The 72,089-nt window shown below is 39.8% G+C and overlaps 1 non-coding gene and 1 pseudogene across 1 annotated transcript; both read left to right on the top strand.

Annotated features, from left to right (window-relative positions):
* The first annotated feature begins 10,101 nt into the window (after positions 1-10,101).
* On the top strand, positions 10,102-18,217 carry LOC110868052 (annotated as a pseudogene).
* A 32,427-nt stretch (positions 18,218-50,644) lies between these two features.
* LOC118489659 lies at positions 50,645-50,750 on the top strand. The gene has a single exon (XR_004887676.1). It is a non-coding gene; the product is annotated as a small nucleolar RNA R71 (small nucleolar RNA).
* Positions 50,751-72,089: the final 21,339 nt, after the last annotated feature.

Below are 72,089 nucleotides of genomic sequence, written 5' to 3' on the forward strand. Positions count from 1 at the left end.
GCAAGATACGCACAATATGCGATTGCGATTTCGAGCCACATAATAAGCGATTGAGCGAACACACAATAAGCGATTGAGATTGCGAAATACCCATAATGAGCGATAGCGATTGCGAGGTAGATTTTAGCGATAATGCGATTGCGAGCGTGTTGACTTACGAAAAGTCTTGTGATCACACGCTCTTGTTGCGAATGAGATTGTTACGCCTTGCGATGTAGTATAGTGTGTCGAAAATAACCACAATAGTACAATAGGTCTACGTTCCAACTCCACATGGCACTTTCTTCACAAAACTTCGGTTAGCATGCCGAAACACCATCATGTTTCAACCATACGCCTCTGTTCCATGACTAGGTGTCACACTTTGTCAGACATGGTCAAGACGCTTATATATAGGAAGTACCAGCGGCGTATCCACCACGCTTAACCATGCCCTGAACGTAAAGGCATCATTGAAACTCACTATGATCTCCATGCACTAACCAAAGTAATCCCGTGTGCACCCGTGATTAATTTGGTTCTTGCACGTTTATCGTACCTTATCTCAAGAACGCATAGCGGGGGTAAAATACATTATATAATACATAGTGCTAGCATATAGATTGTGCGCGAGTATAAGAGAGAAATAGAATCCACATGCGTCAAGAGATAGAATAAGTTTCCACACATACAAGAAATTGACGACGAAAAGTCGTATTATTACAACAACATTAGAAGTAAAATAACGTTGCTGTGGAGTACTCTTGCGGAGACTGCAGTTATTGCTGAAATTCCTTAAGGTTGTGGTCTCGTGCGGCAGTTCTGAGTAAAATGACCATACCAGTTGCAATTGTCGCAATAGCGACAGTTAGCTCCTGGCGGGTGATGATACGTACACATGAGGCACAGGGGATAGCTTCCGATGTAGGCGCGCTTCACAAGAACGGGAGCAAATCGTAGGGGTGCGGGGTTTGGAATTTTACCCACGCTTGGCTCTTTTCGCTTGTGGTTGAGCTCGTTGCGATCTTGAGATGAGTTGCCGTTGTTGTTGGAGGGTTCGTCTGATGATTCGCTGGAGACATCGTCGGAAGAGTCTTCAGAAGAATCGTCGGATGAGTCGATGACGATTACTTGATGAGCTTGTTTGATAGGATTCTTGGAGAAAAATCCGTCCAAGACTCGTTTGCTGTTGATTTCTGCGGCCAAACGGTAGGTTTCTGCGATGGTAGCAGGTCTTGCAGCTTCGACAAAATCGCCCATACATTCAGGGAAGCCGCGAACGTATTTCGTGATGGCCTTTTCTGAAGTGTTGACTTGACTTGGGCAGATTAGGCTAAGCTGTTTAAACCTTGTAGTGTAACCAGCATTGTCACCTTTGATTTGCTTGATTTCCCAAAATTCATCTTCGAGTTTCTAGACTTCGTGGGGAGGGCAATACTCTTTCTTCATAAGCTCTTTCAGCTCATTCCAAGATAGCGCGTAAGCTGCGGAGATCCCACGTTTGTTATGTTCGGCTGTCCACCAGTCGAGTGCTTGCGATTGCAATACTTCGGTAGCGCAGGTAGTACGGAAACTATCGGGACACCCACTCTGACGAAGGGTAACTTCGATAGAATCGAACCACTGGAGTAGCCGGGACACACCTCCTTCACCCGTGAACTCCATCGGGTCACAGGCCTTGAAGTGTTTGTAGAGGAAAGCAAATTGCGGTGCTTCCGTCTTAGAGTCTTTCGGGGTTCGAGAGTTGCTGAGAGAGTGCACTTGAGCGACAATCTGAGGAATGACCTTGGCCACTTCCCTGACCACAAGTGAGGCAATCCTCTTCTCGGCGCTTCGTTTAGCTCTTCTCCTAGCTGTTCGTCTCGAGGTAGATTCGTTGGAAGGCATCTAGACAAAGAGATATTTGGAGTGAGATTCGATCATCATAATGATTTTTGGGTTTGCGATGCGATTGAGCGCGATCAAAACTTGTTGCGAGTAATATAATAGACTTCACATAGGAGCCACATAAGAGACACGAAATTCCTAAGTTCCCACACAATTGATTTGCTGCATATATATATATATATATATATATATATATATATATAATTAGTTGTAGTTTGTTCTTACACACATACATATCGGTGTAGAATGCGCGAGGACGCGACGATGAGGGAGGGAGCAAGTAATTAGACATTAGTTTTTGTTGCGAACATTCGGTTTTTCGTTTTAGATTGCGATGACTGTGCGAGTTGTGCGTTGATAAAGCAGGGAGCGAAAATTGATAAATCGATGAGGCGTAAAGTTTTAAATTGTAAACAGATAAGCGTAAATAGATTCCATAAAGCGTAAAATCGGAAAGTCGTATGCTAGAAAATAGATAGAGTGCCTCGGGTGTTTAGGCGTCGACTGCCCAAGGTAACCCAACTATACCCAACAGGTTCGTGCACGCGCGTTGCCCTAGAAGACTCATGCTTCCACTGGGATGCAGCTCATGGCACTCGTCTTCCTAGTCATCGCGTGGCTCGAGTTATCGTTATAGCCGAGTCCTTGGTGAGAGCTTTTAAAAACCATTTTGTAGAGAGTGGAACGGTTTATTAAGATACGGGTTTCACCCCTGACTTAATAATTTCGCTCCTAACTGTGGTTGTGCTCTTCGAATAAATTCGGGAGTTCCACTGGATTTTGAAATGGAGACTTTCGTTGAGATATGGATGTCACTCCTCGCTCAACGGAAAGTTCTCGTGCTAGAAAAATGCGTTGAGTGAGCGATCTTATCGAGAGTTCTTGGTTTTCACGCCTGATCTCGACTGGACCACTCGGTTGTGTTATGCGAATATTTTCGAAAGCGTGTGTATTCTGTTGGCCTTAGGAAAGGCTAAGTAATATTCCAGCCTTAGGAAAGGCTCTTCGCGCGAAGTTGTAGTATGCGGTGTTCACGCGAAGTTGTGTTTTTAACGGATTCGATCGAGAGTATCAAGTAGGCCCGTGCAAATCCTATTGGGTTCGCACGAGTCGGCTTGTTGGTACCTAGACTATAGACTAGGTCGTTTCTAAGACATCAACCCGGACTAGGTCGAGTCTTGCCTAATTCCCTATAGTTATGGCTCTGATACCAATCTGTCACACCCCAACCGATGGCGGAATCATCGGGGCGCGACACTAGGCGAATTAGATTGCTCAAGAGAATCCATAACAACTATATTGCGACAATATTTATTACATTTGTTATCCCACACTAACAGTCAGTACAATCACATAAGTTATCACAGATTTCTTGTCCTCTCGAACAATACAAATCCGACAACCTAGGTTTTTGGTGAGTTTCTAGACCTCCTAGCTTGATTTGATGTAGAATGCGACTAAACCTGCAACATACGTTAAAACAATGTCAATACAAAAGTATTGGCGAGTATACAGGTTTGATATGTAATAGTGTAATAGATAAAAGCTGCGAATTTCCACATACATAAACGTAATACATGACATATATACTCACCAAACTGATACTACAAGCTAAGTCCTCGAGCTTCGATCGCGATTGCTAAACTAGACCCCGTCGGGCGCAATAGTACTATACTAGTCATGGTGGGACGTCGCGAGTATAAGTCCTAGCACATATGTAACTAGCATCAAGTATAACTATGCACATTGGTCATTCACAATTGATAATTAGTTTAAGCATTTGATGTGATTTGATTTGATAGCAACATATGTTACACCCAAAAGTGCAAAAGCAAAAAGGGTTCAAGTATACTCACAGTCGGTGCTCAGCAAGCAGCAACTTGGTTGGATTGAAGGGGGCGCGTGTGAGATTATCCTGGTTACAGATCGATAGCGTAAGCGTTGAACAGTGCGTGAAACGGGGCAAGGTGTCAAAGGATCGGACAGTACTCCGATCGGATGGTCATTCGATCGGGTGACCATTCGATTGGATTGCTACCTCGTTGGGAAAGATGTGTTGGTGCATGATGGTTTGCCTTTTGAAGTTTTCGTTGTAGCATTTTGAAAACAGAGTAGTATCTCTTCCTTTCAGGTCGGTCGATCGAACGGCCGGTCGATCGGGTGGCAACTCGATCGGGTGGTTGTTCGATCGGACGGTGATCTGATTGGCAAGGCACTTTGGTTGATGATAAGTTCATAGCAGACTGGTCGCTCGATCGAGTGGAAATCCGATCGGGTGACAATTCGTTGGAACTGATGTGTGGTGAGAATTTGTAAAACGTTTAAGTGTTCTGGATCCAAAAGTCAGCCGATCGGATGGTCATTCGATCGGATGGCAATCCGATCGGACGGCAATCCGTTCGTTGTTCAGATCCTTGAATGTTTGAAAATTTGTTTAAGTCTTGACCCCAAGTGCAACCCGACCGGATTGCAGGTCGATCGGGTGGCAGTCCGATAGGACGGCAATCCGATCGGACGGTAACCCGTCCCACAATCTTGTCCTTTTACATCTTGGCTATTTCGTTAAGTTTTTGCGATTTGATCGAGACGTTTCGATTATGAGCTAAACAATGGAACTCCACCAAGTCCGAGTCACCGGATCAGATGGGAATCACCCCGTCCGATCGGATGGCTGTCCGATCGGACTATCCGATCGGATGGCCATTCGATCGAAGTGCCATTCGATCAAATGCCTCCGGCGAGCTGGGTTTTAGCGTTCCGTTTCGATTGTTAAGCGTTGCGATAGTCTGGTTACACATTCTCATCCACATTTTCATATATTTATTATAATTAGCCACGTTGGGTCGTATATACATATCCATATTTCAAAGTTGCGATACCATAACCGGGTTTCGTTTCGAATATGCGTTACTTTGCGACGCTTCACGGTCATCGAGGAGGGTAGAATAGGTCCTCACTCAACGTCATTGTGAACGTTAATGCGTGTGATGCGATGTGCGTTTTCTTGAGTATCGAGTTGCACTGCGACACATCACGGCTATCAAGGAGGGTAGAATTGGTCCTCACTTGACATCTTTGTGGTTGTCAGCAAGTGCAATGTGATGTGATAGCGATAAAGTATGCGGCGATATAGCGATATGCGATATAGGTACATTATCATCCGAATCTCTGGTGCTAGGCATAACGAGTATAACGAGTCGTAACAACGCACGAACGTGCGGGTTGTTACAGAAACTCACTAGGTTCCTGGTCAGCATTTGGATCCTCGGGCGGTCCACCACTTATGGGAGGAGAATGAGAACTATTAGTCGGCGGTCCAACACTAACAGGAGGGGCTTCAAAATTAACCGGGTGTTGCGATGGATAATAATCAACATAATTAGGCTGAAAGCCATCGAAACCCCAAGTATCCTGACCTGCATCAGACGCAAGACTGGATCGAACGGAGCATTCAGATCAAACACGCCTGAATTGTTATCTTGATTGTTATCATAACTCCCCTGATTCGCCTCATTATCAAACACACCGAAAAAGTCACGCCAACCCGACATTATAGCGTAAATAATTTGAATACAGAGAAAAATAGAAGAAACGATTAGAAGTTGAATGAAAATGAATGAAATTAGTGTCGTTTATATAGAGAATTTTACGGAATATTACGTCATTCAAATGATTAACACCCGAATCGAGGAATCTAACGTCGAATCAAATAACTCGCACGAATATCGAGGAATCTAACGTCTAATCACATAACTTGCACGAGAATCGAGGAATATAACATCGAATCAGAGAATCTTACGTCTACTCGCACGTGAATCGAGGAATAATACGGCACGTCAAATAGTAATAAACCAATAAAATAAACGGAATTCATTGTATACGGGCCATATAGGTATATACGACCCGTATAACATCGTCATATAATATATATACGACCACACTATAATCTTATTATAACATGGTTGATACGGGCCGTATAAGGTTATACGGCCCGTATAGAATAAAGTGAACTGACAAAGACTGCTGGCACAGCCTTTATCGGTTCACTTTATTCTATACGTGCCGTATAACCTTATACGGTCCGTATCAACCATGTTAGAATAAGATGATTCCATGTGAATTTATTAAGGCCTTTTCAATTAATATTAAGCTATTTACTTGATTTAATTTATTGTTAACATTACTTGTTTATTTTATTTTATTTTAAATTTTCTTTTTTTATTATTTTACCTAAACAGATTCTTTAAAATTATATGCACCTACTTGTCGTAGTTGGTGGTTCTTTTTAAATAGAAAAAAAAGTTAAAAGTTAAAAGAAAAACATGAAAAATAGTTTTTTGAAATGTCATAAGATTACATGCATTAACAAATATTGAAAGATAAATAACTTTTTGTTCTTTATATTGGTAAATAAATTTATATTACAAAGTATCTCATCTATAAAACTTCTAAATAACACTTAAAGTTTTATTAAAAAAAATCAATAATGTTCTCATGTATGTGATACACTCATTAATAAAAAAAATGATATTCAACATATGATTTAAAATGTAAAAATAAAATTATATATGGATCCTATAATTAAATTATTTTTATTCTCTCACTTTATTTGAGAGTGACAAGTATTATAAAGGGTATGTTTGGCAAAAGTAGCTGGTGGTTGGGAGATGGTAACTAGTGGCTAAAAGCTGGTAGCTGTAGCTGTAGCTGGTAGCTAGTAGTTGTAGCTTTTAGATATATTTGGTGTTTGACAGAGTAGCTGAAACTTTTAATAAAATGTATAAAATGACCAAAATGGACATAACTTAAAATTTAAAAAGCTTTTGCATTTAAAAGTTCATTATATTTAGAGGTTAAAATAGTCATTTTTTTCCTAAAAGCTTGTAGCTACTTTTAAACGCTACTAGTAGGAGCGTTCAACCAAAAGTTTCAAACCTCTTAACCTAAAAGCTTCAAGTTCCTTTAACCAAACAAGGCTTTTTATTGAGTATGAGTTTTTTCTTAAAAGTTTAAAGCTAGAAACTCCTAAAAGCTTCATGCCAAACGTATCCAAAGTATGGATTAAGAAAGGTTGATTAACAATTTTGCTTTTTAAAAATAGTTTTGCCAGTATCTATACGTAATTAACATGTAATTTCAGTTATATCTTATCTCAAAATATCATATAATTATAATTTCTGAATTTTATTACGAATTGTTTAATATTTTTTATTTAACCCATATAATAAATGGGTCTTTAACCCCCCCCCCCCCCCACACACACACTAGTCGCAAAGGGCCCCTAAGGTAAATGAAAAATTTAGGGTATCTCTGAATTTTTCTTCTAGATCCCCCACTCTTATCGGGGAGCTTTAGTGAAATATGGTATTGGATTGTGGTGACTTGAAATGATTGGTTTATATTCGTTAATAATTATAAAAATAACAAAACTTACTAAACTAGCCCCCATCCATGCGATCTCACCGCCCTAGCGCCCTTGTTGATACCCACCCGTAATGGTGTTTGCACTCCAGTTACTATTGATGCGGCATAAATACGCCCCAATAGAGTCCCATAACACCTAGCCTAAAGCATTTTTCCTTGTAATAAATCCAAACACATAAATTTAATATCAAATTAATATCTTGTTAGAAATTTACACTAAATTTGCAACAAAATAGCCCCTCAAAAATAAGATAGTTACGCTAAAGCACCTTTGATTATTCAGTTTTCTCTAACGTCAGTGGGACCTTGTATACTATTTTGTGGTCACAGTCTAGTCGACATGTCTGGAAAGCTTTTTGCTTGCATAAATCCAAAAGTTAGCAAGATATTTTTTGTGGCATTGTAGTAGATCTAAGGATAAGGAAATCCTTTGGGATAAATGGAATTCTTCTGATGTTTTGTAATTGTGGTTGTTGCTTGCTGTAGGTTGCCCTTGTTTTTGGTGTTTATAAAATTTAACTTTAAAAAAAAAGCAAGATATTTTCAAAAAGGTTTATTATCCACAAAACACATTAGTTACCCATCAATTTCATTAAAAATCGATTTATCATAAACAATTTTTAAACGTGCTCTAAAAACAAAATTAGTTATTCACACATCATTTTACCTTTACAATTTTTAGTTTACATACTTGATTAAAAATATTTAATTAAAAAAACTACCTATAACGAATTTATATTTTCTTAAATATCAATTTGCACCATTTTTGACAGATTTAACCAAATTGAATAATTACTATACTTATTAATTTGGATGGATTATGTATATCAACTTTAATATAAATTTATGGTAGAGGATCCTGTACAAAGTGAAACTTCTGTGAGAAGTGTAAGAAATAATTTGGGAATGACAAGTGTTCTTTATCCTAATTAATTCAAAAGGGTATATTAGTAATTTGACATTCTTATCATTTAATTGATTTCCAATATAACTGTCAAAAAAAACCTGGCGATGAGTTTTTATAGGGATTGAATCGAATTTTGAATTAGGAGAAATTTTAGGAAACATATTTGTTTTTACGATTTTATATATCTGATTGTTTTATCTTCTTCGTCATCTTTTAATCGCAACATCTTTTAATCATACATTGTTCATGGCGTGGTGTTTTAAACATCTGGATACATTATTCATGGCGTGGTGTTTTAAACATCTGGAGACATTGACTATGATTCAAGTCATGGTGTTTTATCTGGAGACATTGTTCATGGCGTGGTGTTTTAAACATCTGGAGACATTGACTATGATTCAAGTCATGGTGTTTTATCTGACTTGAATTCCAGATAAAACACCATGACTTGAATCATAGTCAATGTTTCCAGATGTTTTAAAACACCACACCATGAACAATGTCTCCAGATAAAACACCATGACTTGAATCATAGTCATGGTGTTTTAAAATCTGGGAATGTTTTGTGTTGATTGTCCAGATAAAACACTATGACTTGAATCATAGTCATGGTGTTTTAAAATCTGGGAATGTTTTGTATTGAATCATAGTCATGTTTTGTATTGAACAATGTCTCCAGATAAAACACTATGATTTAAGTCATGGTGTTTTCTGGATTCCAGATGAAACACCATGACTTGAATCATAGTCAATTTATCCAGATGTTTTAAAACACCACGCCATGAATCTGATTACATTTCTTCTAAACGTAAAACACCACATTTTAAACAAATGTCCAATGGTTTAAAACACTTCTTACCCTTCTCACATTTTAAACACTTTTTACCATATCCCTACCCATAAATTTATTATTATTATTTTTTACTTTTTTTTGAACGGTAAGGAACGGCGTGCCAACCACCGTGACACCGGGCGCTGTGGCCAAAGTCGATTACTCGACGGCCGCCAGCCCTTTGGCTCTCCCCAGATGCGCGGAAACCCGACCTCCACCCGGCCGAAGGCACGACAGTGGAATAATCGCTAATACATTTATTATTATTAGAGTAAACTGCCATTTTGGTCCCCGTGGTTTGGTCAATTTTGCCACTTTAGTCCAAAACTCAAACTTTTTGCATCTGGGTCCCTGTGGTTTCAGTTTTATTGCCATTTTGGTCCAAAAATAAATCAGGTCATATTTGTCTTATAAAATCCTGTTATTTTGTCATTTTCCACAGGGGCAAAATGATCATTATTTTTTATAAATAAATACCGTATTTTATAAGACAAATATGACCTGATTTGCCCTTGAGGAAAATGACAAAATTGCAGGATTTTATAAGACAAGTATGACCTGATTTCATTTTTGGACCAAAATGGCAATAAAACTGAAACCACAGGGACCCAGATGCAAAAGGTTTGAGTTTTGGACTAAAGTGACAAAAGTAACCAAAACTCAGGAACCAAAATGGCAGTTTACTCTTATTATTATTAACAAAGTTGTTATTTTTAAGTTTCACTTATACTTTAAATAATATACGTCTTTAACCCATTTAACTTTTATTTAAATTTGATTTTTTTTCTTAACAACTTGCGTATTTGAGTTGGTATACCAAGTGTCGTTACTATAATGAACCAAAGTGATGCCGATTGAAACCGAATACCAGTCATGTCGCACGAGGGAATCCCAGTAGCCAGTAGTCTGTAGATCATACATAATGATGGAGAAAAGAAAAACACTTTTGTATAAATTGGGTATAACTTAAAATCAAAAGAGTTGAAGGTTTAAAGTGTAAATAACAAAAAGTTGAACCATATTAACAGAATCCAGCGAAAATCAACTCTGCCTCTTCAATCATTCATTCATTGTCTGTATAGAAACAAATGACAACGGTTCCACTTGGTGCTCATTTCCGCCATTGTTGCCGCTCAGAAACCCCTAAATTCGTTACAGATTCCAAAAAATATAAGCACTCTTCTCTCTGTTACAATACTATAAGGACTTCTATCCTCAATTATGGCGCCAAAACCTCCCAATTCACACCGTTTTATCATTCTAGGGTTCCGAACACCACCGTCAGAGCTTCCGCTAATAACTCCGGCTCCAACACTGCTGTCCTTGATTCCGCCGTCTCCGATGAAGTCATCTTTCGAGAAACGTTTCCATTGCAACGCGTCCGTAAGGTTTGATCGAATATGTATATGTATATGTATATGTATATGTATATGTATATGTATATGTATATGTATATGTATATGTATATGTATATGTATATGTATATGTATAGGTTTATGATAGATGAAAGAGATGAATATGCATTGTGTTGTTTGTTTGATTAATTGTAGGTTTAGTTAGTGTTAAATACTGGTATGAACTTGCTGAATATTGAATTACATATTTAATAAGTAAAATATGCTATGAATCATGATTATGGATGTGAATCAAGTTTATCAAAATTGAATGTTGATAGCTCAAGGTGTGTCACAGAGCAACAAAATGACTATACAGGGACGTGAGGTTAACACGATTTATAGTTCAGGGATCAATTTGTAACTTTTCTTATGTTGGTAGTTTGTTTTCTGGCTTGTTCTTTTATCTAGATCAATGTATATTTGGGCAAATGCCTATATTTATTTGTAAAATTAACCTTTTCGTTTGGAGAGCGGTTCGGAGTCACATCCACACTTGGGCGGAGGTTATCGGGTCATGCGTGGTGTGTGAGGAGATGCCGCCTGCGGGAATCGGTTGAACATCTTCTGGTTTCATGCACATTCGCGAGATCGGTTTGGGCTAAGGTCAGCGTGTGGTGTAAGGCTCCACCTCCGGCAGCCAATTCTGATTCTGTCTACAGATCCTTGAGGCTCTGGAAAAGTTGGCTCCAAGGGTGCTTGGTAGAATCATTCGGATGATCTACATGGCGACTTTATGGTTTCTTTGGGAGCCTAGAAATGATAAGGTTTTCAATAGAAAGAAAAAGGCAGAGGAAGAGAGTAAGAGACCGTGGAGGAGATTCAATCAAACACTTTCTTTTGGCTTAAACATAGGGCAAAAATGTATCATTTAGATTGGCACGTTTGGTTCGGCTTTAATTATTAGCCTGTGTTTTTTGCTTGTATTCTTACTCTATCGTCTTGCTAGTTCGTGATATATAATTGCCATTAAAAATTGCTACGTTTATTTCTTCTTATAAGTATAATGTCAAGGTGTACTAATGGTTGGGCATACTAACAGGTGGAAGGAAAGATAATAATAAGATTAGATCGCGGTGACGATGAGGAAAATTGGCAGCTGACTGTAGGATGTAACCTTCCAGGAAAATGGATTCTTCATTGGGGCGTTAATTATGTCAACGACATTGGCAGGTTTCACTAACCATAGCTTCGATACTTTACACAAACTCATAACAACAATTTTACAGGCACATATATGTACATTTATGTTGTGTACATATAAACTATGATTCTATGAATACTACAGCTTTGGTGTAACGAAAGATCAGTTGTGATCTTCGTTATTTTTATCTCAAATCTTATACTTAGGTTGTTAATGCTTGTAGTGAATGGGATCAGCCTCCTGTTGAGATGAGACCATTGGACTCTATTACCATAAAGGTATCTGAATTCTTCAGTTTTATTGTGATCATAGAATGTTTTATTAGCGGAATACTTACGATTTTTATGCCTCATCTTTCAGGACTACGCAATTGAGACCCCTATGACAAAATCGTCAACAACGGAAGAAGGAGACACAGTTTACCAAGTGAAGATTGCTTTCAACACTAAAAGTTCAATTGCCGCTATAAATTTTGTATTAAAGGTACCAGTTGAATCTGTTAACATCTTTAGTATTTTCATTTCTTCTTTCAGTTAATTAACTTCTAATGATTCAGGACGAGGAAACTGGAACTTGGTATCAGTACAGAGGGCGAGATTTTAAGGTGCCACTTGTCAATTTCTCAGACGGTGATGACAATGCGGTAGGGCGGCTTTCTAGCATGATGATTCAATCAGAAGAAACACATTCCGAAACCGAAAATAAAAACGATAATTCAAAAGAATCTGTAAAAGGTTTCCACGTAGAGCATCCAATTGTACAAGAAACTGCGGTAGAAAACGCGATGAATGTGCACATAAAAAGATGTTTAAAAACATCCAAGTATCTTGTAAATATGGAAACCGATATTCCCGATGACATTATCGTTCATTGGGGAATCTCAACTGATGGAAGTAATAAGTGGGAAATTCCTTCTGGCCCATATCCAGCTAACACAAATTTATTTAAAAACAAAGCTTTGCGTACGCAATTGCAACGAAAAGAAGACGGGAACGGCTGCTACGGAGTATTTCCGTTAGACGAAGAAACTGCTGGTTTTTTGTTTGTTTTGAAAGTTAATGATAACACGTGGATTAATTACAAGGGAAATGATTTTTACATACCGATTCCAAAGGAAAATAAACAAGATGGGACATTGGATGAAGAAGATACTTCGTATACGAATGAAATCATCAATGAAATTAGACATTTGGTAACCGGCATATCATCTGAAGCGAACCGGAAAGCAAAAACTAAAGAAGCGCAAGAATTGATTCTTCAAGAGATTGAAAAGCTAGCTGCGGAAGCTTACAGTATTTTCAGAAGCTCGATTCGAACTGTACCAGATATCATAGAGGAAGTTGTGGATGCTGAAGCAGCTGTAAAGATACATTCAGCAACTGGTACAGGGTTTGAAATTTTGTTTCAGGGATTCAACTGGGAGTCGAATAAATCCGGAAAATGGTATGTGGAATTAGAAGAGAAAGCTGCTGAGTTGGCATCACTTGGGTTCACCGTTGCTTGGTTGCCCCCACCAACAGAATCCATCTCACCCGAAGGCTACATGCCAAGGGATCTATATAATTTGAACTCAAGGTACTGGTATATATATAGTTTTAATACAATTTATAACTAGATTGTTGCCATAGGCAGCGCGTTGAGGCGGCGACGCCGTAGTTGTTTATAGCTGGTAGCACGTTATGTGATGCGTTAACCATATAAAAACGCTTGTTTTGACCTATCCGGTCTAACTTAGTGTAACCTATATAAGCATTGCGGTTACAGTTTACGATGATGACATTAACGTGTGTTGCCCGCACGCGACATTACGCGTTTTTTACTTTGTTACACACGTTACGTCCGTGACATTAACATTAATAGAGTTAGATAATAAAAAGAGTATGTCTCGGTCGTTGTGGTGTAAAGTCGTAAAAGTAATTTAGACAGCAATGTAAAGGCGTAAAAATAATATAGGCATTAACGTGGTCAGAAATATATAAAAATTATAATAATGTGTCGCACGTTGCGGTGTAAAGACGTAAAAATAGTTTAAACAAAATTAGTGTCAAGTTATTAAGTAGAAATCTTTTGAGGTCACAACAGGAAAGACTAGTGGGCATAAGGAGTCCTGGTGGTGGAATGAAGACGTGCATACCAAAATAAAGGATAAGCAACAGAGTTCTAGAGATCTTTTGAGGTGCACAGATGAGGAGGAGCGGCTGAGGGTGAGGGAGATATATAAGAAGGCAAAAAGGGAAGCAAAAAAGGCGGTGACCGAGGCGAAAAACACAGCCTATAAACAAATGTATGAACGTTTGGAAACGAAAGAGGGGGAACATGATATGTTCAAGATTTCCAAAGCTAGGGAAGACAAGATCTAGTAGTAGTAAAGTTTATCAAAGGAGAGGATGGACGTGTTTTGGTCAAGGCACATGACATTCAGTTGCGATGGCAAACCTACTTCCATAATCTTTTCAACGACGGTAGGGCATACCAACAAGATAGCAGCAATCCCAGGACTCAAAGGCGACAACAAACTAATTGCTACCGCAGGAGGATCACACATGAAGAGGTGAGGATGGCACTTAAGAAGATGGGAAAAGGCAAGGCAATGGGTTTGGACAACATACCAATTGAGGTGTGGAAGTGTTTGGGGGAAGAAGGAGTCCGATGGTTAACATTTTTGTTCAATCGTATTTTCAAGACTGGAAAAATACCAGATCAGTGGAGGAGTAGTGTCGTGGTGTCTTTATACAAGAATAAAGGAGGCGCTCAATGTTGTGGGAACTACAGAGGAATCAAACTGCTAAGTCACACTATGAAGCTCTGGGAGAGGGTTATTGAAACTAGAATTAGAAGAGAAACTCAGGTCTCAGTAAACCAATTTGGATTCATGAAAGGGAGGTCAACTACAGAATTGATACATATTCTAAGGAGATTGATGGAAAAATATAGAGCGAAGAAGCAAGATTTACATATGGTGTTTATCGACCTTGAAAAGGCATATGACACTGTCCCACGACAACTGATTTGGGATAGTTTGGAGGGTCGAGGGCTACCTGGGAAGTATATAGACATAATTAAGGATACATACGATAGAACGGAAACTAGTGTCCGCGCGCCTGTAGGCGATACAAACTTCTTTCCTGTGGAGGTAGGACTCCACCAAGGGTCTGCGTTGAGCCCTTTTCTTTTTGCAGTTTTCTTGGATGAGTTTTTTAAGTTGATTCAGGAGACAGTTCCGTGGTGCATGCTTTTTGCAGACGATATTGTGTTGATTGCAGAGACCAAACAGTGCCTGACCGCGAGGGTAGAGGAATGGCGAGTAGCTTTAGAGGGCAAGGGCCTAAGGATTAGTCGATCTAAGACTGAGTATCTACACTGTGATTTCAGTGGTGTAGCCGATGATGATGACACCCAAATCACCATTGAGGTTCAATTGGTCCCGCATGCAACTAAAATTAAGTATTTGGGGTCGTTTGTGCAAAGAGATGGTGACATAGATAGTGTTGTAACCCATCGCATTCAGGCTGGTAACCCATCGCATACAGGCTGGCTGGTGTAGATGGAGGGCAGCCAGTGGGGTATTATGCGATAAGAGGTTCCCAACTAAACTAAAGGGGAAATTTTACAGGGTAGCAGTTAGGCTCGCTATGCTATGTGGAACAGACTGTTGGGCTATCAAGAAGACACAAGCGCGCAAGATGGAGGTAGCAGAGATGAGGATGCTTAGGTGGATGTGTGGACACACGAGGTTAGATCGGATAAGAAATGAGGTTTTTAGGGAAAGATTAGGAGTGACTAGTATATCGGATCAGATTAAGGAGGAGAGATTGAGATGGTTTGGGCATGTGAAGCGGAGACAAACGACGACACCAGTTAGAGTAGTGGAAACTTACTGTGGAGGGGAGGAGAGGAAGAGGCAGACCCAAACTGACATGGGATGAGCAGATTAGGCATGATTTACTAGAGTTGCATCTTTCTGAGGACATGTCCAAGATAGGACTTCGTGGAGGCGTAGGATTAGGGTTAAGGAATTCTAGAGGATATCGCAGTAAGGTCTTAGGTGTATTTTAGGGACGTAGGTTTTTCTTATTCTTTAAGTGTCTTTACCAGTGATTGCCTTCTTGTGTTTATGCCCAAATGATGTTGTATGCTATTATACATGATTTACGTTATATTGTGTCACTATGATCACTTTCTTGGTATTGGTGACTTCTTACTTCTATATTCTTTGACTTGGTGTGTTGGTATGCTGTTCGTTTTGGAGCCGAGGGTCTCTTTGGAAGCAGCCTCTCTATCCCTAGGGATAGAGGCAAGGTCTGTCTACATCCCACCCTCCCCAGACCCTATAAGTAGCTTGCTATTTGTGGGATTTACTGGGTATGGTTGTTGTTGTTGTTGTTATTAAATAGAAAAGTTTGGAGTTAAAGAAGATGAGGTGTAGTGTGAGAGTTTGGGGGTGTTTTGGTTCTATTGTGAAAGTTTGAGGGTGTTTTGGTCCTATGTTGAAAGTTTGGGGGTGTATTTGGTCCTATGTTGAAAGGTTGGGGGGTGTTTTAGTCGGTGGCAAAAGCCACCAACTTTTTGTTTTAAGATGGAGTAAATGTGATAGATTGATAATTGACATGTGTTGATCAGGTACGGAAACACTGATGAATTGAAATCCGTTGTGAAGAAATTCCATCAGGTCGGTATACGCGTGTTAGGTGATGCTGTCATAAATCATCGTTGTGCACATTATCAGAATCAAAACGGTATTTGGAACATTTTTGGTGGTTTATTAAACTGGGATGATCGCGCAGTTGTCGGGGACGATCCCCATTTTCAGGTGTCAACTTTACAAACCTTTCATTTTTAATGATTATGGTGTTGCGGAATATTATTTAAATTTCTTCGGTTTTCGACTTTTCGTTGTAGGGCCGGGGAAATAAGAGTAGCGGAGATAATTTCCATGCTGCCCCAAATATTGATCATTCACAAGGGTTTGTGAGAAAAGATCTATGTGAATGGTTATGCTGGCTCAGGTTAGTCATCTCACGTTAATCAAACGTGTTCTGTTTTATGCTTTTTAAAATTGGTTTATTTATTATTTTTTGGCAGGAAAGAGATTGGGTATGATGGATGGAGGTTAGATTATGTACGGGGATTTTGGGGCGGTTATGTAAAGGAATACATGGAGGCAAGTGAGCCGTATTTTTCAGTTGGCGAATATTGGGATTCTTTAAGTTATACATATGGTGAGATGGATCACAATCAAGATGCTCATCGCCAACGGATTGTTGATTGGATAAATGATACGAATGGAACGTGTGGAGCGTTCGATGTCACCACCAAAGGGATTCTTCATTCTGTAAGCATATACACACAACATATTCACTAAATCCATTAGATGTTGTATCATATTTCATTGTTTTATATATTATATACACATAAATTCAGGCAATTGAAAGATGCGAATACTGGAGATTAAGTGATTCGAAGGGAAAACCTCCAGGCGTTGTCGGCTGGTGGCCCTCCCGAGCTGTCACCTTTATTGAAAATCATGACACTGGTTCTACACAGGTATTAAAAATCACGTGTTATGTGTTTGTTTGTGTGCGTGTGTATAATTTGTTATGCAGTTAATATCGCCGATTAATTGGTTATCGGTCCCATGGTGAGATATCGGTGCAAAATATTGGAACCGATATTATCGGTGATATTGACCGATATTGGACCGATATTTGACCAATATATCACCGATTTTCTCGATATCAGTACCTTTCTAGTTAGTTCTACCATTCGTCTTGCTTCTTATTGCTGCTATTAGTGTTTTAAGTCTTAATGAGTTCCTACTTGCTACAATTGTTAGTGTGTTGCAAGTTGCAAAAGGTTAATTTGTTAATGGTAGGAGAGTATGCTGAATTGTTAGTGTTAAATTGCTATATATATTAATTAAGCATGGTATTAAAATTACCAACATTCCACCGATATCCCACCGCAATTACAGATATCTCAAATATCGATCCTTGACCGATATCGGATTGTTTACTGCATTAACTGCTTAGATAATTTGGTTAACAGATTTTCACTTGCTTGTGAAGGGTCATTGGAGATTTCCTGGTGGAAAAGAGATGCAAGGATATGCGTACATCCTGACTCACCCCGGGACACCATCGGTTTTCTATGATCACATGTTCTCGCACTACAAATCAGAGATTTCTGCACTTATGTCACTCAGGAAGCGAAACAAGATACAATGCCGGAGCACAGTAAGTGTCATAGGATGTATATATGATCGAATAATAGGGTAACAGATAATTTTATTCATTATATGAAGTTAAACCAATCAAAACTGACCCTCTGTGTGATGTACCATTTTAGGTTAAAATCGTCAAGGCAGAAAGAGATGTTTATGCGGCCATAGTCGATGAAAAGGTGGCAGTCAAGATCGGACCAGGGCATTATGAACCTGAAAGTGGGTCCCAGAAATGGTCGTTGGCGGTTCAGGGAAATGATTACAAGGTATGGGAAGCATCTTAAACTCCTCATAATCAACATCTTTTTAAATATGGACATAACAGACACAAATATTGTATCATGTTCCCATTTAAATATTGTATAAATTTACACTAAGAGTATTAAATGGTTATCATAACTTGTGGAAGCGTATATTTTTTCTTTTGTAATTAGTTGTTATTATTATTTTTTTATTAATGTTACTGTTAGTACGACAAATGAAATTCCAGAGGTTTAAGTAAATAGTAACCGTTGGATCAGGGGTATAATCACGCATGGGACCACATAATCATGCATGGGACCACATAATCACGCATGGGACCACATAATCACGCATGAGACTATAATCACGCACGTTCTATGATAATAACGCACGTTATATTTTTTGTCATGTATGTTAATGTAGGTTAAGCCTTGAAGTACATTATACTTTCTCTAATATATAGAGTAAGGTTAACATACAAAAAGCCTTATCATACATCACGTAGGAGACAATGGTAACCGTTGGATCAGGGGTATAATCACGCATGGGACCACATAATCACGCATGGGACCACATAATCACGCATGGGACTATAATCACGCACGTTCTATGATAATAACGCATGTTATATTTTTTGTCATGTATGTTAATGTAGGTTAAGCCTTGAAGTACATTATCATACGCGACAGACTTATAACGTGCGTAATTAGTATAATGTACAAAAACGTAATTAGTACATTTTGTACGTTAGCCTTTTTGAAGTATAATGTACAAAAAGGCTTATCCTACATTATCATACGCGACAGACTTATAACGTGCGTAATTAGTATCCCATGCGTGATTATCACTTTTTTTGATCAACATAACTTGCGTAATTAAGCTCCCATGCGTGATTAGGTCAAAAAAATTGATCCCATGCGTGATTAATTGCTCCCATGCGTGATTAACTGGCTCCCATGCGTGATTAACTGATCCATGCGTGATTTTTGGCCTGATCCAAGGGTTACGCGCGTCGCGTACATTTTGTACGATAAGCCTTTTTGTACGTTAACCTTTCCCTATATATATATATATATATATATATATATATATATATATATATATATATATATATATATATATATATAGGGGATCGCTAAAATAAAAACCACCTCTAGTTGTAAGAACCATAGGAACCACTTTCTAGCCTTTAGATCAACACGATTAATGGATGAGATTAAAAGTAAGAAAAATTAATATTTAATAGAATTTGTCTTATTATGTCTTTAATTTTTTAATCCAAAAGGGTAATTTAGTAAAATAACACTATTTTGTCTTTTTCTCTTTATTATTTTTTAATTACTTTTTTGTTTTATTATATTACTTTTTAGTTTATTTATATTACTTTTTATTTTTTAAAAGATTTTTTTATTAGAAACAATTTTAAATTCAGATTTTTTGACAAAAACAACTAATTTTGCGCGCCGCTTTTTTACACGCCGTTTTTTACGACCGGCTTTTTTACGTGTCGTGTTTTTGACGCGTCGTTTTTAACGCGTTTTTTTCTGCGCCTTTTTTTACGCGCCGTTTTTTTTAACGCGCCGTTTTTTAATGCCGTTTTTTTAACCCACCATTTTTACGAGCGTTTTTTTACGAAACGTAAATAAGTTTTACGTTAACGTTTTTTACGTTTTTACGTTTTACGCGCCGGTTTTTTACATTTTACGCGACGGTTTTTACGTTTTAGGTGCCGGTTTTTTTTACGTTAACGTTTTTTTTTTACGTTTTTTTTTACGGAACGTAAAAAAGTTTTACGTTAACGTTTTTTACGTTTTACGCGCCGGTTTTTTACGTTTTAGGTGCCGGTTTTTTTTTACGTTAACGTTTTTTTACGGAACGTAAAAAAGTTTTACGTTAACGTTTTTTACGTTTTACGCGCCGGTTTTTACGTTTTACGCGCCGGTTTTTTACATTTTACGCGCCGGTTTTTTACGTTTTACGCGCCGGTTTTTTTACGTTAACGTTTTTTTACGTTTTACGCGCCGGTTTTTTTACGTTCTACGTAAAACTTTTTACGTTTTACAAAAAAAATTACGTTTTACGTTTTACGTAAAACTTTTTACGTTTTACATAAAGCTTTTTACGCTTCACGTTTTTTACGTTTTACGTTAAAAAAGTTTACGGTTTGCGTTAAAAAGTTTACGGTTTGCGTTAAAAAGTTTACGGTTTAATTGTTTTTTACAAAAAATTTTTACGCAAAAACGAACGCACTCAGAAATCGCAAACTCGGGAGGTGTCTCAGATATATTGTTATCATCATCGACGCCTAAAAAAAAAACCCAACAAACAAAAATAAAAAAAACGAGTGGGTTCTTAAAAAATAACGAAGTTTTGGCTCAGATTTTTTCCGATAATCAGAGGCTGCAAACTGGGGTTGCAGGTTCAAAAACCTACCCTCCACCGTCCTTGCCGCGCCCTCGTCATCAAAATCTATGATTTTTTTTCTCATCATCGCCGCCCCAAATCCAAAACGGATCAAAACCCACCCAATCAAGAATACAAATCAAAAAACAGAAATTAGAGAACCCCATTCAAACCCCCCCAGACATATCAAATATACCCATCAGAATCAAGAAGACAACTCAACCCCCAATTCGGGCACCATCGGCGCCACGGGGCACCATCGGCACCACCGGGCACCATCGGCACCACCGAGCACCATCTGGACCACTTTCAAATCGGTCACCTGTAAAAACAAACAAACCCACAGAATCAAGCAAACCACCCCACATTTCAAAGGCATCAGCAAAAGCACCAGTAAAACCAACCAAATCCAAATATTAACAAGCATTAGTAAAAATCCCCCCAATATCAACAACATAAATCAAAACAACGGAGAAACATCCCCAAACTGACCCGAAACATAACCTCCGCCGCCACTGCCACTGCCGTAGACGATGTGGCTCCGGCGGCGCCGCCGCCGTCGGATCTCTTTGCTTCGAGACGCCACCCAACCCCACCATAACCCCTCCCCCCCGACGTCGCCTATTACGGCTGCTGCCGTTGTTTGTGGTGCACTGCCACCTAAAGTGGTGGTCGGATCTCTCTCTTCGTGTTCCACCGCCAGTGAAGAGCTGAACAACCGGCATCACGCGCCGCCACCACAGTTGGGTGGCCGGCGATTACTGTAGAGACGGAGGGGGGTGTTTGGCTGGTGGTTGTCGCCGAAAACATGGGAGCCGAGGGGAACAAATCGACATCGATGGTAACAAAAATCCACTAAAAGTGAATGATTTAGATACTAGCATATCAAAGGTAACAAAAATCCACTGAAGGTGAATGATTTTCCCCTCTTTTTCAAGGGTTTTCAACAAAAAACATAAGCAAGATATTAGCCAGCCGGAGTTGCTCCGTCGACCGAAGTTGCGAGAGAGAAGGATGGTGCGGGTGGTTATGTTTGGGTTAGGGTTTGAAGAGAGAAAGCAGGGGCATGAGTGATGGAGAAGCTTCTTAAATAAAACAACCAGATGGAATTGGAAACAAATGAAAATGAGGAAGAAGCTTGTTAAATAAAATAACCAGATGATATTGAGAGGAGAGAGGAGATGAATTTTCAAAAAGGTAGAGAGAGACAAAAGAAACTGACAATTATAAATGAGGAGAGAGGTAGAAGAAATGACATTTGGGGTAAAAGACCAAAATACCCCTTTTGTTGGCATAATATGATTGGTTAAGAGTGGTTCTCGCGGTTCTTACAACTGGAGGTGGTTTTCATTTTAGCGGCTCCCTATATATATATATATATACATATATTCATATGACCGAAATTACGTATTACATTACATATAATACTGTATATAAATATTATTATTTTTATTATTATCTATCTTTTAAATAAGTAATTGAAAATAATTTTTTTAGTATGTTAGAAATTAGGTTTGTGATTATCACATTTCAATGAAGGTGTTTTCCCAGAAGATTTACCTGGATTGCCAAAACACCCTATCGTTTAGCACCAACAGAGATGCTAAAACTGAAGAAGTAACCAGACGAATTGTTAGAGAAAGGTGTTATATAATCTAGCTCGTCTCCTTGGGGAGCACATGTGTTAATCGTCAAGAAGAAAGATGGATTGATGCGGATGTGTATTGACTACAGAGAATTGAATAAGGTCACAATTAAGAATCGGTACCCACTACCGAGAATTGATTATCTATTCGACCACTTTAAGGAGCTCGATTTTTCTCAAAGATAGATTTACGATCTGGTTACCATCAACTAAAAGTGCAAGAAGCAGATGTGCCTAAGATTGCTTTCATAACGAGATATGGACATTATGAATTTACAGTCATGCCATTTGGTTTAACAAATGCCCTAGATTTATTTATGGACACGATGAATCAGATATGTAAACCCTACCTGGATAAATTTGTACTTGTTTTCATAAACGCTATACTTATTTATTCCAAGAGCAAGGAAGAGCATGCTAAGCATCTACATGTACTTTTAAGATTATTGAGAAAAGAGAAGCTTTATGCTAAATTCTCAAAATGTGAGTTATGGTTACGCGAAGTGCAATTTCTTGGACATTTGATTCATCATGAAGGAATTCATGTGGAACCTACAAAGATCTAGGTGATTACCAAATGGAAGGTTTCAAAATCACCAACAGAAGTCAGAAGCTTTCTAGGACTGGCATGATACTATAGACGCTTTATTCAAGATAATTCCAGAATAGCCGTCCCATTAACCAAATTAATGTGTAAATCAATTAAGTTTGAATGGGGACCAAAGCAAGAGGAAGCTTTTACAATCTTGAAGCAAAGATTAACTACTCCACCGTTACTTGCATTGCCAGATGGAACTGAAGACTTTATAGTGTATTGTGATGTGTCAAAGTCAGGTTTTGGATATGTGCTGATGCAACACAAGAAAGTAATTGCTTACGCCTCTAGACAATTAAAGAAGCATGACGAGAACTACACAACACATGATCTGGAGCTAGGAGCAATAATTTTTGCCCTCAAAATTTAGAGACATTATCTGTATGGTAGTAAGTTCACTATCTTTACAGTCCATCAGAGTTTAAGATATTCTTTTGGGCAAAAAGAACTAACCATGAGACAAAGGCGATGGATGGAAATTTTAAGTGACTATGATTGTGATATCCAATATCACGAAGGTAAAGCAAATGTAGTAGCTGATGCTTTAAGCCGTAAGTATCATGAGAAGCCGAGAAGAGTACGTGCTCTCAGATTGAATCTGCAATTAGATTTAATGGAACAATTGAAGAATACCCAGGAAGCAACAATCAAGGATGATGCTGAAGGATTAAAAGGAATGATAAAAGAATCAGAAAAAGGGTACAGATCGAATTTGGAGATTCCACAAGAAAAGAATTTGGGTACCTATCCAATGAAACCTACGATACATAATTCTAGAAAAAGCTCATAAATCCAAATACGATGCATCTTTGAAGTGACAAGATGTATCAAGACCCAAAGAAGAATTTCTGGTGGATAAGAATGAAGAAGGACATAGCTAGTTATGTTTCTAAGTGTTTGACTTGTTCACAAGTTAAAGTTGAGCATCAGAAACCCTCAAGTTTACTTCAGCAACTAGAGATGCCAGTTTGGAAATGAGAATTGATAACAATGGATTTTGTTACCAAATTACCCAAAACAAGAAAAGGTAACAACACAATCTGGGTGATTGTGGATCGATTAATTAAGTCTGCACATTTCTTGCCAATGAAGTAAACCTTCAATTTGGAGCGTTTAGCTAAACTATATGTGGATGAAATAGTCTCGTTACATGGAATCCCATTATCCATTGTATTAGATAGAGATAGTCGTTTTACTTCTCTTTTTTGGAAAGTTTCCAAAAAGCTATGGGAACACGACTAAATTTAAGTACAGCCTTTTATCCCCAAACTGATCGAAAAAAATGAAAGGACAACTTAGACTTTGGAAGACAAGCTAAGAGCCTGTGTGAGAGACTTTGGAGGAAGTTGGGATGAACACTTGTCATTAATGGCATTCTCTTATAACAATAGTTATCATACAAGTATTAATGCTGCTCCATTTGAAGAACTCTACGGACGAAAATGCCGAACACCAGTATGTTAGGTAGAAATAGCAGAAAAACAACTAACAGGTCCTGAAATTGTGCAAGAGACAACTGACAAAATAATTCAAGTCAAGCAAAGACTGAACACGACACGAGATCGTCACAAGAGCTATGATGATCATCTGCTCAAACCAATAGAGTTTCGAGTTGGAGATAAAGTGTTATTAAAAGTATCTCCTTGGAAAGGAGTAGTCTGTTTTGGCAAGAGAGGAAAGCAAAGCCCAAGATATGTTGGACCATTTGAAATTATTAAGGAAATTGGATCAGTAGTTTATTAGCTAAAGTTACCAGAAGAAATAGCGGGTATACATGATGTGTTTCATGTATGCAACTTAAGGAAGTGCCTAGCTCATGAATTTTTAGTAGTACCTCTCCAAGATATAGAGGTAATTGAGAAACTAAGATTTGTTGAGAAACCCCTACAAATTGAGGATAGGAAAATAAAAAAGCTTAAGTATAAAAGATTGATTATGGTCAAAGTAAAATCGGATTCGAAAAGAAGACCTATTTACACATGGGAGTTAGAATAAAAAATGAAACAGAAATACCCATACTTGTATCCATGAATCTCGAGGACGAGATTTTAAACAAAGTGGGGAGGATGTAACAACCCTTAAAATTTTCCCGACAACAAACCATAATCGACACCCCAAGTGCACATGACGAAACTTGTAAAACTTAGCGGTCAAGAAAACTTGTGTCACACCCCTATTTTCCACGTGTCACCGGTGGGCCCGGTGGGGAGTATCGTGACGTAGTTGATATCATCATAGTCAAACAACAAATTTAAAATGCACAACGGAAGCAAAAAGATAGATTTATTTCAACCGAATAACTATTGCAATATTAAGTATCACAAACAGTTGAAATAGATCCACAGGCGCATCAAAAGAAAACGGAAACATGTTCAAGAGATTTATTTGCATCCAAGCTTACGAGACTCTAAGCGATGCTAAGGAGAGGCCAGCCTATTACGCGTGGTACCTGCACTTAATCTTTTTGGGAAAATACGTCAGTTTACACTGGTAAATACAATTTAGCTGACTCATTTCGAAAAGATTTAAAATTGATTTGAATGCACATGGCACAAAAAGATTTTTATAACTTGGGATAATTATTTGAATATAAACTTGTAAAAGATTTACATGTTTCTTATGCGTCCAGTAGCCCGGGTCTACACCGGGTTAAAGATCAATAGACACACCACATGGTATAGTCCCGCAGCAGTTTCCCCCGAAACTGGCGGTTATACCTTAATATTTATGCACAACGGGTGTACGCCTACACCCGTATGCTTAGGTCGTGGCCATTTCGTAAAATGATGCCAAGGATATCCGGGACATGGTCATTAACCCCCCAAAGGCTTTAAGCAAACAAAACAATTTTTAACGGGTCATTTCAATGATTTAACCTACATTTGATTAAAGATTCAATGCCCGACCAAGCGGTATTTTATATACCGTACCCCAAGCCCATATAGGGAAAATAAGTTAAAAGTATTTACCTGAGCAAGTATAGTCACAATAAGCAAGTGCAAATATATTTTACTGGATCTCCCTTTCTGGAACGAAGGTTTATAATAACCTATTAGAATCCTAACGGGTCTTTAATTTAGCCTAAGCTTAGACCGATTAGTTTTAAAGAATGAATACGGTTCAATCGCATGGAAGGCGAAGACCGGTTTAGAATGTGGTTTTGACCTGACAAGCTTGCATGCTTGCTTAATATGGGTAATCTTAAACACATTCTGGATTTTGAGACAATAATGATATGGTTTGACCCGTTTCGGCTAAAATGTGTAAACTAGTTACATAAGCCGATCCGAACGCGGAGAGTGCGTAACGAGTAACCATATGAATCATATACAAGTTCCATGAGTTAATATGCACTAAATATGTTGTGATATCAGTATGATATCTCCTATTATGCCCAAAATGATTTTAAACACAAACTATGCCTCATAAGGGCATTTTGGTCATTTTAAATGGTATAAAAGAGTTTAATTGTAAACTGAGTTACAGGTCTGATTTATTTAGTAAATATACTTAATTTAATAAGTTATAACAGTAGGGTATCATATATATGTGAAATTCATTAGTTATAACCATATTATGCACCATAGGGGCATTTTGGTAATTTCACATAAGCCTAAAAGGTCAAAACTGGAAATCTGAGTTTAAAACTTTTGTTTACTGTTATAATATAAAAATTTACTGAATACATCAGTAGGTATCAACCCTTATATATATAAACTAGTTTTGATACATACTAAGTCGTAAAAATGCTTAAAAAGGCGATTTGGAGCCATTCCTGGGTTTTGTATAGAAAGCTGATATTTTTATAATTCCAGGAGGCTCAAAATAATTTATTTACTATATTAGATCAATAGAAAAAGGTTTGGGGTCAAAAGGATTTATAAAACTCATTTTATAGCCCAAAAGGGCAAAACCGGCAATATCCGAATCAAGCTTAAAATTCTAAGTTATGCTCATCCTAAAAATAAATAAAAATCTCTAAAAATCCCAAAATATTATTTTATATCAGTAGGTAAAAAGTTTGATATTAAAATTTGGGTTTAGATAGGCTATATGCTAATTATGCCATTTATTTACTAAAAGGGCTTCTAATTACGCTAATGAGCATAACTCTAAATCTAGACCTCAAACTGATATCAAATTTTAGGTACAAGTTTATAAATCAGTAGAAAATGTTCCTACTCTTTTACGTTTTCAAAAATCGCATTTTAAGGTGACAAGGGCATAATAGTCAACAATTAGGCAATTAGCGGAAACATGCATATGATTCGGATATCTAATGAACCAAGTTGTATAATCACAGAGGGTTATACTAACACATAAAGAGGTCCAAAAGAAGCTCTAACGCAATCCTAAACTTGGCTTAAACGGGTCAGAACTGAAAGTCAAAGCATAAGTCAAACTATGCGACTTTCGGTTCCAAACCGAGCCTAAAATGAAAATTGTTGGGGTGAACATGTTTAGACATGTTCTTACATTATTTACCAAGTTATATTAATGATAAAACAGGTTGCATGGATCCTACATTGCTAATTATGCATTAATTTGAAAATAAGCATTCTGTTGACTTTTTAAAGTAAGCTTTGACCCGACAATTGACCTAGTTAAAGTGGGAATCAGAGAGTACCCTTTTAAGGGTTTATTACCCACATAATTACCCACTCATAGGTATTTTTAATTCGAGATTTGACTGAATAAATTATGAGTAATCTCGAAGTCAAACCTTAATTACGACGGTTTGACTTTTTGCTAATTAACTAAGCTAAACTGAATTAGAAGGGTTAAGTATACTTACAAGAGTCCTAATTACGACTAGAGACCACTAGGAAGCTTGCTTGATGACTAGAGAGCTCCAGGAAAGAAGTTGTGAATGTTTGCAAGTGCAAGTTAAAATTGTTACAACTTGGATGGCCTTATATATGCATTTTGATCACTTAGGATCATGCCAAAGAGGTCTACAAATGTTATAAGATCAGTACAAGTGCCCATATTGCATGTAAAACCATTGGAGAGATCTCTGGTATAAGAAAACAACCATTTTAAGTCGGTTACAGGCCTGAACAGACACCTGTGCATGTTTTCTGTCGCTGTAGTGTTCTCGCGGGGCGCGTAAACCCTTAAGGGTTTCTTACGCGGGCCGCCTGGCCTCCCATAACCAGCCAAACAAGTTTCACATATTTACATTTCAGCCCCTGGTCCTTTGTAACGTGGTTTTAAGCTCCCATTTTGCATTTTCAGCCTTCTAACCTTACTTTTAAGGGCTTTATGACTTATACAAACTTGGTTAAGTCCTTGTTTAACTTTGTGGTCACGCATAAGGCCTTAGAATTCAATGTTGACGCTTTTAACCCCTCGTATACGAATTTCATCATAACTTTCTCATATGTTAACGAAACTTTATGAAATTTTTATCACACAATCTAGTGAGCATAATTTATCGTTACAAAGCTTCGGGTTTGCTAAAAGGTAACTCAGAGGTATACTTTAAACATGTTGACACATTTAACCCCTGTAGTTTGTAATCTCTCACTTTCTTTCATTTTTAGCTTCGTATGATCCATGATTTATTCGTTTGAAGGTATAAACATCTTGTAGGGCTATTTTAAAATATATTTATCCATTGTTGACACTTTGGACCCGTATATTCACATAGTTTCTTTATTTGTCAATTTTAGTCCCTCTAAAGTATTCTTTCACACGTTCAAAGCTTACGACACGTGTCAATACATTATTGGACATGAATTTTCGAGGTGTTACATCCTCACCCCCTTAAAAGAAATCTCGACCTCAAGATTTGCTAGAACAAATGAGGGTATTTCTCCTTCATGGTGGATTCTAACTCCCACGTATATTCGGGACCTCTGCGGGCATCCCATTTTACCTTGACGATAGGCACATGCTTCCTTCGAAGCTTCTTATCCTGTTGATCCTCAATCGACAAAGGTTTTTCCACAAACTTCAAGCTCTCATCTATGTGCACATCTGTGTGTGGTATGACTAGTGATTCATCAGCTAGACATTTCTTCAGATTGCAGATGTGGAATACATTGTGAATACCACTGAGCTCTTTTGGTAAGTTCAACTTATAAGCCACTGATCCAACACATTCGATGACCTCGAATGGTCCTATGTACCTTGGGCTCAACTTACCCTTCTTACCGAATCGCATCACCCCCTTCTAGGGTGATACTTTAAGCAGAACTTTATCACCAACCTCAAACTTGAGAGGTTTTCGCCTTTTATCAGCATAGCTTTTCTGCCTATCCCTGGCAGCTTTCAGGCAGTCACGAATTTGGACAATCTTGTCCGTCGTTTCAAAGACTAGGTCAGGACCTGATAATTGAGCTTTGTGACACTCTAGGTTTTTCTGAACAAACATTTTGTAATATCTTTGTGCGTATATATATTAAATGGAAACGTGACTTTTTGCATGATATGTGTTGTATGTATTACATATATATATATATATGCGTATATACTAGTGAGTCGAGACCACGACTCGAGACCACTCGGTCTCGAGTGGGCCTCTTGGGCCGTAACCGGTTTGGGCCGAAACCCCTTAGCCTATTTTGAAACCTTGCATAAAACCCCCAAACTTTCCCCACTTCCCTCATTTGCTACACAAACACACCCACACTCCTTCTATTCTCTCTCATTACAAACCTCAAACCACCAAACTCATCTCCTTCCTTTCTCTCGGATCCAACCAACCAAGGAATCTCGGTCAAGGAACTCGGTCAAGTTCATCACCACTACTCGGACACTTCAACTCTCGGTTTCTTCCTTTTATTCGGTGCCTTTTTCACAAACCGGTTAGTGTTATATATGTGTACTAGATGCCTTGTATGTTTGATGAATGAAATGTTTATGACTAGACCTCTTTTACATGATCTTGGCTAACTTAATAAGTAGAAATCATGAGAAACATGAAGATTGTTGTGGTTTGTTTATGAGCATGCTAAACTTGACATTTGAATAAATAAAAGAATGATATTTTAGGAATGTTTAAACCAATCAAGCCTTGTTAAAGTTACTAAATGTATGTTTCTTTGTTCTTGCATGATGATCTTGATGAAATATGTGATTTTTGGTTCATAAAAATGTATGATCATGTTAAAGTGAAAACCCTAAAATGATGAACTTGTTATGAACATGATTGAATGATAGTTGAAGATGTGAAAACCCTTATGATTTGATCCATTTTTACTAATAGACAGATTAGGAAAACTTGTTAGTGAAACCTCATTGGTTATTACTCGATTTGGGCCTGATTACATAGTACAATTTAGCCTGATGTATCTGAATCTGCACGTGAACAAGAAAAGGACAGCATTGCGACTCGAGACCACACAGTTGCGACTCGTAACCACAGCATGACAACTCGAAACCGCAACGGTTGCGACTCGAGACTACGACGGTTGCGACTCGCAACCACAGCGTGACAACTCGAGACCACACAGTTGCGACTCGCAACCACAGCATGACAAGCCGAGACCTCCTGGTTGCGACTCGAGACCACCTGGTTGCGACTGGGCTGTCCACTTTGGTTATTGGGCCATAATGTGTTGAATATGGGCTACCTGTTGACTGATCTATGTGTTGCTGTTCGATTGTGTAAATGTTAGGGCCGGCCCAATAACCCACTGTTTACTTGTATGCATGCTACGTGTTAGTTATGTGTATAGATTATACGTGATGGATTGTACACCAAACCTGACCTATACTGGTGACCATGTTAGGACGTGGTGACCAACGTGTTTGACAAAGTAACCTAATCTGCCGAGCAACCAAAGGTGAGTTCACACACTAAAAGCATGCGTCCCGCGGAGGGACACGAACAAACTACCAACTTTGGGAAAAACACTTTTGACCCATTACTCCGGGGGAAAACAGAATGGGTAATTACTATCTCCGGGGGAGATACGTTTGGATGTTATTTACAAATCACAACTAGCCATGCTAAACGAAACTCTATCACTTTAAGTCCCTGCTTACAGTACCGATTAATCGCCGGGGGCGAACGGGTTATTAGTTGATAACGCTATTAGGTTTGACAACCTCACACCGTGACCGGGGGAGATCGGGCGTGAACTAGTAGACCTTGCAACATGGTCAATGACGATAGACATTGACTCGGGGCACAACAACTTTCCGTCAACAGTTTCGGTATCTACAGTTTAGTGAGCTTACAGATGGGGTAGCTCCCCACAACGTGATTATAAATGCTTTATTTAAACAACTTAAGTTTTTGTAAACTAAAACTGGACAACTAGTGAACTCACTCAGCATTATTGTTGACCCCTTACTGCATGCTTTGTAGGTAACCAGTGACTGTGGAGCTGCTGCTTGGGGATGTGTAGTGTTCGTCAAAACCCGTGTGTTGGGTTTACTTATCTTGAACTAAGAACTATCTTTAAACTACTTTGGTTTATGCTTCCGCTGTTTTGTTAAACTAATCATCGAACTTAAACTACGATGTTGCTAACTACTTTGGATAGTAAATATTTCTACTATTAAATCAATGCTCAGTATGATTAGTGGCTGGATCCTGGTCAGTCACGCCTCCAAGCGGTGGTGTTCCGCATGTGGATTTTGGGGGTGTGACAGATTGGTATCAGAGCCATTGGTTATAGTGAACTTGGTTTTAAAAAGGGGAAAATCTTTTTGGAGAAAAACCAGACTATAACCTGTGACTCGCGACGACACTACACTCCAAGTGCAAGGCTCAACACATTGACCTCATAGCTCGGACTAGTGTTTACTTGTTTGCTTACCTTATGTTTCCTGTTATGCTATACGTACTAGTGTGCCTAAATTAGATAGATACACCTCTCTCTTCTATCTCATTCTCGCTACATTACAACATCACACTCATACTATGTTTTCTGATTATGAAGACAATGAGTGGACGTGGAAGAGGAAACATCAACATGACTCAGGCTCAATTCACTAACCTGCTTAACACGGTGGCTGCAGCCTTCGCAGCTCACCCTGGAGGTAAACTCGTTATCCTAGGATGTTTAGATCCTACCGCCACATCGCCTTTTATCCCTGAATCTATACGCTTCGCTTCTCACGAACAGGTCAGCATGCACCTGCGCAACCACCCGTGTGTACTTTCAAAACTTTCATGGATTGCAAGCCTCTCCCTTTCAATGGCACTGAGGGTGCCATAGGTCTTCTGCACTGGATTGAGAAAGTTGAAGCTGTCTTTGCTGTCTGTGAGTGTCCCCCTGCGAATTGGGTGAAGTTTGCTACTGCTACACTTGAAGGAAACGCGCTTTCCTGGTGGAAGGCGCAAATTCAGATGTTTGGATTGGAAACTGCTAATGCTACTGCGTGGGAGGATTTCAAGGACATGATTAAGGAGGAGTACTGTCACCGGGATGACATCCACAAACTTGAGAACGAGTACTATGCGCTTAAGATGGTTGGGTCAGAGATTGAAACCTACACCAAGCTGTCAAATGATTATGCTGCTCTTTGCCCAAACATGTCTCGACCTATGTATCGAAGAATCGAATTGTACGTCAAGGGTTTGGCTCCAGAAATTCGAAGCCATGTAACTTCAGCCAACCTCACTGCCATTCAGCCGATCGTTCGACTTGCTCACAAACTCACTGATCAGGCCGTAGAAGAGGGCAGGTTGCCCAAAAGGATCAGTGCTACTGTCGGAACTTCTAGTGACAACAAGCGTAAGTGGGAAGGAAATCAAAGCAAGGATGCTAACCCCACTCAGGCCCCAGCACAACAAAGGAAAACTGAAAACAACAAGGGCACTCAACAACAGGGTGGCTATCGCGGTAACCACCCCAAGTGCAACAAGTGCAATCGACATCACAGTGGGCCTTGTGGGAAAAGTCAGTGTCAGCGATGTAACAAGATGGGGCATGAGGCCAAGGACTGTAGGAGTCCACGTCCCGTGGGGCAGAACCAGCAGCAACAACATCACGGGAACGCCAAGGGTTGTTTCCAGTGCGGAGCTGAGGGGCACTTTAAGAAGAATTGCCCTGAACTGAACCAGAACCGCAACAACAATCAGGGAGCTGGAAACAACGATCAGAACAACAATGCTGGGAATGGTGCTAGAGGAAGGGCTTTTGTGATTGGAGCTGGAGAAGCAAGGAATGACCCCAATGTCGTGGCGGGTAAGTTCCTACTCGATGATCGTTATGTTTCTGTATTATTTGATTCTGGAGCCGATGCTAGTTATGTGTCCCTACGTATTAGTAAGAAGCTTAAGCGTCCGCTTTCGTTACTAAGTTCTCACCATATCGTCGAGTTAGCTAATGGTAGAAACATCGAGGCCTCACATGTTATCAAAGGCTGCAAACTAGAATTGTCTGGTCAGACATTTAGTATCGATCTTTTCCCTGTTACACTTGGAAGCTTCGACGTCGTTATCGGCATGGACTGGTTATCCAAGCATCGCGCTGAGATCCTCTGTCAAGAGAAAGCAGTTCGTATTCCCCGCCGTTCTGGCAAACCCCTCATTGTACAAGGTGGCAAAGGCGGAGAAATCTCCGGCGTTATCTCGTTCTTGAAGGCCCAGAAGTGTTTACGAAAAGGACACACCGCTATCTTAGCACTTGTCACCAACACGCAGGAAAAGGAGAAGAGGATTGAAGATTTTCCAGTGGTGCGTGACTACCCCGAGGTATTTCCTGAAGAATTACCTGGACTCCCTCCCCACCGTCAGGTCGAATTCCAAATCGAGCTAGCTCCTGGAGCAGCGCCTATAGCTCGTGCGCCTTATCGACTAGCCCCCGCAGAATTGAAGGAACTCTCTACTCAACTACAGGAACTATTGGATAAAGGGTTTATCCGCCCTAGTTCATCACCCTGGGGAGCACCGGTACTCTTTGTTAAAAAGAAGGATGGCACGTTCCGAATGTGCATTGACTATCGTGAGCTGAACAAGGTTACCATCAAGAATCGTTACCCTCTCCCGCGAATCGACGACCTATTCGATCAGTTGCAAGGATCGAGCTACTATTCTAAGATTGACCTGCGATCAGGTTATCATCAGCTAAGAGTCCGTAATGAAGACATCTCCAAAACTGCATTCAGAACTCGCTATGGTCACTATGAATTCCTTGTCATGCCCTTTGGAATGACCAACGCGCCCGCGGTATTCATGGATCTCATGAACCGAGTGTGCAAACCTTACCTCGACAAATTCGTGATCGTGTTTATCGACGACATCCTGATCTACTTGAAAAGTCAAGAAGAGCATGAACAGCACCTACGCCTTATCCTCGAACTCCTTCGCAATGAGCAACTGTATGCCAAGTTCTCGAAATGCGACTTCTGGCTTCGAGAAGTCCATTTCCTTGGGCACGTGGTAAACAAGGATGGAATTCACGTCGACCCAGCTAAGATCGACTCAATAAAGAATTGGCCTACCCCTAAGACTCCGACCGAAGTCCGCCAATTCTTGGGACTAGCGGGATACTATCGAAGATTTATCATGGGATTCTCAAAGATCGCTCAGCCTCTCACGGCTCTTACTCAGAAGGGTATGGTTTATAAATGGGGTGAAGCTCAGGAAACCGCATTTCAGAAACTAAAGGATAATCTCTGTAGTGCTCCTATTCTCTCGTTGCCTGAAGGCACTGACGACTTTGTGGTTTACTGCGATGCATCCATCCATGGGCTCGGTTGTGTGTTAATGCAACGCAACAAAGTTATTGCTTACGCTTCTCGACAACTTAAGACGCACGAAAGGAACTACACTACGCACGACTTGGAACTAGGAGCAGTGATCTTTGCGCTTAAGATATGGAGACATTACCTGTACGGTACCAAGTGCACCATTTACACCGATCACAGGAGTCTCGAGCATATCTTCAAGCAAAAGGAATTAAACATGCGACAACGTCGATGGGTCGAACTCCTGAATGATTATGAATGCGCCATCAAGTACCATCCGGGCAAGGCCAATGTTGTGGCAGACGCCCTCAGCCGAAAAGACACTACGCCCAAGCGCGTGCGAGCGTTACAACTTACCATCCAGTCTAATCTCCCTACCCAGATTCGAAATGCTCAGACTGAAGCTCTGAAACCGGAAAACATCAGGGCTGAGTCCCTGCGAGGATCGAGACAACGATTAGAGCAAAAAGAAGACGGCGCCTACTATGTGGCAGGACGCATTTGGGTCCCACTCTACGGAGATCTACGAGAGCTTGTGATGGACGAAGCCCATAAGTCCCGTTATTCAGTACATCCTGGTTCAGATAAGATGTACCACGACTTAAGGACCACTTACTGGTGGCCTGGCATGAACGCCCACATAGCAGCATACGTTAGCAAATGTTTGACCTGCGCAAGAGTCAAGACTGAGTATCAGAAACCAGCAGGACTACTCCAGCAGCCGGAAATCCCGAAGTGGAAATGGGAACAAATTTCCATGGATTTGTTACGGGGCTACCTAAATCCCAATGCGGGAATGACACTATTTGGGTGATAGTAGATCGATTGACTAAGTCTGCACACTTTCTGGCCATTAAGGAAACAGACAAGTTTTCTACCTTGGCAGAAATCTATTTAAAGGAAGTAGTCTCGAGACACGGGGTGCCAACTTCTATTATTTCCGACCGAGACGCTCGTTTTACTTCCGAGTTGTGGCAAGCTATGCACAAATCCTTTGGCTCACGTTTGGACATGAGCACCGCTTATCACCCACAAACGGATGGGCAGTCTGAACGCACCATCCAAACCCTGGAAGACATGCTTAGAGCATGTGTGATCGATTTTGGCAAGAACTGGGAGAAGCATCTACCGCTGGTGGAATTCTCCTACAATAACAGCTACCACACTAGCATTCAGGCGGCACCTTTTGAGGCATTGTACGGTCGTAAATGCCGATCACCTCTTTGCTGGGCGGAAGTCGGTGACAGTCAAATCACAGGCCCAGAACTGGTGGTAGATACGACGGAAAAGATTACCCAGATCAGGCAACGCATGGCAGCAGCTCGCGACCGTCAGAAAAGCTACGCTGACAAGCGTAGGAAACCGCTAGAATTCCAGGTCGGGGACCGGGTTCTACTTAAAGTCTCACCCTGGAAGGGTGTGGTTCGTTTTGGTAAACGGGGCAAGTTGAATCCGCGATATGTTGGACCATTTGAAATTACCGAGAAAATCGGTAAGGTTGCTTATAGATTGAACCTGCCTGCAGAGCTAAGTGCAGTGCACAATGTCTTTCACGTGTCTAATCTGAAGAAGTGTCTGTCAGATGAAACACTCATAATTCCTTTCAAGGAACTCACTATAGATGAACAGCTGCACTTTACTGAGGAACCGATTGAGATCACGGATCGAGAGATCAAAACCCTCAAACGTAGCCAAATACCTCTCGTGCGAGTTCGTTGGAACTCACGACGTGGCCCAGAGTTCACCTGGGAGCGGGAAGACCAGATGAAGTGCAAGTATCCCCAGTTGTTCCCAAACGAAACCCCCAGCACTGAAGCTACAACCGAATTTCGGGACGAAATTCCAAACTAACGGGGGGATGATGTGACACCCCGCTGAAACACTCTAGCTTAACAGTGGCTGCCTTAACTTTCGGGACGAAAGTTCTTAAAACTTGGGGATAATGTGACACTCTAGGTTTTTCCGAACAAACATTTTGTAATATCTTTGTGCGTATATATATTAAATGGAAACGTGACTTTTTGCATGATATGTGTTGTATGTATTACATATATATATATATATATATATATATATATATATATATATATATATATATATATATATATATATATATATATGCGTATATACTAGTGAGTCGAGACCACGACTCGAGACCACTCGGTCTCGAGTGGGCCACTTGGGCCGTAACCGGTTTGGGCCGTAACCGGTTTGGGCCGAAACCCCTTAGCCTATTTTGAAACCTTGCATAAAACCCCCAAACTTTCCCCACTTCCCTCATTTGCTACACAAACACACCCACACTCCTTCTATTCTCTCTCATTACAAACCTCAAACCACCAAACTCATCTCCTTCCTTTCTCTCGGATCCAACCAACCAAGGAATCTCGGTCAAGGAACTCGGTCAAGTTCATCACCACTACTCGGACACTTCAACTCTCGGTTTCTTCCTTTTATTCGGTGCCTTTTTCACAAACCGGTTAGTGTTATATATGTGTACTAGATGCCTTGTATGTTTGATGAATGAAATGTTTATGACTAGACCTCTTTTACATGATCTTGGCTAACTTAATAAGTAGAAATCATGAGAAACATGAAGATTGTTGTGGTTTGTTTATGAGCATGCTAAACTTGACATTTGAATAAATAAAAGAATGATATTTTAGGAATGTTTAAACCAATCAAGCCTTGTTAAAGTTACTAAATGTATGTTTCTTTGTTCTTGCATGATGATCTTGATGAAATATGTGATTTTTGGTTCATAAAAATGTATGATCATGTTAAAGTGAAAACCCTAAAATGATGAACTTGTTATGAACATGATTGAATGATAGTTGAAGATGTGAAAACCCTTATGATTTGATCCATTTTTACTAATAGACAGATTAGGAAAACTTGTTAGTGAAACCTCATTGGTTATTACTCGATTTGGGCCTGATTACATAGTACAATTTAGCCTGATGTATCTGAATCTGCACGTGAACAAGAAAAGGACAGCATTGCGACTCGAGACCACACAGTTGCGACTCGTAACCACAGCATGACAACTCGAAACCGCAACGGTTGCGACTCGAGACTACGACGGTTGCGACTCGCAACCACAGCGTGACAACTCGAGACCACACAGTTGCGACTCGCACACAGCATGACAAGCCGAGACCTCCTGGTTGCGACTCGAGACCACCTGGTTGCGACTGGGCTGTCCACTTTGGTTATTGGGCCATAATGTGTTGAATATGGGCTACCTGTTGACTGATCTATGTGTTGCTGTTCGATTGTGTAAATGTTAGGGCCGGCCCAATAACCCACTGTTTACTTGTATGCATGCTACGTGTTAGTTATGTGTATAGATTATACGTGATGGATTGTACACCAAACCTGACCTATACTGGTGACCATGTTAGGACGTGGTGACCAACGTGTTTGACAAAGTAACCTAATCTGCCGAGCAACCAAAGGTGAGTTCACACACTAAAAGCATGCGTCCCGCGGAGGGACACGAACAAACTACCAACTTTGGGAAAAACACTTTTGACCCATTACTCCGGGGGAAAACAGAATGGGTAATTACTATCTCCGGGGGAGATACGTTTGGATATTATTTACAAATCACAACTAGCCATGCTAAACGAAACTCTATCACTTTAAGTCCCTGCTTACAGTACCGATTAATCACCGGGGGCGAACGGGTTATTAGTTGATAGCGCTATTAGGTTTGACAACCTCACACCGTGACCGGGGGAGATCGGGCGTGAACTAGTAGACCTTGCAACATGGTCAATGACGATAGACATTGACTCGGGGCACAACAACTTTCCGTCAACAGTTTCGGTATCTACAGTTTAGTGAGCTTACAGATGGGGTAGCTCCCCACAACGTGATTATAAATGCTTTATTTAAACAACTTAAGTTTTTGGTAAACTAAAACTGGACAACTAGTGAACTCACTCAGCATTATTGTTGACCCCTTACTGCATGCTTTGCAGGTAACCAGTGACTGTGGAGCTGCTGCTTGGGGATGTGTAGTGTTCGTCAAAACCCGTGTGTTGGGTTTACTTATCTTGAACTAAGAACTATCTTTAAACTACTTTGGTTTATGCTTCCGCTGTTTTGTTAAACTAATCATCGAACTTAAACTACGATGTTGCTAACTACTTTGGATAGTAAATATTTCTACTATTAAATCAATGCTCAGTATGATTAGTGGCTGGATCCTGGTCAGTCACGCCTCCAAGCGGTGGTGTTCCGCATGTGGATTTTGAGGGTGTGACAAGCTTCTCCTACTTCTGCCCAACAAATAGGCGTTCTGCATTTTCTACCATATAATACCTCAAAAGGCGCAGCCTGAATGCTGGTATGATAGCTATTATTATAGGAGAACTCAACCAAGGGTAGATGCTTATCCCAACTACCACCTAAATCAATTACACATGCACGAAGCATGTCTTCCAAAGTCTGAATGGTACGCTCACTCTGCCCATCCGTCTGAGGATGGTAAGCCGTACTGAAGTTTAAGCGCGTGCCCAAAGACTGTTGGAAACTTTTCCAAAAGTGCGACGTGTATCTGGTATCCCTGTCAGAGATAATAGCCACTGGTACTCCATGCAGAGACACAATCTTATCAACGTATAATTGGGCTAACATGTCAGAACTGTAAGTTTCCTTAATGGGTAGGAAATATGCTGACTTAGTCAGTCTATCTACTATCACCCATATAGTATCATTTACTTTCTTTGTCTTTGGCAGCTTGGTGATGAAATCCATCATCATCATTTCCCATTTCCAAGTGGGAATTTCAGGCTGTTGTAGCATACCTGACGGCTTCTGATGTTCAGCTTTGACTTGAGCACACGTCAGACATTTAGCTGCGTAAGCGGCTATAGACTTCTTTAAGCGTATCCACCAATAGTTTGCCTTCAAATCCTGGTACATCTTATCAGCTCTAGGATGAACGGAATATTTGGAACCGTGGGCTTCCTGAAGGATGACATCCCGAAGTCCTCCATAAACAGGAACCCATATTCTTCCATTTAATCTCAGGATTCCGTCCTTGCCATAGGATAATTGTTCTTCAGTTACTCCTAGCTTTTCATCAGGATAGTTAGCTTCCAACACAGCTTCATTTTGTGCAGCTAACAACCTTTCACTCAAACTATTCTTGATCTCAATGCTCTTGGCATTGATTCTTATCGGTTTCACTCTTTCTTTTCTACTCAAGGCATCTGCGACTACATTTGCCTTGCCTGGATGGTATCTTATTTCGCAGTCACAATCATTCGAAGTTTCCATCCAACGTCGCTGCCTCATGTTTAAATCTTTCTGGTTGAACAAATGCTGAAGGCTTTTGTGATTAGAATAGATCACACACTTTGTTCCATACAGATAATGCCTCCACAGTTTTAGTGCGAATACAACGACACCTAGCCCAAGTCATGGGTGGTGTAGTTCTTCTCGTGCACCTTTAACTGGCGTGAAGCATAGGCAATGACCTTGCCTTTTTGCATAAGCACACACTCCATCCCGGTATACACTACAAACTCCTCGATTCCTTCAGGTAACGTCAGCACTGGAGCGTTGCTCAACTTCTGCTTCAAAATATCGAAGGATTCTTGCTGCTTAGGTCCCCAATTGAACTTGTTATTCTTGCGAGTGAGAAGAGTCAGGGGTGCTGCAATTCTTGAGAAGTTTTCGATGAATCGCCTGTAGTATCCTGCTAGTCCTAAGAAACTGCGAATCTCCGTAGGCGTCTTTGGCTCTTGCCAGTTCATGATAGCTTCAATCTTGGCGGGATCTACTTGGATACCACGCTCACTCACAACATGTCCAAGAAATTGGACTTCTCAAAGCCAGAATTCACACTTAGAAAATTTGGCATAGAGCTTTTTCTTGATGGAGCAGTTTCAGAATACAATGGAGATGCTTCTCGTGGTCAGCTTAGTTCTTCGAGTAGATGAGGATGTCATCGATGAAGACGTTGACAAATTTATCCAGATAAGGCTTGCAGACGCGATTCATGCGATCCATGAATGCGGCAGGTGCATTAGTGAGCCCAAAAGGCATCACTAGGAACTCGTAATGACCATAACAAGTCCTAAATGCAGTTTTGTGCACATCTTCATCTTTTACCTTTAATTGGTGATAGCCTGACCTCAGATCAATCTTGGAAAAGTAGCTTGCTCCTTGAAGCTGATCGAACAGATCGTCGATCCTGGGCAAAGGATACCTATTCTTGATAGTGACCTTATTAAGCTCACGGTAATCGATGCACAAATGCATCGACCCATCTTTCTTCTTGACAAACAAGATTGGTGCTCCCCATGGAGACGAGCTAGGTCTAATGAAACCTTTGGCTAGCAAATTGACGTGCTGTCATAGGTACACGCAAATTTAATCCCAAAAACAACTATAGATAGTGGTAAGAGGGTATCGAACTCAGGGAGTATGTGGAAAATATGTCGATTATATAGCTTCGCAATTAAACTACAATTAACCTAATTTGCAGAAAATAAAGATCAATGATTTAGATTGTTGTTTTAGAAAACTAAATTAATAACTAAGTGCAAATCAAAATTGGTTGTTTAACAGATTAGGAAAACAATGACCATCTTAGGATTCAGTTTCTTTAAACAATTGTGTGTAATTCCAACTAGAAAGAGTTACATAGACATAACTCGTGTATAGATAATTGAAGTGATAAAAGGGAACAAAGTACTCGGATTATATAAACGCGAGGTTGTTTCCCGATGACCAATTAATCAATAACCAACCCTAACCCTTCCCGTGATATCTCGATTGCCAACGGCACCAAGAATGTACGATTGAGACTAGAAATTGCACTATCAATTAACACGCTACAAACAATTATGCATACACCATGATAAACAAGCAAACACAAGTTATCATTCTAGAAATTCAGAAATAAACACACAAAAGTTCAAGAGAAACATGCACCTAAGATGATCACCAAAAGTTTTAGCCACACATAGCTTGGTGAATTATCATAATAAGCAATTCAATGTTCATACGAATCGAAAACACAAACCGAATGTTAGAAATTGTCTAAAACCAAGCCAAGATAGCCAAAATCGCCCCCAAAGTGTTCTCTAACCGACCAATGATGAGAATAGCTGAAAAGACACCCATAAACCAACTTAATGATGGCAGTTACACAATTGATCGCAGACTCCACCGTAACTTACGGCTCCACCGTAAATTACGGTGGACATGAAATTGTTACGGTGCTACTCTACTGTTTTACGGCAGCCTCCAGGTGAATTTTAGGTCTACCGTAAATTACGGTAGGACCGTAATTTACGGTGGAGAGCTGACTTTCCTTCTTCGTTTCATCTTTTGCTTCAAACTCGACCCGTTCAACTTCTAACCTTCCCGAGATGCATTTTTCTTCACTTTAAGCCGCCAAACCGCACCTGAGACATGAGCAACAGTAGTTATCTAATTTGAGATAATTACACACTTAAATGAGGGATAAACTTGTCTTTTAACATCATAAAAGGGTTGTCCAATGGACCACCCGTCACATCCCCACACTTAACCGTTGCTTGTCCCAAGCAACTCGTCAATTCAATTTCAAAACAAGTGATCAATGTAAACCAAGCAGAAACAAGCAATCCTTTTACTAACCCCTTTTTAACACCCAAAACAATGCACCCCTCTCTAAATCTCTCCTCTCGGCTACAATTGAATACTAGCAAAGATAAGCTAGACACACAATAGGCAAACGGGTAGTTGCACAATCATAGGCTTGTACCTAAATCAATCCTTCTCCTATAAGTGCCAAACATGAATGCAAATCAAAGGGACTTTCAAGGTTGTAACGTGGCTAGGTGTGTGGGTAGGAAATGGAATATATATGAAGTAGTGAAAATTTAACCCGGTCTTTTTATTACATAATAAAACAAACTAACAACTACCAATCTCAACTACTATGTACAAGACAACTAAACAACCTTTCTTTTTTTTTAAATTTTTTTTCTTTCTTTCTTTTTCTTTTTTTTTTCATTTTTCATTGCTTTTTCTTTTCTTTTTTTTTTTCTTTCTTTTTTTTTCTTTTTTTTTTCAAGCAAACAACCATGCAATAAAGCATCAACATATCTACATCATATTACTACAACTACTACTAATAATACTAAAAGACCGGGTCAAATTGGGTAAATTTTTAGGTAAGTAGCTACGGGTAACAAATGATAGGCTTTTAGGCACAAAATTGGGCAACTAAATGTCCAAACCCCCGCCCCTCTCACTACCATGCTCATATATATAACTTATGAGGTCCAACCCCCCAAATCCCACACTCGCTCACACCAACGACGAGGCTACCTAAATGCCCTTATCCTTTTCACATTCATGTTCAACTAAGGCCTCGAACCGCATTCAAGCACAAGTTCTAATGCACCCCCACCCGTAGCCACTCTCATCAAAGATAAGCATTATTTATATACAAGTGTGGCTACGATTCTCACCAAGAATGAAAAAGGTGTCAAGGGTTGCCGGTGCACCAATTTGAGTTTAATCTAGGGTGTTCAAATTTTCACATTGTTTCGCTTGGCTCAAAATTTTTCAAAATCTTCAAAAATTCCCCCCATCCCCATACTTGGGATACATTGACCCCAATGTATGGCTTTAGGAGGCTTTGATCACTAAAATCATTCAACATCAACAAAAAGCTTCTTCACTCAAACCACAAATTTCTTTTTGTATTTTTTCATTTTATATTTTTTTTTTCTGTTTTTTTTAAAAAACACATGACACCACCCACAAGCACCATCCCGCACTCAACATAACAATCATACACCACCCAACCGCCCAACCGTAAACAAAACAAAACAAACTAACACATATGCACAAAATATACAAAGGAGAAACACAACCTGACTAATAGTAACGCGGTCCCGGAGGTCCAAAGATGGAAGACATCATGTCGTTCCATTCTCCAAATGCAAATGAGCCGCTACTACTACTTCCTCCTTGTTGTTGTTGGGCTCCCTCTTGTTGCCTCGGGTCAATCCATTGTGAGTGGTGAAGCTGTGGAGTCGGATATGATACACTACCATCATAAGGCGGTAGCAAAGCATAATCCACATGTTGTGGATCCGCAACCACCGGCCTTCCGGCATGCCAATCTGCATGCATCCTCCTCTCTTGATCGTCATAATACCGATTATTCGTTTCCACCTCTTGGGAATACGCAAAGGTGCGGTTCCATGCCTCATTACGATCAAAGTTTTGCTTCAAAGAACGCTCAATACTTGCACTCATCATGGTATTTTGGTCATACAACGTCCGCTCCGGACCCGACCAAGTTTCAAAAACGGAAGCCGGAGGACGTTGGTTTGCTATCACTTCTTGCATGGTACCTTCATACGCCCACCCGGGCACATAAGATCGCTCTGTATAATCATAGAACATACCACCATATCCTCTACCATAACCCCCTTGACCTACGTTTTCACCACCATGCGGCTCGTTCGCATAATCCTCGTCTCCACTTGGAACTACTTCTTCATCACTTTCTGGCTCATCCGGCTCACCCGGTAACAAATCTCGTGCACCCAATTTTAGTGCCCTCCACCTTTGCCCTTCTGACTTTAACTTGTGATAACGCTCTGATTGTGTATATGACCACCCAATCCCCAACTTATCCAACGTAAAAGGCTGATGCCTTTTTGTTGCTCCTCGATCTTCAGATGTTATCGCCTTTTGTTGTTTCATTAACCCCATAATTATTCGACAATAAGGGACGATGTCTCTTCCATACTTATTCCGGCAGATCCATAAATGATTCATGATCAGATAGCGTATCGGAAAACGCGGAGACCCATGCATTAGCGTGTAAAGAACGGGTACTTCGGGAAACCTCACCTGCTCCTTGTCTCCCCTTCGTGGAATAACATTGAGAACACATATGGCTAACAACAATTTAGCTTCTATTTTTAAATTCTTCCGGTATAGAATACCACTGTATTTACCGGGTAAAAATATTGCTGCCAACATATCATTCCATCGAACATGTTTCTCCGATTTAATCAGGAGGTCATCAAGAGTCGGTATCATATAATCACTAGCCGGTAGACTGTCATATTTTCCCAATTTCTTCAATGTGGTAAAAGACATCTCCACTGGAATTCCATTCACAATACCCGTTAGCTTCATTTGCGATGGCCTGTCATATTGGTTAACCTTAAGAGTTGCCATCCACTCTTGAATTTCGGTCATAAACAAGTTGCTTTTATCTTTATCATAACAACTAAGCGCCCCCTCCCAACCTAGAGCGCGAAATTTATCAAACACCCCGAACTAGCCAAATTGAACCTCATTAACTTCTCTTTCACAAATGAATGCAGCAGCCTTGTTCTTCAACTTATTCATGCTGTCATGGTAGAGTGTCGGTTGCCACTCCTCTGCTTGATCATCTAATGGACCCGAATTCCATATCGGCTTTTCAGTCGGGTCCAACTCCATCTCTTCCTCACTTTCACTTTCATCCACTCGGCCCAAATATTGTCTCTTTCGCGGTTGTTGTTCCACTTGTTTGCCTTTCCCTTTCGATGATGACGAACTAGATCCCGCTTTTTCTTTCGTCTTAACCATTTTCCTTGATTGAAGATGTAAGAAACACAAATGAGACAAAAACTTCAAAAAGCCCCAAAATTTTCGAAGCTAGGGTTTGAAGTTCGGACCCAAAAACTGCGTTTTCTTGTAAATCTCTTGTCAAAATCAGAAACTACGTGAAAAATTAGTCAAGATAGACTCCGATTTCACTTAGTTTGGACAAGAACTGATGAAATTATGGAGGTTTGAAGGTTGGAGAAGAAGAAGAAGTTGTGAGTCTTTTGAAAGAGATGGAGATGGATGGTGATAGATGGAGTGGAATTGTGTGGTTAGGGAAGACTTCACGTGACCAGATATCTTTATTTTTGTTTTTTTTTTATATAAATGCGGAACCCAAACGACACGTTAACATCTGCTGCGTACCGTAACTTACGGTCAGACCGTAAGTTACGGTGGAACCTGAACAAAAAATTCCACCGTAAACCAGTAGCCAAATGCCGTAAAGCCCCAACTTTTTTCATTTCCACCGTAAATTACGGTGAGACCGTAAATTACGGTGGCTTCTAGGCGTTTATGATTTCACAAAAGTTGAATTTTTGAAGTGAATTTTTTTATATTTTTTTTTAGTTTTTTCGCTTTTTTATGTTTTTAATTTTTTTTTCAAAAACGTGTAAAAATCACCCTACCCCCTCAAAAGTCCCGTGTTGTCCTCAACACAATGTTAGAGTAATTTGTGACCCGAACGTCCCCACACTTGTTTCAAACACGGATTTCGAGGAAATACGGTAATTGTACAAACTATACAAAACAAACAAAACAAAACACTACTATTTAGACTACCAAACCTGGGCCTCTCACGGTTGTTCCTCATCGACCGGGCGCAAGATGTAGCCCGCTTTGTCAAGCTCCAAGTTGTTGATGTCATTCCCCTCCAAGTATGGTTTCAACCGGTGACCGTTCACCGTTTGTTGCTTAAGTGTTTGCTCATCTTGGATGTCTACATCACCAAACCTTCCAACTCTCCGAATGATGTACGGACCCATCCATTTGCTTTTAAGCGTACCCGCGAACATCTTGAGTCTTGAGTTATACAACCAAACTTTTTGACCCACTTCGAACGTTTTCTTTCGCAATTTTGCATCATGCACCTTCTTGAGTTTATCTTTATAAGCTGATGCACATTCATACGCCTCGTCTCGAATCTCTTCTATCTCGCTTAATTGTAGCTTTCTCAACTTCCCCGCCTCGTCATAATCCGCGTTAACCGTCTTAATTGCCCAATGTGCTCGATGCGCTAACTCCATTGGCAAGTGACAACCCTTACCATACACCATCCGGTAAGGCGTTGTGCCAATAGGAGTCTTGTAGGCCGTTCGGTATGCCCACAATGCATCGTCTAACTTACTCGACCAATCCTTTCTATCCGTTCATACCGTCTTCATAATAATTTCTTTGATTTGACGGTTGGACACTTCGACTTGTCCACTTGTTTGCGGATGGTAAGGTGTGGCAATTCGGTGATTCACGCTATACCTCTTCGATAGTTTCCCAAAATTGAAATTCTTGAAATGCGAACCACCATCACTTATAATAACCCGCGGGATGCCAAAACGAGAAAAGATGTTGGGTTGAACAAATTTACAAACAACCGAATGGTCGTTTGTTCGTGTTGCAATAGCTTCAATCCACTTCGAGACGTAATCCACCGCTACCAAAATGTATAGAAAACCATTCGAATTCGGAAAAGGACCCATAAAGTCTATACCCCACACATCAAATATCTCTACAACCAAGATTGGTTGTAAAGGCATCTCATCCCTCTTCGATATGCTTCCCATCTTTTGACAATTTATGCAATTTCTAGCGAATTCACATGCATCCTTGAAAATGGTGGGCCAATAAAACCCACATGAAAGAACCCGATAACCTGTTTTGTGCCCACTAATATGACCCCCACATGCGGACGAATGGGCATGGGTCAAAATTTCCAACACTTCTGTCTCAGGCACACACCTTCGTATAACTTGATCCGGTCCAATCTTGAAGAGATCCGGTTCATCCCAAATATATTGTTTTACTTGAACCATGAATTGTTGTCGACGCTTCTTGGTCCAATGACTTGGGATAGCACCCGTGGCTAAGTAGTTGACATAATGAGCATACCACGGTGCAACAAAAGTGGAAATGGCTAAGAGTTGCTCGTCGGGAAAACTTTCATTAATCTCACTAACATCATCAATCCCTTCCACCGGAATCCGAGACAAGTGATCCGCTACTACATTCTCACTTCCCTTTTTGTCTCGGATTTCTAGATCGAACTCTTGTAACAATAAGACCCACCGAATCAAACGAGGCTTCGCATCTTTTTTCTCCATCAAGTATCGGACCGCACTATGATCCGAGTAAACCACCACCTTGCTCCCCCAAATATACGAGCGAAACTTATCCAAAGCATACACCACCGCTAGTAATTCTTTCTCGGTTGTGGTGTAATTAAGTTGCGCTTCGGATAGAGTTTTGCTTGCATAGTAAATGACCACCGGCTTTTTATCAACCCGTTGACCCAAAACTGCACAAATAGTGGTGTTGCTTGCATCACACATTATCTCGAACGGCTTTGACCAATCCGGTGGTTGCAAGATAGGAGCTTTGACCAAGTGTTCCTTCAAAACAGTGAAAGCTTGCATACACTCGTTAGTAAAATCAAATGGGACATCTTTTAACAACAAGTTGCATAGAGGCTTAGTGATAACACTAAAACCCTTTATGAAACGTCTATAAAATCCCGCGTGTCCCAAGAACGACCTTACACCCTTAACATTTTTCGGAGGTGGCAAAGATGATATTACCCGTATTTTTGCCTTATCCACCTCCATCCCCCTTTCAGAAATTACATGACCCAACACAATGCCCTCTTGCACCATGAAATGACTTTTCTCCCAACTTAGCACTAAGTTTTTCTCAACACATCTTTTCAACACTTTTTGTAATTTGTTGAGACAAGCATCAAAACTAGTGCCAAAAATGGAGAAGTCATCCATGAAAACTTCGAGCGACTCTCCAACCATGTCCGAGAAAATACTCATCATACATCGTTGGAAAGTTGCCGGAGCATTGCACAAGCCAAATGGCATTCGCCTAAAGGCAAAGGTGCCATATGGACAAGTGAAGGTGGTCTTGTGTTGGTCATCCGGGTGTATTGCTATTTGATTGTAACCCGAGTACCCATCCAAAAAACAATAGTATTTTTGACCCGATAGTTTTTCAATAATTTGATCAATGAATGGTAGCGGGAAATGATCCTTAGAAGTGGCGACATTCAATTTCCGGTAGTCAATACATACACGCCACCCGGTAACCGGTCGGGTGGCAATTTGTTCACCACTTTCATCTTTGACTACTTGAATGCCGGCCTTCTTAGGCACAACTTGGGTGGGACTCACCCAAGCACTATCCGAAATCGGATAAATAATTCCCGCATCCAACCACTTAATTACCTCTTTTTTAACTACCTCTCGTAGGTTCGGATTCAATCGCCTTTGAGCTTCTCATGTCGGCTTTGCATCTTCGGTGGTAATGATCTTATGCATGACAATGGATGGACTAATTCCTTTGAGATCGGCAATCGTCCATCCGATAGCTCCCTTGTTCTCCTTCAAAACTTCCAACAATGCTTGCTCTTGTGCCAACTCCAAATTAGAGGCAATAATGACGGGTAAAGTGTCATTATCCCCTAAAAATACATACTTCAAATGGCTTGGCAAGTCTTTAAGCTCCAACTTTGGCGGTTCCTCTAATGATGGTTTCGTACCCGAATCGATCTCCGCTGGTAGACCTTCAAATTGATGAGTCCATGGTGGTATACCTTCCTTCAAAGCCATTGCATCTTGCTTTTCCTCTTCAACCCGGAGTGCATAAGCATGTACCTGTTCAGAAAAATCACACAGGCATACATCCAAACCATCCTCCTCATACTCATGCGGGTTGCATCCGTCAACTATATCTGCCATGAAACACTCATCAACACCATTAGCATTAGAATTGTTAGTAAAAACATTCAAACGCATTTTTCTATTCCCAAAAGTCATGTCGACCGTACCAAATCTACAATCGATGACGGCATGAGCGGTGCTCAAGAATGGCCGACCCAAAATTACGTTTTGTTGTTGTTTTGGGTCCGCGGATGAGTAGTCCAAGACTAGAAAGTCGACCGGGTAATAGAACTCATCAATTTTTACAATTACATTTTAGACCATACCCCGAGGTAGCTTATGAGACAAATCGGCCAAAACAACCGTTGTCTCCACCCTTGCTAACGGACCAAAATCATATTGGTCATATAAGCCCCCCGGTAAAATACTCACCCCGGCTCCAAGATCTAGTAACGCCTTAGCCATTTGAAAATTACCCACTTGTATGTTAATCAATGGCGTGCCCGGATCTTGGAGCTTAGGAGGAAGCTCCCCATTTAGAACTGCACTTACTTGCCCGGTTAAATCGACCCGCTTAGGCACTTTTTTCTTGTTTTGCCTTTTTTGCATACATAGCTCTTTTAAAAATTTGGCATAGGCGGGTACTTGTTTTATTGCATCGAGAAGTGGTAAGTTAATTTTAACTTGTTTAAACATGTCCCACATTTCCTCTTTTTGGGGACCTCTCGATACAATAAAGTTTTTCTTTCCCGGGTCAAGTAAAGCCGAAGGAAAAGGAACTTGACTCGGTTCACCCTCAACTTTTTCATTATTTTCATGTTCTTTATTTTCACCCACACCCGGTTTGTTAACATTTAATTCTTTTGGTTTTACCGGTGAAACATCATCATCACTATCATTACCCGTGATGTCCTCAACTACCCCCTCAACCAATTCGGGTGACAAATTGGCTTTAAACTCTTTCCCACTTCTTAAAACACTAACATGATGAATATTAACATTACCTCATGACGTACCATGCGAAGGGTTTACCTTAGTGTCGCTAGGAAGTTGACCATTGTTTTTCTTTAATTCAGCCACGTCGGTTGCTAATTGACCCATTTGGGTTGTTAGTGATTGGATGCTTTTGTCGCGAACCTCATCCTTTTGCATTCGAACTTCATCGAGTTGGTTCCGTTTTTGCATCTCCATTTGCATGCTCTTTAGCATCTCCATCATCTCGTTTCCACCCGAAGACCCCCTTGTTCTTGACCCGTTTGATATTGTCTTTGATAGCCTTGGTTATTCCCGCCTCGGTATCCACCTTGGTTATTGTAAGGTTGGTGCGAACCAAAGTTACCTTGGCTACCTTGAAAGTTCGGGTTAGCTTGATTTGAAGGGTTCCCATACCGAAAGTTTGGGTGGTTCCTCAACCCGGGATGGTAGGTATTAGAGTTCATGTCGTTGTAATTTCTACCACCCCCTCCTTGACCTTGACCTTGAACCGCATGGACTTCTTCATATTGCCCTTCCAACATCCCTTGGCAATTTTCAGCCGCATGACCTATTTCATTACACAAAGCACAAACATCATAAATTTGATTAGTAGTTTGAACATTACCATTATCTATGGCGTGCACTTGAGGTCGGGCAATGGCCGGTCAGGCTTTTCTTGATGCTTGAGCCTTCCTCTTTGATGTAGTTGCCATGCTCTCCAAGAACTCCCAATCATCGTTTTCATAATTTGTACCAAAAGTCCCACCGGTAATGGACATCAAATCACGTGCATCTTCGGCACTCAACCCCTCGTGAAAGGCATTCATAAACTCCCACAATTCAATTCCATGGTGAGGGCAATTTTTAATCATCATATTGAAACGCTCAAATGCCTCGTGAAACATCTCACCATGTTGTTGTTGGAAACTTGTCAACCCCTTTCGTGCATCGTTGGTCTTTTGGGCGGTGTAAAACTCATCCAAGAAAGTTTGTTGCATCTCCCCCCATGTATGTATGGATGCCGAAGGTAACGTGTAGAACCATTTCTTCGCCTTATCTTCCAAAGAAAATTGGAATAATACCAATTTAATATCATCGGCCGAGAACCCTTGACTCCCAAGAGTGTTACAAATCGACTCATAAGCCTCTAAATGAAAGTAAGGCTCCTCCGTTGCTAATCCTTTATACTTTGGTAAACTTTGCAAAGAGTTCGTCCTCACTTCAAATGTCCTCCCTTGATCATTGTGAGGAATAACTACCGGTGAAGGGTTTTGAGTGATTACCGGCCTAAAATGTGCTTCGATGCCCCTCACATTTTCTCTAAGGTGTCTCCTTGGTACACCAAACCTACCTCTTGGAGGGATAGGACCCATTGGCCTTGGTACTTGCCCTTGTGGTGCGATTGGTTGTTGAAACTGTTGTTGTCGCATCGGTGGGCGTTGAGGTGGTCTTTGAAATTGTGGTTGTACATTTTGTGGCCGAATTTGTTGCAATGGAATAGGATGTTGCATTGGTGGCCCTTGTGGTCTTGGCCGAATGTGTTGTGGTACGAGTTGTTGTTGTTGTGGCATTCCACCGACACTTGCCATCCCTTGAGTTTGACTTTGCACATATCCGAATTCTCCTTGATCACCATAACCCCCGTAAGCATACCCATCCTCATCATAACCCTTAAACTCCTCAAATCGTTCATCATACCCATCTCCTTGAATTCCTGACGATTGCCCAAATGGAAGGTTTGAATATTGAAAACCCGCTTGGTTCGATGGTCTAAATGTTGAAGTAGCATGGACAATGGTCGAAATTGGTGCTATGGTATGGCTTGAATATGACGGACCCGCACCCGGGAAGAAATGGGACAATGGTGGTATAGTAGTGGATGGGTTAAAGGTAATGGTTGGTTCTTCTTGGGTAGTAATGGGTTGCGTGGTGTTGGTTGGTGTAGTGTCATGAGGTGGAGTAGGAATTGTAGTGGAATTTGGTATAGTTGTGTTTGGTGATGGTTGTGTGGAAGTAGGTATGAATGATGAGGTCGTTTGACCCGTTGTAGGTGGAATTTGTGAATCGGCCATGATGTTTCTTGGTGTAATTGGTGAAGTGGGTGAACCAATAATTCTGTTTTCTCGCAATAAAACCCTGTTTTGCCGTAATGTTCTTTCGATTTCCGGATCAAATGACAATGGTGACGCTTTGTGAGAGCCTCTAGTATGCATGCACCTGTAGAACCTGCACACTAAACACACCAGTGTAAACCCGAAAATAACAAAGCAAAACTAACAAACTGACACACGTTGCGCACTACTCCCCGGCAACGGCGCCAAAATTTGTCGTGCTATCGTAGGTACACGCAAATTTAATCCCAAAAACAACTATAGATAGTGGTAAGAGGGTATCGAACTTAGGGGGTATGTGGAAAATATGTCGATTATATAGCTTCGCAATTAAACTACAATTAACCTAATTTGCAGAAAATAAAGATCAATGGTTTAGATTGTTGTTTTAGAAAACTAAATTAATAACTAAGTGCAAATCAAAATTGGTTGTTTAACAGATTAGGAAAACAATGACCATCTTAGGATTCAGTTTATTTAAACAATTGTGTGTAATTCCAACTAGAAAGAGTTACATAAACATAACTCGTGTATAGATAATTGAAGTGATAAAAGGGAACAAAGTACTCGGATTATATAAACGCGAGGTTGTTTCCCGATGACCAATTAATCAATAACCAACCCTAACCCTTCCCGTGATATCTCGATTGCCAACGGCACCAAGAATGTACGATTGAGACAAGAAATTGCACTATCAATTAACACGCTACAAACAATTATGCATACACCATGATAAACAAGCAAACACAAGTTATCATTCTAGAAATTCAGAAATAAACACACAAAAGTTCAAGAGAAACCTGCACCTAAGATGATCACCGAAAGTTTTAGCCACACATAGCTTGGTGAATCATCATAACAAGCAATTCAATGTTCATACGAATCGAAAACACAAACCGAATGTTAGAAATTGTCTAAAACCAAGCCAAGATAGCCAAAATCGCCCCCAAAGTGTTCTCTAACCGACCAATGATGAGAATAGCTGAAAAGACACCCATAAACCGACTTAATGATGGCAGTTACACAATTGATCACAGACTCCACCGTAACTTACGGCTCCACTGTAAGTTACGGTGGACATGAAATTGTTACGGTGCTACTCTACTGTTTTACGGCAGCCTCCAGGTGAATTTTAGGTCTACCGTAAATTACGGTAGGACCGTAATTTACGGTGGAGAGCTGACTTTCCTTCTTCGTTTCATCTTTTGCTTCAAACTCGACCCGTTCAACTTCAAACCTTCCCGAGCTGCATTTTTCTTCACTTTAAGCCGCCAAACCGCACCTGAGACATGAGCAACAGTAGTTATCTAATTCGAGATAATTACACACTTAAATGAGGGATAAACTTGTCTTTTAACATCATAAAAGGGTTGTCCAATGGACCACCCGTCACAAATCATCTAACTGCGTCCTCAATTCCTTCATCTCTGTTGGTGCCAACCTATAAGGCTCTCTTGCAATAGGCGCTGCTCCTGGAATGATGTCGATTCTGAACTCTACTTATCTATCTGGTGGTAAACCAGGTAGCTCTTCCGGGAAAACTTCGGGGTATTCAGAAATGACTGGAATATCTTCAATCTTGGGTTTCTGCTCATCAACAGTCACTTGTGCCATATAAATGACACAACCCTTCTTCAAGCATTTAGATGCTTTGAGCATAGACACCTGCTCAGGTAACCCGTACTGGGTGTCTCCTTGGATGGTGAGTGGCTCACCAGATGGAGTCTTGATCACCACTTGCTTCTTGTTGCATACAATCTGGGCTTGGTTATGCGATAATCAATCCATGCCTATCACTATATCGAAACCGGCTAGCTTAAACGGAAGTAAGGACAAAAGAAAAGAGTGGTTCCTAATGGATATGACACATCCATCTAATACAGTTGATGCGTTTTCTATGGTTCCATAAGCTAATTCCACTTCATACTTCACACTTAAGGCTTTAACATGCATTTTCAACAATTCACAAAACTTATTATCTACAAACGATTTATCTGCTCCAGAATCAAACAATACTCTTGCGTAGATATCATTAATAAGAAAAGTACCTGTTATGACATTATCGTCCTGAACAGCTTCCTTCGCATCCATGCGGAAGACCCTTGCATTGGTTTTCTTTCCTTCTTCAGCTTTCTTCGCAGGTTTTGGGCAATTTGTCTTGATATGCCCTTTTTCATTGCAACTGTAGCAAGTTGCATCCTTCAGTTTCTTGCACTCTAGAGTCTTATGCTCAGTTGATTTGCAAATGCCACATGGCCTCGGCTGAGACTGGGATTTTGAATCGTATCTGCACTTCCCAAAGTGGTGTTTCTTGTAGACCTTACACTTGGGCTTATCTCATAACTGGTGCCCATCCTTCTTAGATTCCGACCCCTTCTTGTGGTCGTTGTTTCCTCTGTGCTTCTTGTTTGACCGACGTGAATTATCATCATCGCGCTTTCTCTTTTCTGCATCCGTGTTCCTCAGCGATCTCTGCCGGACTGCGTCCAATGTGAGGGACAAGGATATATCAGCTACAAACCTGAATGTAGTTGGCCGAGAGGCCTTCACACTAGCCTTGATTTCAGGGGCTAAACCCCCAATGAGTCGAGCTATTCTTTTGGGTTCCGGGGTTACAAGATAAGGAACCAATCTTGACATAGTATTAAAGCTCATAAGGTAGGCTTGACAGTCAAGGTTCTTCATAACCAATGATAAGAAATCAGACTCGATCTTTTCCACCTCATGCTGAGGGCAGTAGTTTTCCTTGATAAGAGCGACAAATTGCTCCCAAGTCATATTGTACAGTGGAATCTTCCCGGTAGCTTGAATCAATGATCTCCACCAGGCTAGGACCTCCCCCTTGAAAGACTGGGATACAAACTTCACGATATCCCTTACATCACATCCACTTATATCTACCATAGTGTCCATCTCATCCAACCAGGTCATGCAATCCACAGCCCCTTTCTCCCCAGTGAAATCTCGGGGTTTGCATGAAATAAAGTACTTGTATGTGCAACCTTTGGCACGAGGCTTATCATCAAGTACAATCTTTTTGGATGGAATACTGTTTTGGTTTGAGGAATGTCGATCATCATCTTTCTTTGATTCCTCTTTCTTAGGTTTAGGCTGGATAGAGGGTGGCTCGCTGTGAGCCTCAGAATGAGTCTTGGGTTTAGAATGCGGTGTAGATAGGGTCCTACTTCGAGTCCCAGAAGACTCACTGTTTTGCCGATCCAAAGCCCTTGTAATAGCATTATCAACTAGTGCTTGCAGCTCTGCACCAGTCAGCTGTATCCTAGCATTATCGTGGTTTTCCACCGGATGACTGTTCACTTCATACGACCCAGCCATGTAGCTTCAATTGCTACATATAGAAAATAATGGGCAAGGTTTTATTTAGAAGTTTTTACAATATTATATGATTTATTAACCATGGTTTTAATAGCCATTTTAAGTTAATTTGTTAATTATTTTTATGTTCAGGATCTTTATTATAATCCTATATTTTAATTTAATAATAGCACAAAAGGGCATAGTCACAGAGACAAATTTAATATATAAACCAAGACTTTTACGGAGTCAAGGTATTAAGGCTTTAATCAAAGTTTATTGCCTTATTCCAGACAGGGAGTTATAAGCTACTACTGTCTTTAGTCCAAAAAGGACATTAGTTATAGCCCATAGGCACTTCATCCTTAAGGGATGGTTATATAATTAAGGGAATTTAAATAACCCAATTAAAAGATGACCTATGTGATTTTATTGTATCACAGTTTGTCATGAATGTTAACATGCTTTCAGGTGTTAACAAGAGTTGGAATCTTTTGTGTAGGTTCTACCATCTTGGCCATGTCTGCAACGACACATAAGCTAGGTTTTACCTTTAAGATTCTTTTAATAATTAACGCAGAACAGTCCTAAAGTGAGATGTTAATATGATCTGAATCTAATTATGGAACTACCATCTTGGCCCTGTCTTATGATAACACATGGCTAGGTCTGGTTCTTTTTAGATTTTTGCCATTTTAATATAATGGTAGATCTTTTTAATTTAGAAAATTATTTTCATTTATTTTATGTTTCATGCACACAATAAATAATAAACAAAAATTCAAATTCAAATTTAAACATCTCGTTAATAAATTAAACAAGTACATTTTTGCCCTAAACGGGACTTCTACCAAATAACATGCCCACGCAGGGGCGAAACAAACAACAAACCCACGTAGAGGTTAACAAAAGACATGCCCACGCAGGGGCAGAGTACAAAAAGACAAGCCCACGCAGGGGCCGAGTATTGAAACAAAAGTCTACGCAGGGACTTAACTACAACTAAAATAAATAAACAAAGGTCTTCAATGACCCCTTCTTTTGGACTTCCCCTTGAGTAGGTCTGACAGACCCTTGAAGAAGCCTTGACGTTCCCTACGGTCTTCTCGAACTTCTTGCTCAACTTGGTTCAACCTTTCGAGAACCTCTTGTTGGCGTTCCGGCGGGATCAGTTGCGGCTGCGGCGGCTGATAAAGAGGTTGAGGATGTGGCGGACGCTGGTACCGATAAGTTGGGTAACCAGTGGTCCAAAGACCACCATAGGGTCCATCTGGATGGCGAGATTGTAGTCCCACGCCTCCTGGTACGGGTCCACATTGGCATAGTTGTAGCTGTTGTGGCCCGGTAGCTCGAACGGGTTATATGCCGCAGAACCGGCATATGCAGGGATTGGGTTATCAAAACCCAATGGTGGCACGACAGGTGCAGAGTTCGCCTCCGTGACGGGGTTTGATGGTCCCCCATCTGCGGGTCTTCTTCTTGGAGTGGCGGATAATGGCTGCCACTCGAAGGCTGGGGAGTGCTGATGCGGACTCCTCCTCGCACGGACATCCGTGCGTTTGACCTTCTCCGCCTCGGTGGTTCCAGAAGAGGCTGCTCCACTGGAGGAGGTGGTGGCGGAGTGACTGCCACAAATCGGGAATCCTCAGAAGGATCCTGCTGCTGTTGCTGCTGCTGCTGGTACGGAGACGAGTGCTCAGAGGGAGTAAAATACCAGTCCCACTGGTTAAACCTCGCCTGGTAGCTATCCGGACCGCGCTAAGGCGATCCGTGGAACGAGGACCCATTCGAGATCTCGATGGGATGGTTTGGGGTCCCGGTTGCAGGCTCCACGGGATCCATATCTTCATCCATGTCGTTATCACCCGAAAAATGATCTTCGGTTCTAGTGGGTTAAAACCAACGGGCTCTTGAATGAAATTAGCCGGGTTAAACCGGCTTTGGAAAGCAGGGGTAGGGTCACCAAAAGAATGGTGCCAGTTTGACTGTTGCGACGGTATAAAGGAAGGCGGAGGGTTGACGGGCTCGTTTTCGGATTGCGGCCCAAAAGAATGTAAGTAGGACGGTGAGGAACTTAGGGAGACTGATCGCCTCCCGGGTTCAACGTAAACCCTCCATGGCTCCTGAGGGCTAGTGCTCAATGTGATCGATGGTGTACGCCGGTGAGAAGGCCCGACTTCATGGTCATGGCTAGTGAATGGAGCCTTACCTCGTCCTCGTCTCATCTTGGGCGGCATTCTCAAACCTGCAAGCATAATTAAAAATAACGACAAGAATATATGAAATAAAAGACAAAAATAAAACAAAAACAGAATTTGTCCTATGTTCTTTGTCTAGACTCGGAACTCGAGGAATGTGCAATTTGTGCACTGAGATTAAACACAAAAAGACTAGTGTTTAATTCACTCAGTGTTGGCTCTGATACCAACCTGTCACACCCCTATTTTCCACGTGTCACCGGTGGGCCCGGTGGGGAGTATCGTGACGTAGTTGATATCATCATAGTCAAACAACACAAATTTAAAATGCACAGCGGAAGCAAAAAGATAGATTTATTTCAACCGAATAACTATTGTAATATTAAGTATCACAAACAGTTGAAATAGATCCACAGGCGGATCAAAAGAAAAAGGAAACATGTTCAACAGATTTATTTGCATCCAAGCTTGCGAGACTCTAAGCGATGCTAAGGAGAGGCCAGCCTATTACGCATGGTACCTGCACTTAATCTTTTTGGGAAAATACGTCAGTTTACACTGGTAAATACAATTTAACTGACTCATTTCGAAAAGATTTAAAATTGATTTGAATGCACATGGCACAAAAAGATTTTTATAACTTGGAATAATTATTTGAATATAAACTTGTAAAAGATTTACATGTTTCTTATGCGTCCAGTAGCCCGGGTCTACACCCGATTAAAGATCAATAGACACACCACATGGTATAGTCCCGCAGCAGTTTCCCCCGAAACTGGCGGTTATACCTTAATATTTATGCACAACGGGTGTACGCATACACCCGTATGCTTAGGTCGTGGCCATTTCGTAAAATGATGCCAAGGATATCCGGGACATGGTCATTAACCCCCCAAAGGCTTTAAGAAAACAAAACAATTTTTAACGGGTCACTTCAATGATTTAACCTACATTTGAATAAAGATTCAATGCCCGACCAAGCGGTATTTTATATACCGTACCCCAAGCCCATATAGGGAAAATAAGTTAAAAGTATTTACCTGAGCAAGTATAGTCACAATAAGCAAGTGCAAATATATTTTACTGGATCTCCTATTCTGGAACGAAGGTTTATAATAACCTATTAGAATCCTAACGGGTCTTTAATTTAGCCTAAGCTTAGACCGATTAGTTTTAAAGAATGAATACGGTTCAATCGCATGGAAGGCGAAGACCGGTTTAGAATGTGGTTTTGACCTGACAAGCTTGCATGCTTGTTTAATATGGGTAATCTTAAACACATTCTGGATTTTGAGACAATAATGATATGGTTTGACCCGTTTCGGCTAAAATGTGTAAACTAGTTACATAAGCCGATCCGAACGCGGAGAGTGCGTAACGAGTAACCATATGAATCACATACAAGTTCCCTGAGTTAATATGCACTAAATATGTTGTGATATTAGTATGATACCTCCTATTATGCCCAAAATGATTTTAAACACAAACTATGCCTCATAAGGGCATTTTGGTCATTTTAATGGGTATAAAAAAGTTTAATTGTAAACTGAGTTACAGGTCTGATTTATTTAGTAAATACACTTAATTTAATAAGTTATAACAGTAGGGTATCATATATATGTGAAATTCATTAGTTATAACCATATTATGCACCATATGGGCATTTTGGTAATTTCACATAAGTCTAAAAGGTCAAAACTGAAAATCTGAGTTTAAAACTTTTGTTTACTGTTATAATATAAAAATTTACTAAATACATCAGTAGGTATCAACCCTTATATATATAAACTAGTTTTGATACATACTAAGTCATAAAAATGCTTAAAAAGGCGATTTGGAGCCATTTCCGGGTTTTGTATAGAAAGCTGATATTTTTATAATTCCAGAAGGCTCAAAATAATTTATTTACTATATTAGATCAATATAAAAAGGTTTGGGGTCAAAAATATTTATAAAACTCATTTTATAGCCCAAAAGGGCAAAACCGGCAATAACCGAATCAAGCTTAAAATTCTAAGTTATGCTCATCCTAAAAATAAATAAAAATCTCTAAAAATCCCAAAATATTATTTTATATCAGTAGGTAAAAAGTTTGATATTAAAATTTGGGTTTAGATAGGCTATATGCTAATTATGCCATTTATTTACTAAAAGGGCTTCTAATTACGCTAATGAGCATAACTCTAAATCTAGACCTCAAACTGATATCAAATTTTAGGTACAAGTTTATGAATCAGTAGCAAATGTTCCTACTCTTTTACTTTTTCAAAAATCGCATTTTAAGGTGACAAGGGTATAATAGTCAACAATTAGGCAATTAGCGGAAACATGCATATGATTCGGATATATAATGAACCAAGTTGTATAATCACAGAGGGTTATACTAACACATAAATAGGTCCAAAAGAAGCTCTAAGGCAATCCTAAACTTGGCTTAAACGGGTCAGAACTGAAAGTCAAAGCATAAGTCAAACTATGCGACTTTCGGTTCCAAACCGAGCCTAAAATGAAAATTGTCGGGGTGAACATGTTTAGACATGTTCTTACATTATTTACCAAGTTATATTGATGATAAAACAGGTTGCATGGATCCTACATTGCTAATTATGCATTAATTTGAAAATAAGAATTATGTTGACTTTTTAAAGTAAGCTTTGACCCTACAATTGACCTAGTTAAAGTGGGAATCAGGGAGTACCCTTTAAAGGGTTTATTACCCACATAATTACCCACTCATAGGTATTTTTAATTCGAGATTTGACTGAATAAATTATGAGTAATCTCGAAGTCAAACCTTAATTACGACGGTTTGACTTTTAGCTAATTAACTAAGCTAAACTGAATTAGGAAGGGTTAAGTATACTTACAAGAGTCCTAATTACGACTAGAGACCACTAGGAAGCTTGCTTGATGACCAGAGAGCTCCAGGAAAGAAGTTGTGAATGTTTGCAAGTGCAAGTGAAAATTGTTACAACTTGGGTGGCCTTATATATGCAATTTGATCACTTAGGATCATGCCAAAGAGGTCTACAAGTGTTATAAGATCAGTACAAGTGCCCCTATTGTATGTAAAACCATTGGAGAGATCTCTTGTATAAGAAAACAACCATTTTAAGTCGGTTACAGGCCTGAACAGACAACTGTGCATGTTTTCTGTCGCTGTACAGTTCTCGCGGGGCGCGTAAACCCTTAAGGGTTTCTTACGCGGGCCGCCTGGCCTCCCATAACCAGCCAAACAAGTTTCACATATTTACATTTCAGCCCCTGGTCCTTTGTAACGTGGTTTTAAGCTCCTATTTTGCATTTTCAGCCTTCTAACCTTACTTTTAAGGGCTTTTTGACTTATACAAACTTGGTTAAGTCCTTGTTTAACTTTGTGGACATGCATAAGGCCTTAGAATTCAATGTTGATGCTTTTAACCCCTCGTATAGGAATTTCATCATAACTTTCTCATATGTTAACGAAACTTTATGAAATTTTTATCACACAATCTAGTGAGCATAATTTATCGTTACGAAGCTTCGGGTTTGCTAAAAGGTCACTCAGAGGTATACTTTAAACATGTTGACACATTTAACCCCTGTAGTTTGTAATCTCTCACTTTCTTTCATTTTTAGCTTCGTATGATCCATGATTTATTCGTTTGAAGGTATAAACATCTTGTAGGGATATTTTAAAATATATTTATCCATTGTTGACACTTTGGACCCTTATATTCACATAGTTTCCTTAATTGTCAATTTTAGTCCCTCTAAAGTATTCTTTCACACGTTCAAAGCTTACGACACGTGTCAATACATTATTGGACATGAATTTTCGAGGTGTTACAACTTGGCATTTGATGAACCAACCCTCACAAAAATACCCTTACCAAACTCATAAATAAAAAGCGAACCATTTAGGATCAAGACACGAGCTTACGCGATAAGTATCTGCACGACAATCGAGAAAACACATGATTGGGCGAAAAAAGTGGCCAAGAACACGTGTCACGTCAAGGCACCACGTGTCAAACCTATGCTGGACACGTGGCAGGTCTAGGCCAGGCTGACCTCCTAGGCGCCACGTGGGAGAGACCATGTCTCCTCCCATGACGCGGGAGAGAGGTCCACCTGGGCTATACAAAGGCCAGATCTGGGATGAGTTCAGTGCACCAGTTTAAGTCAAAAATCGATACTTCTTTCCCTCTCAAAATGTCGTTCTAATACTTCCCTAACCCTCGTAACTCTGCTCCGTAGGAAGTGTACTAAACCCAGATCACTGGTACGATACCCTGTCCGATTGATGTGAAACCAAACAACGAATGCTAAAGTGCTGCCTGTATAAGGCTATACTTTGTTAACTACATTGAGGTTTTGATCTCGTGATTAACATGAAAGTTTGAATTGGGTTTCTTACAATAATACATGTTGCATTGTATGTTTAACTAGGAATCCGGGCTTAATGCCAGGAGGCTATAAAATCAAAACCCTAATTCTACAAAGTGAGTCATTCTCTTTTATCAAATGCTTTCAAACCCCTAAATGTTTTCCAAGTTTTACTTATATTACAGTGATTAAGTCTTTGTATTCTTAAATACTGTCGGTATGTGGGCTTTTGTAGACACTACATGACACGCGTTGCTATTGGACAACGAGTTAACCAATAGTAATATGACCACAGTCACCGAAATGGACGTGTGACAAATACTGATTTGAGTAATTGAAAGATACAAATAAATGTAAAATCCATTAATACCGTGATTATAAGAAAGTGTATTTTTATACAAATGAATGATCACACCAGTATTTTTCACTGATAAAATGTTTTTAAATGCGTTTCAGTTGACTTACTGTGAAAGAAAGGAAAATGCTACGAGGCACTAGAAGCTTAAATAAAGTGGCTATGTCATCAAAATAAAGGAAAGGAAATGTGTTTTGTAAAAATAGGGTTTTTCTCTATAAAAACCTTTTGATGTAGTGTGGGTTTTATCCCAACTGTTTAATATATAAAACTTCGGTGTTTTATCACTCTGATATTTTTCCTAAGTACGATCTTGATGAAAATTTCCGCTGTGAATTTAAAAAACACCGGTACCACTACTGTATCCCTCACGGCTCCCGCCCAGGGTGGGGTCGGGGGTTGTGATAGTACGTCATAATCTTCTATACCCTCCATTTAACAGGTACGACATTGTGTTATATTTACTTATAACCATGATTTTGTGATGCGTGTGTTTTAGAAAATCTGAAATGTGGTGTCTTTTACGTGGTAATGTAGCCGAATTCAAGGTGCAAGCCACTCGTCATTGTATCCAGACCCAAATCCGGATCGTGTGGTGGTTCGTAGGCAACTTGCATGCGAAGCTCTGTTTTGACAATGGGGCTTGAAGATGGTGGTGGTTTCTTGTACATATTATGATGCCTAACTATTAGCTTAAGTAGAACAGTTTAAAATGGTTTTTTTTGGTCTGATCATTTTTTGGGTTTTTAACGTTAATGATTAGGTGTCACGGCCCTCGGCCCCGGTTTGACCCGGTCCAGAGCTGCGAGGCAGGAAATCCCGTGGTATTTAATTTAGGCGACAGCGGAAGTCTTTTTAAGCAGGATCGTTTAATATTAAAACTACTCGTTTATATATAATATAGGGATAAATCCCATAATTTACAATAAGGTGATTTCACTGGGAAATCTTTATTTCTTAAATCATGTTTCTTTATTTATTTACATTGAGCCACTTTTCTAAGCTTGTAGTGCTCCACGACACTTTTTCTTTGCTCACAACAGCTCACCTGAAACATGTTTGAAAAAGGTTTTGTCAGCAGGGAAATACTGAGTGAATCATTCATTTTACTGAAAATGACACATTTATTATAAATTACAGTATTAAGAGCGATTACAATGTTTCTGATATCAAACCAACTACCCACAGTACTTGTCACTCGAACATCCATCGGTAGCCTCTTTGCCCGATGGTGTCTATGACTATGGTCATATCACTCATTGGCTAACTCGTTGTCCAATAGTGACGGTTATCAAGTAATGTATACAAAACCCCACATACCGGCTGTAACTTGGTGATTACAAAGACTTAATCCCTGTAATTATAACTTTGAAAATAACTTGGAGTTTTGTAAAACAGTTGATAAAAAGAGAATGACTCACATTGCAGATTTAACGAGCAGAGTATAAGCCTACTGATTAGCCTTGATTAACCTAATTTAAATAACAATGCACACACAAATGGGTTAGTAACTAATACAGCAGTTACGACAATTCACGAGATTAAACCCTCACAACGATTTACAAGTGCAATACTTAACAATTCAGCGGATTCACAACGAATGACAGAGTATAGTCCGAGTTCGAACAACACTCAAACATTCAAGTCGAAATCACGATGAATAACGAAGTATAAACTCAATTTTGAGCAGCACTAAAACAATCGTTGGATAGTTACAATCGATCGGACGTTGAATCGTAAGAGCGATCGAGTTATTACCCTGATTGCGACAGCGTTTCGAGATTAGTGTGTGTTGTGAACTGTTTCTGTTATAATTCAACGTATACAACGAATTTCTTCATCGAATTAACAACAGAATGCAAGTCCCAATGTCTACTATTTATACACTGAAAAACGTCCCCCTCGCGTGTCGCGACAAGAACAAGTGCACCCGTCGCGTGGCGCGACGGGTCTACTTTCTAGCCTAGGGTGTTTTCGTGTCCAGTAGCTTAGGTGAGTTGACAGTTTGTGAATTTGAAAGTTAGACAACGAATTAATATGATAATTATCAGCTAGGGTTTACCCCCCCTGAGTTTTAGGGCCCTGATCCTGATTCCGATTGTTATGAAAATTTTAGGGTTTATGTAGAATTACTTGGGTTTCTCAATTAGGGTTTCATTAATAGATAATTATCCTACTAAGTATTAATTTTAGTGAGAGTTGTTACATCCTCCCCACCTTAAGAAAAATCTCGTCCTCGAGATTCATGGAAATAGATGAGGATATTTCCGCTTCATTTCTGATTCCAGCTCCCAAGTATATTCTGGTCCTCTCTTTGAATCCCATTTGACTTTGACTAGCACTAGTCGCTTGTGTTTGAGAAATTTGACTTTCTTGTCTTCTATTTGCAGTGGTTTCTCTACGAATTTTAATTTTTCATTTACCTCCACATCTTGAAGAGGTACTACCAGGGATTCGTCTGATAAACATTTCTTGAGATTGGATACATGAAATACATCATGTACTCCAGCTAGTTCTTCTGGTAGTTGTAAGCGATAAGCAACTGGTCCTATTCGTTGCATTACTGAAAATGGTCCTACGTATCTTGGACTCAGCTTTCCTTTCTTACCAAATCGTACTACTCCTTTCCAAGGAGAGACTTTCAAAAGTACTTTGTCTCCGACTTGAAACTCTAGTGGTTTACGGCGATTGTCTGCATAGCTTTTCTGACGATCTCTAGCCGTCTTCAATCTTTCTTTGATTTGAGTTATCTTGTCAGTAGTTTCTTGCACAATTTCTGGACCTGATAATTGACTTTCTTCTATTTCTGCCCAACAAACTGGGGGTTCTGCACTTGCATCCATACAGTGCTTCGAATGGAGCAGCTTCAATGCTAGAGTGATAACTATTGTTATAGGAGAATTCAATTAAGGGTAAGTGGTTATCCCAATTACCACCAAAATCAATTACACATGCTCGGAGCATGTCTTCCAGAGTTAGTATCGTCCTTTCACTTTGTCCGTCTGTTTGAGGATGATATGAAGTACTTAAATTTAGTCGGGTTCCCATTGCTTCCTGAAAACTAGTACAGAAATGGGAAGTGAAACGACTATCTCTATCCGATACAATGGAGAGTGGGACTCCATGTAAAGATACTACTTCATCCACATATAATTTGGCTAATCTTTCCATGCTAAAGGTTTCCTTCATTGGTACAAAATGAGCTGATTTGGTTAATCGATCCACAATTACCCAAATCGCATCATTACCTTTTCTGGTTTTGGGTAACTTAGTAACAAAATCCATTGTTATAAGTTCCCATTTCCATACAGGCATTTCTAACTATTGTAGTAGTCCTGAAGGTTTCTGGTGTTCAGCTTTAACTTGTGAACAAGTAAGACACTTAGATACGTATTCAGCTATATTCTTTTTCATTCCTATCCACCAGAAATTGTTTCTTAAATCTTGGTACATCTTATTGTTTCCTGGATGTACAGTATACCTAGATTTATGAGCTTCCTCTAAAATCTTATTTCTTAATTCTCCTTGCTTAGGTACCCAAATTCGTTTCTTGTGGAATCTCCAAATTCCATCATTTCCTTGCTCTAGTTCCTTTATATAACCTTTCATTCCTTCAGCATCGTCCTTGATTGCTGTTTCCTGAACTTTCTTTAATTGTTCCATTAAATCTACTTGTAGATTTAATCTAAGAGCACGGACTCGCTTTTGTTTTTCCTGATACTTACGACTTAAGGCATCTGCGACTACGTTCGCCTTTCCTTCGTGATATTGAATATCACAGTCGTAATCGCCTAGGATTTCCATCCATCTTCTTTGCCTCATATTTAACTCTTTTTGCCCAAATATGTACCTTAAACTTTTATGATCTGTATAAACAGTAAATTTACTTCCATACAGATAATGTCTCCAGATTTTAAGGGCAAAAATTATGGCTCCTAATTCTAAGTCATGAGTCGTATAATTTTCCTCATGCTTTTTCAACTGCCGGGAGGCATACACAATTACCTTCTTGCGTTGCATCAACACACAACCGAATCCTAATTTTGAAGCATCACAATATACTTCAAAATCTTCTGTTCCTTCGGGCAATGCCAAAATTGGAGCATTCGTCAATCGGTGCTTTAAAATTTTAAAAGCTTCTTCTTGTCTATGTCCCCATTCAAACTTAGCGGCTTTACAGGTCAACTTAGTCAAAGGTACAGCTATCTTAGAGAAATCCTTAATAAATCGTCTGTAGTATCCAGCTAAGCCTAGAAAACTTCTAATTTCCATAGCTGTTTGCGGGACCTTCCATTTGGTGATTGCTTCTATTTTAGCAGGATCTACGTGAATTCCTTCGTGATTCACCATGTGACCTAAAAATTGTACTTCTTGCAGCCATAATTCACACTTCGAGAATTTGGCATAAAGCTTTTCCTTTCTTAACAAAGTTAAGAGTGCATGCAGGTGCTCGCAATGTTCCTCCCGACTTTTGGAATAAATAAGTATATCGTCGATGAATACGATTACAAATTTATCCAAATATGGTTTACAGATCCGATTCATCATGTCCATAAATGCTGCTGGGGCATTTGTTAGTCCAAAGGGCATGACTGTAAACTCATAATGGCCATACCTAGTTCTGAAAGCAGTTTTAGGTATGTCTTCTTCTTGTACTTTCAATTGATGATATCCGGAGCGCAAGTCTATCTTAGAAAAATACCTAGCGCCTTGAAGTTGATCAAAAAGATCGTCAATCCTAGTTAATGGGTACCGATTCTTAATTGTAACCTTATTTAGTTTCCTATAATCGATACACATTCTCATCGATCCATCTTTCTTTTTCACAAACAACACTGGTGCTCCCCAAGGGGATGAACTAGGTTGTATAAATCCTTTGCTTAGTAATTCATATAACTGTTTCTTCAATTCTAGCATTTCGGTGGGTGCTAATCGATAAGGTGCCTTGGCTATCGGTGTAGTACCCGGAATTAGATGAATTCTAAACTCTACTTCTCTATCAGGTGGTAACCCAGGTAATTCTTCCGGAAAGACGTCTGGGTATTCTGAGACTATAGGGATGTCCTGGAGTTCCTTACTTTTAGTGTTAATGATTACCGAAATCATATACACCATTTCTTGTTTTCTTGAATAACTAGCCAACTTCATTACTGAAATGAATTTCAGTGGCTTTCGTGGTTTATCTCCTGCAATTAAAATTACCTCTCCTGTGGGAGTACGGATTTCTACGGAATTCTTATCACAAAGGATTCGAGCATGGTTGGCTATCAGCCAATCCATTCCTAACACTACATCGAATCTGGCTAACTTCCTAGGTAACAGGTTTGCAGAAAACTTATGGCCTAACAGTTCTATCTTTCCTTCTTGCAAAACCTTATTTACGTTAACAGAATTCCCATCTGCCGTTTCGACTGTAAAAATTTGCCTAAGGGTGGTTAAGGGTAAATTAAGAGCTTGGCAGAATGAAGTATTGATAAAACTTTGGTTTGCACCAGAGTCAAATAATACTTTTGCATAAACGTCGTGAACTAAGAACGTACCAGCTATTACATCTGGGATGAGTTCTGCTTCCTGGGTGGTCAGCTGGAATGCTCTAGCATTTTTCTTAGTAGCTCCGTCAGCTGGTTTACCCTTGTTATCTGCTGGTTTAACCAATTTAGGGCATTCGGGTTTGAAATGCCCAGCTTCTCCGCAATTATAGCAGACCCTGGTCTTTTTCCTACAATCTTCCTCACGATGTCCTATCATTTTGCAAAAGTTGCAGGTTACATTGCATTTTCCAAAATTATTCTTTCTGCAATTTCTGCAAAAAGGCGGATTTGCGAATTGCCTCATTCCTCTCTTTTTAAACCTATTATTTTTATTACCCAAACGAAATCCTTAGGTAATCTTTTGTGCCAATTCCTTCTTTCGATCTTCTTCTCTTGCACGTACCAGTTCATCAGTTAGGGTATTAACTAATTCCACAACATCGTCAATAGTGCGAGGTCTCGCATCTTTAACGATGTTACGGATTTCACTAATTAATCCCCAAACATAACGGGAAATGAGTACCGGTTCTGGCGAAGCCAGTGTTGGTACCACTCTAGCATATTCAAAGAATGTCGAAGTATAACCGCGACACTCTACGCCTACCATATGATGGCTTAGGAACTTATTTGCCATTTGTTCCTTTTCATATTCAGGACAATATTTTCTTTCTACAAGAATCTTATATTCTTCCCATCTCATAGCATAAGCCATCCTTCTTCCTTTTGCTTGTAATACAGTGTTCCACCACTCTAGCGCCCCTTCTTTGAACAGATTTGAAGCATACATAACCTGATCTTCTGCGGCACACTTACTTATTGCAATTACTACTTCAGTTTTCTCTAACCAACGCAGTACTGCAGTTGCTCCTTCGTTGCCTGCAAATTCAGCAGGTTTGCAAGCAAGAAATTCTTTGTAAGTGCAACCAGGCGTTGCAGCTTTCATTTTCTTAGGAGGTGGAGCCTGTCGTGGATTATTATCGTCATGATTGCCGCCTCCATTTACACTATGACTAAAATTGTCTTCCTAGGTACGTTTACTAGGAATGATTTGCTGTGGTTCAACAGGTTTCTGAGCAGCAGCCATGATTGCAGGAATAGCATTAGCTATACCTTGAGTGATGATATTTTCAATATCTTGTCTAGTCATGTATTGGTTTTCCTGATTTTGTTCAGATTGATTCCCTTCATTAACTGGTTCATTACTAGCGTTTTCCATCTGATAATTATTATAAATATATAACTATTAGTATCAAATGATTGTAAATAAAACAATGGCAAGTAATCACATAAATCTTTTTCACAACACATATATATATATATATATAGTCAAAATTGTCGATGTTTCGACTTCTATTTTGCTTTATAGATTATATAGGCATCCATACACACTGTTTATCTTACAATGTTTTATTTCCCATTTTACAGAGTTATATTTTTCTACTACTGTTATTATACAGACATTCTTCCCAACCCCACTATTCTTTGGTCAACTGGTAGTTTAGTAGCGACGCTCCCTTTCGTCGTATTTCCAGGAGATTTGTTCCCCCATTTCCCGGATCCTATTCCCTGTACCTATCAGCTCTTCTCCGAACTGACGAAGTTCGGCTAAGTTTTCGTTGCTTATTGGAGGATTGGGGATAGGTTCTGGATCAAACTGTGGGAGGAAGGAATAAGGGCTATTGATCATATTTTGGAATTGCCAGTCATTCGTCCACCATTCTTCCATTTAGCCTAAAGGTCGAGTGTGGATTAGTGGGTCTGGTATAGCTGGTTCCAGATTTACAGGAAGTTGGTTTTCGGCCGGGTAAGGATATAGATTATTATGGATAGGGCTAATGACATCACAATTTGCCAGTAGACGGTCTATTTCGTCTTGAAATGTGATTTCTTCAGGTTGTCTAGAGCTCTCTCCATTTTCTATTCCTTTTTGTTTAGAATCTTTCCTGATTTCTATCTCTGCTGGCTTAGAACTCTCTCCGGTTTCGATCCCTTTTCCTTTGTCTATAGGGTTTTCTATTTTGGGGAGTTTCCTAGTGGCTGGCTTTCTCCTGCGCACTTTCCTCCATCCTACATATCTTCTTCTCTTTTTAGGTTTTGCTTTTTCCAGCGGTGGAGCTTGGAATTCCAGAGGTTCCTCTATGTCAGCAATATAACCAGTAAAGTCGTGGGAGACTTCAATTGGTACTGGGTAGAGGTTGAGATTCTGAAATGCTTCCGATATCTCATTCATGCTGGATAGCATATATGCAAAATGCACAAAATGCTAAGTTAAAACTTTGGAACAAAGTTTTTCAAATAAACATTAAAGTTTTATTGCATACTAATTTGTACAAAAGACAACAGGAAAGAGAACACACTAGAATTTATTTATTTACTAGGTAGTAATTTTCTACTAGACCAGGCTTATTGATAATTTAGAGGTTTGCATTCTCTGCTACGGTAGCTAGCATATAAAGATTTGCCCATTTTTCATCTAATTTGTCTTCCCAAGGTGGATTATTGCCTAATTCCTGAATTTCTGGATTAAACCTCACTTTCTTGACTTGGGGTTTCTTTATTTTCTCCTGTCCCTTCCTAAGAATCGAATTTCTTTTATCTGGGGTGAGAGGATTTTCATAATTTTCCGTACGGACAAAAATTCCTTCTTCCAGATCTGTTGGGTATTTGGAGGAAGAGGTTCCTTTTTCTGTGGGTGCAGTATCTAATTTGTGGTAGATAGCAGAAAGCTTTTGTTTACCCATACTGTAACAATAAATCAATTAATAAAACACATATTCACAAAATGGCAATTAGAATCCCTAAGTATCTTTCAATTACTTTAATAGGCTAAAATCAATAGTAAGCTTAAATCAGTGGCTCTGATACCACCTTTTCCTGTCACGGCCCTCGGCCCCGGTTTGACCCGGTCCAGAGCCGCGAGGCAGGAAATCCCGTGGTATTTAATTTAGGCGACAACGGAAGTCTTTTTAAGCAGGATCGTTTAATATTAAAACTACTCGTTTATATATAATATAGGGATAAATCCCATAATTTACAATAAGGTGATTTCACTGGGAAATCTTTATTTCTCAAAACATGTTTCTTTATTTATTTACATTGAGCCACTTTTCTAAGCTTGTAGTGCTCCACGGCACTTTTTCTTTGCTCACAACAGATCATCTGAAACATGTTTGAAAAAGGTTTTGTCAGCAGGGAAATACTGAGTGAATCATTCATTTTACTGAAAATGACACATTTGTTATAAATTACAGTATTAAGAGCGATTACAATGTTTCTGATATCAAACCAACTACCCACAGTACTTGTCACTCGAACATCCATCGGTAGCCTCTTTGTCCGATGGTGTCTGTGACTATGGTCATATCACTCATTGGCTAACTCGTTGTCCAATAGTGACGGTTATCAAGTAATGTATACAAAACCCCACATACCGGCTGTAACTTGGTGATTACAAAGACTTAATCCCTGTAATTATAACTTTGAAAATAACTTGGAGTTTTGTAAAACAGTTGATAAAAAGAGAATGACTCACATTACAGATTTAACGAGCAGAGTATAAGCCTACTGATTAGCCTTGATTAACCTAATTTAAATAACAATGCACACACAAACGGGTTAGTAACTAATACAGCAGTTACGACAATTCACGAGATTAAACCCTCACAACGATTTACAAGTGCAATACTTAACAATTCAGCGGATTCACAACGAATGACAAAGTATAGTCCGAGTTCGAACAACACTCAAACATTCAAGTCGAAATCACGATGAATAACGAAGTATAAACTCAATTTTGAGCAGCACTAAAACAATCGTTGGATAGTTACAATCGATCGGACGTTGAATCGTAATAGCGATCGAGTTATTACCCTGATTGCGGCAGCGTTTCGAGATTAGTGTGTGTTGTGAACAGTTTCTGTTATAACTCAACGTATACAACGAATTTCTTCGTTGAATTAACAACAGAATGCAAGTCCCAATGTCTACTATTTATACACTGAAAAACGTCCCCCTCGCGTGTCGTGATAGGAACAAGTGCACCCGTCGCGTGGCGCGACGGGTCTACTTTCTAGCCTAGGGTGGTTTCGTGTCCAGTAGCTTAGGTGAGTTGACAGTTTGTGAATTTGAAAGTTAGACAACGAATTAATATGATAATTATCAGCTAGGGTTTACCCCCCTGAGTTTTAGGGGCCCTGATCTTGATTCCGATTGTTATGAAAATTTTAGGGTTTATGCAGAATTTCTTGGGTTTCTCAATTAGGGTTTCATTAATAGATAATTATCCTACTAAGTATTAATTTTAGTGAGAGTTGTTACATTAGGGTTACCTACTTTTTTGGTATGTAACTGTCAACTATGAATGCAAATATGTAATTGCGAATGATGGTTCTTGGTATATCGTAATAGCGG

Source organism: Helianthus annuus, chromosome 17 (genome assembly GCF_002127325.2).
Source record: "Helianthus annuus cultivar XRQ/B chromosome 17, HanXRQr2.0-SUNRISE, whole genome shotgun sequence".
Lineage (NCBI taxonomy): Eukaryota > Viridiplantae > Streptophyta > Magnoliopsida > Asterales > Asteraceae > Helianthus > Helianthus annuus.